Source organism: Dermacentor silvarum, chromosome 5, assembly GCF_013339745.2.
Source record: "Dermacentor silvarum isolate Dsil-2018 chromosome 5, BIME_Dsil_1.4, whole genome shotgun sequence".
NCBI lineage: Eukaryota > Metazoa > Arthropoda > Arachnida > Ixodida > Ixodidae > Dermacentor > Dermacentor silvarum.
Genome location: NC_051158.1, coordinates 97,078,508 through 97,150,596, shown reverse-complemented (window position 1 = coordinate 97,150,596; position 72,089 = coordinate 97,078,508).

Here is a 72,089-nt window from a genome sequence, read left to right as displayed (position 1 = left end):
TAAATCAGAGGGGGTCATAGCGCTAGAAGACACGGACAAGAACAGAGGACAGTACGATCGCTAACTTTCAACTGTTGGTTTATTTCGAAAATGAACCTTATTTGCTAGGCCCGCCCATACAGAAAAGGTACGCAATCATTGCACATGAAAACTCGGCCGCATCCACAGGAAAGCAAGTTCATCGCTAGCTCCAGAATGCCATTCGCATTCAGGTACCGCCCTATGCGGGCCTAGCAAAATACTGTTATTTTTTCGAAATGAACACTCAGTTTCGAAAGTTAAGCCGCTTCCTGTTCCTCTGGTTTCTTGTCCGTGTCCTTCTAGGCGCCTATGACTACCTCTAATGTATATAATCAACTAGCCCAAAAAGCCATACTTGTAAGCCTTTAAATTGACAACTGTAACACAAGCCTGGACGCCGCGGATGGCCACAACAGAAGCGCCCATTTTGCGATGGAAGATTATTTTGCTAAAAAAGGCAGAGTACAGCAAAGGTACGAAGAAAACGCGTACAACAAAAGGAAATCACTTTACTAATTGTTTACTTCCGCGTTGGTGCTTTCGTACATAGGGCAGTCGGCGTTGTGAAGAAAAGGAGACACTCTCGGAGGTAAAATGTAGACAACCTAGACGCAAATGAAACTGCGACGTACTAAAAGCCGACTTGGGACGGGGCAGACGAACATAAACAAAGGTGAACGGACGACGAAACTAAGACACATACGGTAGCGGCACGCACAGTGTCGAGTGCCAAAATTATCTAGAGTTACAGGACATTGTCGAACTGGAACCTTGGTACAAAGCGAAATCACACTCTACCTAGCAGACAGCAGAGTTGGTGTTGCGCAGATAGGTTTTTGCAGGGGCAGTCAGTGCTGAAAAAAGTCGCAGTTTCGCCAGAAAGACGAAGCATCGATTGCGATAGCAATCTAGTGGACTAGTATACGTAGTCAGGATAGTAGTTTTATCGTCCGCATAAGCTTGTAAACATATTAAATGAAGAAATTTACTAAATAAAGTTACAAGCATGTTGTCACGTTCGCGTAAGCAAACATAAACGCATCTCATTCGATGGCCGCGGAAACGCGCTGTGAAAACGCTGTAAGCGTGGCAACAAGAGCGAGAGCATTGACCTTCTTCTCGCCGCCCGCGTCAACACGACCTAAACATCGAAAACACAGCGCAGGGAAGATGGCGCCCTGCCGTAGATGGCTTTCAAGATATAGCCGCTCGGGTGGGTGCGCCTAATGTGCAACGCCGACTCCCCAATCCCTTCCCTCCCCCCAAATCACGCTACACAATTTAATATAATAGCTTTAGTGCGATTATAGAATTAAGGAACTTCAAGCACTCTGCGGGTGCTTACTGTCTCTCTTTCTGTCTGTTTGTCTGTGTCTCTAACCACTTTCCCATTTCCCGCCAACTTGAGTCACTCGGTAGTCCATGGTCTATAGGACAGAGAAGGGATCTCCAAACTACAGCCATAGGGTCGGATTTATCCCGCTAAGACCTACCGACCGGCCCGAGGCGGGCGGCAGTCCTTCCAATGACGGCCGGCCACTGAGGAAGACGAATGAGCCGGTGTAGTCATCATAGACTCGTCGTCATCGCATTGTATTCACGCCGTTTTGCCGTCGTCGTCACTGCATTGCCATTATACAGTCCTCATGCATTCGTCGGCATACCGTTGTCGTCACGTCATCGTATTCACGCTGTCCTTTTAACATTGTCGTCATTTGGGTATTGTCATCCAATATTGATGTCCTTGTCGTCATACCCCCTTTGTCGATCCATCGAAGTCCTTCCTTGATTTTCATTCTATCGTACCTATGACGCCATTATTCTATCGTGTTTACGCTGAAGTTGTCGTGCCACCGTCGTCATTGCGTCATCGTCACACAGACGCTTTCTTTCGTCTGTTGTCATACCGTCGTTGTCATGCCGTCCAGTTGTCAACATGCCGTCGACGTCACAACGTCATCGTCATCTCATTGTGCTCGTGTCGTCAATTTCATTTCTCATCGTTATACAATCGTCATAATTTAAGAACAGACATTTTACTGTTATGCTGTCATCGTTATACGCCTTTGTCGTTCCATTTAAAAATTTTTGTTGATCATCCCTGCAGCAAAATAATACAGTCGTCTTGATGCCTCCACGCTCATGGTTAACCTTGGCAAGCGAGTGCCACAGCAAATTGGGACGATATCAGAATTGACATCTTTCAAGTTTTCCATTTAAGAAACTGCCCCCAAAGCACAAATAAAACGGAAATATTAGGTAGTTTTGCTAGTCTTTTGAAACACACGTTATTAGTGGCAAAGTATGTCTACCACGTCCAGAAACTCCTCTGAAAAACAGCTTGATTGCAATACGCATTGCTTAAAAAATATAACTTAAAAGTGCCCATTATAAAATATATGGTTTATGGATAAGTCTGCCACTGACATCATTACTACATTAAAATAGAAATAATGTCATGACCCTGCATGACAATGCTCAGTTTGTGCCAAATTCAGATAAAAAGCGCAGCAAGTTCTGGCGCATTTGTTCCTCTCGTCGGATGTGAGTCACACTGTAGACTTTCGCTTCGGCAGCTAAAGTGGGTGTTATCACGGTCGTGTTCTCGAGAATGGTTCTTCATATTGAGGGATCAAGTCGTAACCGCCCATGTAGAACCGTCGCTACGGTAACGCACAGGTGGCCCGCCATGACTGTCGCTTTTACTGGCACTGCCTAAGGCCGCATGCGCTGTCTTCCGACAGCAGCAACTCACACTTTCGGGTGATTGAAGCACTCACTGACGCACTTAGGCACACGAATGCTCCAGAACGCTTAGACACGCAGTCATCCGAGGCATGAATAATTCACGTCATTTCAGTTCTTCGCTCTCGAGAACATGCGGTATGAGATGACTGAAGCATTTGATGAAGCTTACAAAAGCTTCCGTCGACCTTTTCAGACGCCTGAACGCATCCTCGGTAATGGGCCCTGATCTGGCAAGCGTTAGCACTTGGTTTGGTTCAGAAATAAAATAGTGCTTCAAATTTTAGAGAATACGGGCCTATGAGTTTTCAGAAGCAGTTAGACTGTGTACCCTTAGCTACCAATAAAATGTCTTGTTGCTCAAGCCTGCGCCGTACGCTGTATAGAAACATTTATTGACAACTACTGTTAAATGCTAATGCCAGAGTGGCAGAGTGTGACTCACTCCGTGAGCAAGCACGTACCTACGGCGTAGAACCACGCTTCCATCTCGAAAACTGGAACCCAAGCCCGGCCGCCAGAGCAAGCAGGCGCTCGTACACACCACGCAACGGGATTTGCAGTTACCCAGCAAACCTTTCGTGCCGGTAGATGGATCGTCTGACGTCACTGCCCGTCGTGGCGGCTCCTTCGTGATGCGTCGCGTAGCATATTCAGAAACTCTGGCATCGTGCACCTCGCACGACACTGCGAAAATGACGCACAAAAGAAGCGTCGATTATCGATGGAAGATTATTTTCCTAAAAAGCAGAGCACAGGCAAAGGTACAAAAAAAAATAGCCTGCACCAAATAAAAACCCTATACAAATTGCTTACTTCCGCGTTACTGCTTTTGCACTTACGGCTGTCGGCGTTGTGAAGAAAAGGAAACACTCGTGTATATAACATGTAGAGAATGTAGAGACAAATCAAACTAGGACTTACTAAAAGCGTAATTGGGACGGGGAAAATAGATTTGCACAAAGGCGAACGGGCGAAGAAGCTAACGAAACACATGGTAGCGGCACCGGTGGGCACAGGGTCGTGTGCCGAGATTCTCAAGAGTTACAGGTAATTGTCGAACTCGAACCTTCGTACAAAGCGAAATCACCCTCTACCTAGCAGACAGCGCACCCTGCTTTGCGCGGATAGGTTTCTGCAGGAGAGTCAGTGCAGAAAAAATTCGCAGTTTCGCTCGAATGGCGAAGCATCAATTCCCTGACGACTTCATTCTCCATCGTTACATTAACAGATCGGATGACCACCAAATCTTCCAAAACGATCCTAACGAAATTACGAATTGGTGAGACACCTGCCTCATGGCTATCGATTCATCAAAATGTAAAGTGATGTCGTTCAGCAGCAAACGCTGCAACTCAGACTAAATCCTACTGGATTAAAAATGTCCCTTTATCTCGGGCCTCATCGTTAAAATATCTTGGCGTAAATCTTTCAGCAAACCTCCTCTGAAATTCTAACATTACCACCGTCTGTACCAATGCTTCTCGATCAGTGGGTTACATGCGCCGAAACCTTCGAAACTCATTTACACTTATCCGCAAACTGGCATTTCAAACACCCGTTCACCCTCGACTAGAGTTCGCCACTGCGGTCTGGTCTCGCCAAAGAAAATGACTTGATTAAAATGCTGGAATCAATCAAAATAGAGGCGGACATTTCATTTCCCTAAATTATGACTACCATTCTACCGTTACTCAGAGAAAACTTCATCCTTCACTTCAGCTGATAAGTAATCGTTGCGACGTAGCCCTTTGTCATTATTACATATGTACGCACACCACACTAACAAACGCTCCTTACGCTTAGAAACTTCATCGCACACGTCACACAAATTCACGATCAACTTAGATTCACGCGTAACTACGGTAAAACGGAAGCATTCAACTCGTCTGCAATTGCACGTGCCATTCGTCTCTGGAACAACTTACCCGGTAACATAGTTGCGGAAACGGACAGCGAAAAATTCAGGCACTCACTGAACTCCCTTATCCCTTGTTTATCATACTCGCTCTGTTGTTTTCTTTTCCTACTTTTTTCATTGCAGCAGTCGTACATTTGTTTACAAACTTGTCGAGTTGTTTTCATAGTCTTAATACACAGCTGCACGTCGTTAATCTGTTTCTGTAATTTGTAAATTTGCTGCTGCGTGGTGTTGTTCTTGCGACCTTGATATTATCGAGAGTTTGCCACTTTTGTATGTGCGTACTTGCTACTATGCCCCCCTTACTCAATGCACCATGTAGGGGCCTTGTAAGTATGTTGTAAATAATCTATCTATCTATCTATCTATCTATCTATCTATCTATCTATCTATCTATCTATCTATCGATCTATCTATGTATCTATCTATTTGTCTGTCTGTCTGTCTGTCTGTCTGTCTGTCTGTCTGTCTGTCTGTCTGTCTGTCTGTCTGTCTGTCTGTCTGTCTATCTATCTATCTATCTATCTATCTATCTATCTATCTATCTATCTATCTATCTATCTATCTATCTATCGATCGATCTATCTATGTATCTATCTATCTATCTATCTATCTGTCTGTCTGTCTGTCTGTCTGTCTGTCTGTCTGTCTGTCTGTCTGTCTGTCTGTCTGCCTGTCTGTCTGTCTGTCTGTCTATCTATCTATCTATCTATCTATCTATCTATCTATCTATCTATCTATCTATCTAGCATCTTACGGCGGCCCCGTGGCACAAGTTCGCTACCTGCTTGGGCTGCTAGTGCTCCTGGAGATGATGCCATCGTGGTCTGTCTATTTACGGTATTCCAGCTAGAGCACAGCACGGGCCGATTTTTTCAGCCCGGGCCCGGTCCGGGCCCGATATTACGTCGGGCTACCCTCCCGAGCCCAACCAATAGTGTTATGGCGAGACCCGTGCCCGGCCCAGGCCCGAAAATAATCTACGTTACCCGTCCGGCCCGGTTCGCCACCCCTTTACCTTAGGCGCGAGCCCGGCCCGAACCCGGCTTGAAACCGGCCCGAACCCATCCCGAGACCGAAAAAGACCACCGAGTGGCATTAAAAAAATAAAATAAAGAAGAGAATGAAATCAATTTATTCTTAAGGCATAAATACATGTTGTATGCAACTATGAACACTGTTTGAGCGGTCTGAACGCAAATACCAGCGCGCGAAGTAGTACGAATGACCCTGCCGAGCAGTATCGCTAGCCTTTTCCTACGACGCGATCTTGATGTGGCCCAATCCACTTCCAGGGCCGCTGGATAAAAAACAGGTGCGGCCCGTTGCGTCGCGCCGAAACGGTGTCTTGGGCCTAGTTCTCCACGCGCCCGCTCTGGCGCCACTGCTCGGGTACAGCCGTTCACGGAGAAGCCCTTCCACAGCCGCGTTGGTACGCACGACAGTGACTCTAATGAGGCCGTAAATAACGCGTTTTATAGTTGCACATTACAGGTTGAATATTGAAGTCGTTATTAGAAGTGCCGATTTCTTCCCATATATGAAAAGTGTGCCCTAGGAGTGCCAATCTTTTGTAGAGTGGGTCTCAATGCTCTCTATGAAAGCTGGCCGCTTTACTCACCTGAAATAAAAAGAAGTGCTCTATTACGAATAATCGGGAGTGGATTTACGTGTTTTATCAAGACGAAGCAGTGAGTGATGCAGGCACAGAGGAGGGTGTTTTTTTTTTTTTTTTTTTTTTTTTTTTTTTTTTTTTTTACGCTGTGCTCATCTTAGATCCTGCCCGTGTTTCTGATGGGCATGTCTCTCCCAACAGCTCCACTCGCCCCCGCGCTTGGCATAAAACTCACCTTGTTAACCCTCTCGTGCAACCTCCTTCCCCCAAGAGAAAAGTGTTGGCTACGTGCCTGACGTTATTAAGTCACGAATTCGAAACCACACATGAATGTACATGAGCGTGTGGAAAATTTATAACTGCATGGGTAGGCGACAGAAGTGCGAAATGATTCGACGAACACCTTAACACATTTACTGCAACTTTATTCTACATAACGAAAAACTTATTCACAGGCGGAAAACCTTCCTTGACAGAGGTTTATGCGACAGCGTCAAAACTCGCTCTGCAGTTGCATTTGCATTCCCAGCCCAATTCGCTAGAAGAGGCCTCAGCAACGTTTAAAAGAATACTTTAAAAGCTCCACAGTTTGAGCGTGGTCATTTCATTCACATCATTCACATATGGATTGTCCACAGTGAGTGAGATCTGGAAGCAAGGCTGATGTCAGAAGGTGGCACAACTTGCTGGTTTTTCTGACGTCGTCTGTCTTCATGACGCGCTGAACAAAGGTGCAGGTGAACGTACCAGCCAGCTGTCGCTTGGCTCTCACTTGCTTCCTTTCCCTGACGGCCCTTGGCGAGAAATATTCTTCATCCAGGCTTCCCGACGCTGTAGATCGCAGAGGAATTCGTGGTACTTCACAGTAGCGTCTCTTCTCGCGTTCCAGTTGCACAGTGGCACAGAACAGAATCGCGGCATTACACCGCTAGAAAAAACCGTGTACCACACACGCGCACTCCAAACAACCGTAGTGAAGCACAGAAAACCTAAGGCAAGCTGCTCACACACATGATTACAGAAAAAAAGCGCATGGGAATGCGCACGAAAAAGCACACCAACACGGATAAATCCTGCGGCAACCATACTGTAGAACGAACCGACGTCTGCCTTGTGTACTGTAGCAGTGGCGCCCTCACTAAAAACAGCCGCCGCAACCGTCAAATTTGCCGAGACGCGCTCGCCCATTGACGGCAACGCGACGCAGCAGGCCGCACCTGTTTTTTATCCAGCGGCCGTGCCACTTCTATCGCCACGCCGCCACAGTATTTTTCCACGTCGGGCGCCTGCCTGATGCGCCGCCCCAGCCGCTCGTCCCACTCAACCGTATTCTAATACACTCTAGCCGAAGCGCAGCCACGACCTCCACTGATCTCCACGCCCCGACAGGTCCTGAGCGCAGCACAGGAATGTAGTGAATTGAATTGAATCTTTTACTTTCATGTATCATACATGAAGGATGACGGGAGAAAAAGCTGCATAATAGCAGTTTGACAAGCTCCCACTACCTACAAAAGGGCTGCAAAGCAGTGACATGTCATAGTAAACAAACCATAATATACCAAACAGGAGATATGCAAACTTTTACAACAACAGTAATTCAGAATTATTACAAAAATAAAGTTTAACAGGATACAATAGTTATTGATAAAGCATAGCAATATAGAAGAGAAAGGGGAAATATATACGCATGTTGAAAAGACATAACTGGATTACAGTGATACAATTGGATACATCACACATATAATGAATAGTTGGTATAAATTAGCATTAAAATGATAAAAACAATGCAATAGCGTCCACTCAAGTCATATTTTATGTGTTCGAACTGAAGACGATAGGCCTATCTGCTTTAACTGCCGCCGTGTCGGGCCCGTTGCTCGCTACTGCAACAGCCGCTGGTCGTTCCCGCAACGTACTCCATGCTTTGGCCATGCTCGCCGCCTTGATCGCAGCCCTTTTGAGCCACTATATGCGGCAGACCCTTACAATCCTGACGCTGCCACGACATGGTCCAGCCGATCGCCGTCACCTAGAGGTCACCAGTCGCGTTCGCAACCGTACCGTCGTCCGTCCTCCCGCTCCCCGCCACCTCGCCACGCCCCGTCGCCGAGCAACAGTGGCTCCTTCACTCTGGAAAACTAAACGATGCAGCGCCCGGAGGTAACGCTGCATCTACGACTCTGCCCCAAAACCCTCTAGTTACTCTGCCGACTCGACGCTGTATGTTGGATGTTGACGTTGATGGCGTGATGATTTCTGCACTTGTCGACACCAGGGCTTCTATTTCTGTCATGAGCTCTGATCGTCGCCGTCGCCTAAAGAAGGTGGTCACACCTGCTGTTTCCACGTTGTAAGCGTGGCCGATGGAGGGACTCCCACCATCCTTGGCATGTGCACCGCCCGCATCACCATCGCCAGTCACCCAACATCTGTTTTATTTGCCGTTCTTGAGCAATGTCTGTACGACGTTATAATTGGTCGGGACTTTCTCGCAACTCATTCTGCCCTAATTGACTGTGCGACTGGCCTCCTGCAGCTCGAACTACCTCTCCTAGCCGATGCCCAAACCACGCCTTCGGCCCCTCTCTGCTTTCTCGACTATGTGCGCATGCCCCCGCAAGCCGCCATGTATATCGCCATGGTCGTGGACCCTCCTGCCGCTGATGGGAATTACGTGCTATCCCCGGTAACAAACGTTCTGCTCGCCAAGAACGTCGCCGTGCCTAACACCCTCGTGACTGTCACCGGCAATCGCATCGCCATTCCTATTTTAAACTTCAGCGCCTCTCCTCAACTGATTCCGGCAGGCATGTCACTCGCCGCCATCACTGCTGCCGAAGACTGCGAAATTTGCGCGTTGGATCCCTCCAGTACCTCCAGTTCGTCCTTCATTGGCACCACAAGCAGTTCGCCGCGCGATGTCTTTGTGGAAATGATCCCTGCTGACGTCCCTTCTGATCAAGATGCTGACCTTCGCCGTCTCCTAGAGTCTTAGCACGACATTTTCGACTTCGACGATCGTTCTCTGAGCCAAGCGTTTGTTGTCCAACATCGCATCGACACGGGGAACGCGAGCCCTATCCGCCACCGTCCCTATCCTCTCTCCCTCGCCGAGTGTTGTGTGATCCAAGGCGAAGTTGACAAAATGCTCGCAAAAGGCGTTATCGAACCTTCTTCCAGTCCGTGGGTGTCCCCTGTGGTACAAGTAAAAAAGAAAGACGGCAACTGGCGCTTTTGTGTTGACTACCGACACTTGAACAATATCACACGCAAGGACGTATACCCCCTGCCCCGAATCGATGACGCCTTAGACTGCCTCCACGGGGCCACGTAGTTTTCCTCCATCGACCTACGCTCCGGATACTGGCAGATTACCGCGGATGCCATGGACCGCGAAAAGACTGCATTCGTGACACCAGATGGACTTTACCAATTCAAGGTTATGCCTTTTGGATTGTCTAATGCCATCGCAACCTTCGAGCGAATGATGTATTCTCTCCTTCGGGGCTATAAGTGGTCTACGTGTTTATGCTATCTAGATGACGTGATTGTCTTTTCGCCTACTTTTGAGGACCAGCTAGCCCGTCTGTCGGCCATTCTTGATGTGTTTCGCCATGCTGGCCTGCAACTTGACTCCTCGAAGTGTCCTTTCGCTCGACGTCACATCACCGTTCTCGGTCACCTTGTTAGTCCTAGCGGTGTCCAACCTGACCCCGACAAGGTGCGTGCCGTCTGAGACTTTCCTGTTCCTCGCTCAGTTAGCGATGTGCGGAGCTTTGTCGGCTTGTGTTCCTACTTCCGCCGCTTTGTCAGGAATTTTGCCGACATTGCCGGCCGCTTACTGACCTACTCAAGAAGGACATCTCTTTTTCCTGGGATCGTACACAAGCTGCCGCATTCACCACCTTGGTCAGTTTACTGACTTCACCGCCCATTTTGGCGCATTATGTCCTGTCGGCGCCTACAGAAGGTCGCACCGACGCTAGTGGCCACGGCATATGTGCAGTACTCGCCCAATGCCAGAACGACCAGGACCGTGTCATTGCCTACGCCAGCCGCCTTCTCTCGTCGTCGGAGCGGAATTATTCGATAACTCAGCGCGATTGCCACGCTTTGGTCTGGGCTGTGGCAAAATTCCGCCCTTATTTCTACGGCCGAACGTTTTCCGTCGTCACGGACCACCATGCCCTTTGCTGGCTCTCGTCGCTGAAGGATCCTACAGGAAGGCTTGGTCGCTGAGTGTTACGACTACAGGAACACACCTTTGACGTGCTTTACAAATCTGGCCAGATGCACCAAGATGCTGACTGTTTATCACGTTACCCTGTCGACCCTCCCGACACCGCCGAACGTGATACCGGTGACTTCGTCATGGCTATTGCAGATCTGGCCAACATACGCGCTGAACAGCAAAGTGACGACACGTTACGATCTATAATGGGCCGCCTCCATTCTCGTAAGCACGATCCATCGCTTCGTCTGTTTGAGCTTCACGACGATATTCTTTACCGTCGTAGTACCACTCCCTATGGCCCAGAGCTTCTGCTTGTTGTCCCCAAGCATCTTCGTGCTACGGTTCTCAAAGAACTCCACGATGCGCCGACCGCTGGCCATCTTGGTGTATCCCGCACATACGATCGCGTGCGGCGCCGGTTTCTCTGGCCTGGTCTGTACCGATCTGTTCGACGCTAGGTTGCTGCGTGTGACCTTTGTCAGCGACGTAAACGGCCCTCGGGGTTGCCTCCAGGCCTACTGCATCCTATTGACATACCCCAGGAGCCATTCTACCGCATCGGTCTTGACCTCGTCGATCCATTTCCTACGTCTGCTTCAGGGAACAAGTGGATCACAGTAACGACCGACTACGCTACGCGTTTTGCCATCACGCGAGCTCTGCCGACTAGTTGCGCCACTGACGTAGCCGATTTCCTCCTTCATGACGTCATCCTTCGTCATGGTGCTCCTCGGCAACTGCTCACAGACCGAGGCCGCTACTTGTTGTCGAAAGTTGTCGATGACCTCCTTCGTTCCGGTTCTGTGGGGCACAAGCTCACTACTGCGTACCGCCCGCAGACCAACGGGCTCACCGAAAGGCTGAACCGCACCTTAACCGATATGCTGTCGATGTACTTGTCTGACGATCATCGGGACTCGGACACCGGTTTGCCATACGTCACGTCCGCGTACAACTCCTCCCGTCACGACACGGCAGGTTTTTCGCCATTTTACCTCCTGTATGGACACCACCCTGCATTGCCTTTTGACAGGCTACTACCTTCTGTTGTACAACATGCCACGGAGTATGCCCGCGATGCTGCCGAGCGAGCCTTTCTGGCACGTCAGATCGCTCATGAACGACTCTCCGACTCGCAATTATGCCAAAAGGACCGTTATGACCGCCGCCACCGGTACCTCTGCTTTTCTCTGGGATCTCTTGTGCTTCTCTGGACTCCTTCTCGTCGTGTCGGTCTCTTCGAAAAACGTTTATCGCGTTACACCGGAGCTTACAAGGTTTTACGGCAACTTAGTGACGTGAACTATGAGATCACCCCACTGAACAGTTCTTCACCATCTACCCTGCCATCTCGTGACGTCGTGCACGTATCCCGACTGAAGCCTACTTTTCCGTCGCCTCCTCGTGTAATTAGTCTACGCCGAGACGGCGCTCAGCCCGCCGGGGCGGTTAGATGTTACGGGCCGCCTCCTTGCATCAAGAAAGAAGACGACGATCGCCGGGGGACGCTGCGCGTGTTCAGCCATCTTGGCCATCTCAGCCAACAGTCCCTGTTGATAAATCTTGTCCCGCTTCTACCTGTTCGACACCCCGTCACAATATGAATACCACTAAGATAATTTAACATCTCTGGAATAACATTGCGTAGCATCTGGTCACCATACTTAGCACGTGAACGACGCACTAACCAACGATTATGCTGGCGTGTATAATATTTACTCCCAGTGGGTTTTAGGTTGGCTAGATCAGAAATTATGGTCCTTTGTCTAAGATCTTTCTTTATCGCCTTACAAATGTTGTAATTGTAAAACTCTGCATACCTCTTGGCTTATATTTTTCTTGTATATAACTTACATAATGATTAGACTCTTTTTTGGCAACAATCTTACAAAATCTATTTTGAAGTCTTGTAAGCTTATCAATCTGTCTTTTCGTTGTGTCATCCCATACGAGAAAACAGTAGTGAGCATAGGATAGAAACAACGAATGGTAAATGATGATAAGTATTGTTTTCAACGGAAGTAGATAATGGTTGCGATAAATTATAACAAGTATACGAGAAGTTTTTGTTACTACCTGTACATGTGTGTCCCATAACATGTTATTCGAAAATATGACTCCTAAAGTTTTAACATGATCGACAATTTGGATAACATCGTTATTAAAATACAGAGAAGTTACATGCACCTGCTTCCCGTTTGCCCGAAAAGTAACCGCCTTAGTTTTTCTGCATTAATTACTAGACCATTGGAGCCTCTGTGATTGCCTCTTTAGATTAACTGGTTAATATCTTCGTGTGCAAAAAATACACTCGTGTCATCAGCATAAACGATATATTTTGCTGAACAATCTATGTATACAATATCATTTATGTATAAATTGAAAAGAAAAAGGCCCTCAGATACTGCCCTGAGGAACACTGAAAGAATTTGATTTAATCGTAGAAGCAAAATTATTTATACATACATATTGTTTCCTTTCGCTTAAATACGCGCCAAAAATACCTAAGGCGACACCGCCTTAGATGGAGAAAGAAAGCTTCTCGTTCATCCATGGTGCAGCGTAATGCGCTGCTGCTAGGCGGCCGGTTGAGAACATGCGTGCAATCATACATGGACGCAGTGCCATATTTCAACCGCGTGACGAATTTTATTATCTTACCAGTAGTAGCTTTACCAATTCGCCTTTGAAGATTCAGCAAGTCTCGAACGCGCTTACACCGCGCTGAAAGCATTAATTACATTGATTTAGGTAAGGAATACAATGGAATCCCTTGGCTTGAGGCGACTTCGGTCTTTCTGACTTTTACCTTCTGTTCAAAGAGCGCAAAATACGACGGAAGAAGAAAGGGGAAGTACACAGGAGTAGCACTGCTAGCTTCCAGCTGTGCCGGGGCAACAGGTTTTTCAGAGTCGAGACACGCGAGGATAACTCGCTGCACGTTACATGCACAACACCAGAAAGTCCGAGCCCGGCCCGGGCCCGCGTCAAAATACCCGAGCCCGGCCCGGGCCCGGGTCAAAAAGCCCATGCCGTGCCCGAGGCCGGCCCGAGCCCATGAAAAAACTGCTCTAACCGGCCCGTGGGCCGAGTCGGGCCGGTTAGAGCAGTCGTAATGGCCCACGGGCCGGTTAGAACTGTCGTAATGGTAATGCCCAGGTGGACCGCCATGTCAGTCGCTTTGACGCACATTGCTTAAGGCAGCATACGCTGTCTTCCGACAGCGGCAGCTCACAGTTTTGGGTGATCGAACCACTCAGTGACGCACGTAAGCACACGAATGCGTTAAAACGCGTAGAGACTCTGTCATACCAGGCGTGAATAATTCATGCCATTTGTACCTTGTGATACAAGGGCATTTAGGCAATCATTAGTGGGTACAGATGATTGCTAACACAAGAAAAAAAATTATACGCGTTAAGACATGAACGCTACGCGTAACCAGTACAGGAACAATTTGTTGGGATTGGAAGCAATGCGTGAATAATTTTTTTTTATTTAGAAAGAGTGCAACGTACAAAGGTCACCCTGAATATAAAAGTGAGCTGAAGCTCTACAGGCAAGGTAGACCGAGTCTTGGTATATTCTGACAGAACTGCAGCGCTCGCTTAGGCCCATACATTTGTGTGCTTGTGACTGCAAGTAAGTACCTAAGTAAGCTTATTGCTTGAAAGTGGTTACAAGTTTTGATAGACTTGAAATACGAAATGAGGTCCCATAGTAAAAGACTGTATTGGGACCGCCGGAGAGGTGCGCGCATGCTATCCAGCCCGCAACCTCGTGATCAAGAGGAGAATGCAAATAGCCACAGCGCCAACACGGTGGTTGTAACTTTAGTTCGAGCTCGCTATAGCGTATGTTAAATTTTTTTGCATCCTTTACAGTAAGAGTGTTAGCTATGAGACAAATTACCACACTTAAGGGCGCCAATTGCTTTAATTGTTTACAGATTACTAAGCTAGGCAACATATGCTTAATTCTTTTTCTTTGATGTATTTAGTGATGACCTGTAGCTTATATGACGAGAGCCATATTGAAAGTAATGATCAGCAATTTCTGTACGCAACCTGGAAAGTGCGCAAGAATAGGTGTTTGATAGCTGCATTTTGTTGTTCTTGTTGCTATTCCTCTGCACAAGGGGCACATACCCACCGTGGGAGATCGGCCAAAAATTGGGCGGCTTGCACAAAATGGGTGAAAGAAGTTTAAAGAAAATATGTACTGGGAAAAAGACTTCGGTTTTCAAAGTGGAAAAGTCATCATGCTGAAGTGAATCAAAAAACAGATACATAGTTATGGCTCCATCTTTTCTGCAATGACGGGTGGCCATTTGGCATCATCTTATTCATCCTCGGCCTTAGTGCCATTCGGTTTCTCGGAATCTATTTTTCTCAATTGTGTGATTGATCTGGGCGAATTCTTGCAAATTGAAATTAAAATCTGGCTTTCTTCAGAGATACTTGCAAATGGTAACACCAGGGATCGGAAACTATAACTACCATGGGACGCTCGGTCCCATGCCGATACTAAAGCCCCTATATATAAAAAGTAGCGCCATCCACTTCCCTCCTCCTCCGTTCCACTATCGCGCTCGGCGCGACCAGCGCGATCGAGGCGCGATATCGACAGTGGCGCCGCCTGTGTCGGGCCTGCCGTGGCAGACGACAGCTAACGCGCTACCAGAGGAAATCCGAGAAAAACTTCGATCGCGCCCTGCGGAGAAGTTCTCGAGGCGCGATTTTGCTTCGTCAGTCAATAACTGGTCTTAATAATGCCGTATTGGAAGTAGCAACGCGACGATGCGAGACGGCGCAAATATCAAGTGTGCAGCAAGCGTTTGCGCACGCCGGATGGTTAACAAAAAAAAAGCCGTTTGCCCTCGCCTTGTCGGTTGCGGCAACTTAAGGAGCAGCAGCATGCCATCACAACGAAGTTCTTGTCCCTAACACGTTTGATCCGTTTGTGCGTACAGCACTTTCGTCACACAGGCCCGAGAATGGCAGTCGGAGCGCGCTGGAAAGAAAAAAATATACAAAAGCGCAACGCGTGCTTCCACGTGACACGGATTGACCAATGGGGGAGCGGAGGAGGCTGGGGCGACAGGAGGCGGCGAGGAGGAAACGCCGGGGTGAGCGCGGTGGCGGCAAGATCTAAGAATGGCGCTTTTTATATATAGGGGCTTTAGCCGATACAAGGCGACAGCGCCGCTTCCACAACTGGCGGCTGCCGGATATCCTACTGGAAATAGTTCACAAACAAAACAATGCCTCCATGACGTCACTGATGACGTCAGAAGGTAGAGGGAGAGTGCTCGCAGACGGGAGGAGGAGAGTTGCCGCTGAAGCCCTCCTTTACCACTTCGAATGCAAGCGGACTGTGTTCGAGCTCGCTTGCAGGTGCGCTGGCCGTGCGGCGACATTGGCCACATCGCGGAGCAGAACGCGCTTAGGAAGCGCTTTCTCCCTACCAGGTTTACCTTGCAAGCTGCTGTTTATTTTCTAAACCACTGGGACATTACTCTTACGTACCAGTGTCAAGCAACTATAGTGAAGACTACTTATATAGCGAACCGTTGTTAATTACCAGTATTCGCGGTTAATATATTACATTTCGTCATTTCGTGAAAGTAGTGGCTTTGAAAGCCCAAACTTGCGGTTACGTTTAGGGCTACACTTCAACTAGTCCACAGATATAGTGGGGGGTATCATAAAGAAAATAACTTTCTGGCAACATCAATCGTTAATTTTGTTCGTGTGTTGTGAAGTGGATCAACTAAAACTAACCGATTTCTCGGCCAGCCAAAATTCAAAACAAGTAAAAGTTGAACGCTTTTGTTTTCACACATTCGGTACTGGAAAAAGACTGACCTCCAGGCAGTGCGAAAGTCACAAACTACTGAAGCACTTTTCATTCACAACGAAAATTTGTACATAGTGAGTGAAAATAGATTCCAGAAGATCCAAACCAATGCGAAAATTATTAACCACCACGGCTGCGTCTTTCTTTGCTTTTTTTTTACCTTGGCTGTGCATGTCGACAAAGAGTGAACAAAATGTATCGCCCAAAAACACGCACTTAAGCCAAGCCCTTCATTACAAGTATTTCACTGGCAACATATGGGCTGCCGTCATGACGAATGAGTCGAGGGACAGTGCTCTTATGTCAGTCCACACAGGCTTTCACAGAACTGGTTTACCCATGCAAAATGAATACCGGCTCGGAAAATAGAGTAAAGTACTTGTGCTTACCCGTGGTATTAGGAAACCTGACAAACTTGGCAGAACTGTAATTGCCGATGTTTGAACACCCAAAAGCCACGCAACACATGTGATGCCCCGATTTAGCCACCTTCGTCTAATGCTTGGTTGACCTGGGTTCCTGTGTCTTCCGTTAGTTGCACGCCTGCTCAAGCTTCTCTGTCTGATCTTTCCCATCTTCACACTTGGGACGACAACCGAAGCAGACGACCAAGCGCGATATGACTTGTGACATCGATGAGCTAGTGGCAAGGGTGAGCGGAGGAAAGCTCGATGGACGCACGATGGCGACCACTTCCCGCGCTTCGCCGGATTTAAAATTCACAAAAAGAGAAATAAGAAGAATAACTTAGGATGTCCGGCAACCGCTAGGAGCACGCATGTTCCTTGAAACCGAAACTAGCTTTATTTCCCGGGGCCTGGTAACACCCTATAGCTTTCTGTTTATCCTTCGCTGTACCTTAAAGTAAACAAAAAGCACCAATCTATAATCTTCGTAGTCCGTGAACTGACTGCTGAGCTTAGTAACCTGTAAACAATTAAAGCAATTTGCGCCCTTAAGTATGGTAATTTGTCCCATGGCTAACAGTCTTACTGTTAAAGCTTCAAAAAATGTAACATACGCGATAGCGAGCTCAAATTGAATTTACTTTAACCGTGTTAGCACTGTGGCTATTTGCATTCTCCTGTTCATCGATTCCCAGCGATGTCAGCCTGATTTCGCTGGGGTAGGCATGCATGGAGACTTGCCACCTTAGTAAGGTATAGTTTGCAGGCTCCAGCACATGGTCGGTTGCCCCACCACTCTCAGGTGTTTATTGTACTGTTTCTCTGTCATTCATTCACTGCCTATTGATATTCCAACCTACTTCTGCGGGCCTCTATGCAGACAGCATGTCTACGACCACAGATGAGGCCATGAAATATATAATTACTTGCCGATCATTCGATACCGTGTTCAGTGCATCGACTTCGCCTGTGAACACGGCGGCTGCGTGGCCGGACCGACCTTTTTTCCGCATGTCGCTATAATTGGAAATGTTACGTACCGAAACTTTGGTTTGTGCGTCTCTCAATTTTCGCCCTCTTGAGCTACAGCCTCATCGTAAAAAAGTCGCAGTTTCGCCCGAATAGCGCAGCATCAATTGCGGTAGCGAATTGGTAAACAGCTATACGAAGTAAGGGTAGTAGTTTTATTGGCCGTATAAAGTTGTAAATATTGGGTAACTGACTAAATAAACTGGCACGGTGTCACGTGCGCAAGGTAAACATGGACACATCTCGCTCGATGACCGCGGAAACTCGTCAAAATGCTGGAGTTTGACCTTCATGCTGTCTTTCGCCTCGCTTCAACGCGAACGTCGAAAGGACCGCGCATACAAAGCTACCGGAACTCGGCGCGGGCACTTTGTAGCCATCGCTGATCGTGTCGAAGGTGAGGCCCCGCGGGCGCACACTTCGGCCACATAGCCGATCGCTTTCAAGATACGGTGCCCATGCTGCAGCTCCGTCAGCAGTAACCGCAAAAGCAGAACGCCACTTGTTCTCGCAGTAGAGCACTGCACGGGCTCGGGCTTACCCGAAAGCCCGGGCCCGGCCCGGCCAGTGGGCTCGGTCGGGCCGGGTAGGGCAGTTTTTTCACGGGCTCGGGCCGGGCTCGGGCCGGGCTCGGGCACGGCATGGGCTTTTTGACCCGGGCCCGGGCCGGGCTCGGATATTTCGACGCGGACCCGGGCCGGGCTCGGACTTTCTGGTGGTGCATGTAACGTACAGCGAGTTATCCTCACGCGTCTCGACTCTGAAAACATGTAGCCCCGCCGCAGCTGGAAGCTAGCAGGGCTACTCCTGCGTACTTCCCTTTTCTTCTTCCGTCATATTTTGCGCTGTTTTAACAGAATGTAAAAGTCCAGAAAGACTGAAGTCACCTCAAACCAAAGCATGACATTGTATTCCTTACCTAAATCAATGTAAATAATGATTTCATGGTGTAAGCGCGTTCGCGACTTGCTGATTCTTCAAAGGCGAATTGGTAAAACGATGACTGGTAAGATAAGATGATTCGTCACGTGGCTGAAATATTGTTACGGGGAGAAAATATATGTATTTACAATATATACAGTTAGAAGGTTGTAGCTCTGTGTCCAGGGTAACACCATCAACCGAGCTCCAGGACACTTCGGCCTCTTCTTCACCAACCCACGCCCTTTTGGTCCACCGCGGTACAAGCGCGTACGTCATCATAAGTGAGCATCGTCTCGATGCTTCTTATGATGCCGAATCAGTGTAGGAGTAATAAGGCTTGAGTCGCGAAACGTGCACGATATCAGTTCCTGGTGGGGTAGAAGACTTCGAAGTCAGAGGCGATATTTCATATGTGAGGCTGGTGATTTGGCGAAGAACTCGTTATGGCCCGACGTATCGTGGCAGCAGTTTTTCGCAAAAGCCGACGCGACGGGAGGGTACCCAAAGCAGGACAAGGGAGCCAGGGCTGAAATGAGCGTCCCGACGACGACTGTCATAACGGTGCTTCAGGATAGTTTGAGATTCCAGAAGACGGTCACGGGCAATACGACGTGCTGTGGCCGCGCGAACAATGGAGTCGTGAGCATAGAACGTGGTAGTGGTGGCATCAGAAGGGAGCAGTGAGTAAGAGGCAGGAGAGGGTGACGGCCATATAGTAGATAGAGCGGAGAATAACCAGTAATGTCGTGACGCGACGAATTGTATGCAAACGTCACGAAAGGTAAGGTGCGGTCCCAATCCCGGTGATCATCAGACACGTACATGGAGAGCATGTCCGTGAGTGTGCGGTTGAGACGCTCGGTAAGTCCGTTTGTTTGTGGGTGGTAAGCCGTCGTGAACTTGTGGGACGTTGAGCATGAGCGAAGAAGGTCGTCGATAATGTTAGAAAGGAAATAGCGGCCTCTATCAGTGAGTAGCTGACGTGGGGCACCATGATGTAGGATCACATCATGGAGGAGAAAGTCAGCCACATCAGTTGCGCAGCTTGTAGGTAGGGCCCGCGTTGTGGCATAACGCGTGGTATAGTCCGTCGCAACGGCCACCCACTTTTTGCCCGAGGATGAGGTTGGAAATGGGCCAAGGAGGTCCAGGCCAACGCGGAATAATGGCTCACTGGGGATATCTATAGGCTGAAGGTGCCCAGCGGGAGACAATGGAGGCTTCTTGCGGCGTTGGCAAAGTTCGCAGGCGGCGACGTAGCTTCGAACAGAGCGATATAGCCCAGGCCAGAAAAATTGTCTGTGCACACGTCGTATGTACGGGAGACACCCAAATGACCAGCGGTGGGCGCTTCGTGTAACTGCAAGAGAATGGTCGAGCGCAGATGATGGGGAACGACGAGAAGCAGTTCAGCACCACGTTGATTCATATTGCGTCGGTATAATGTCCCGTCCTGGAGAACAAACATACGGAGAGAAGCGTTCTGTTGCTCCGAGGTAAGGCGTTCGATGATGGATCGCGAATATGGGTCACGACGCTGCTCGTCGGCGATGCGTGAGAAGTCGAAGATCGACAAAACGCAGGTATCTGTATCGGTTTCAGTGCTATCGGGAGGGCGACAGGGTAGCGGGAGAGGCAGTCGGCGTCCTTATGGAGCCGCCCAGATTGGTAGGACACGGAAAACGTGTACTCTGGCAGGCGTAAAGCCCAGCGGCCAAGACGGCCTGTCGGGTCTCTGAGGGAGGATAGCCAACATAAGGCATGGTGATCGGTCACGACGGTGAAATGTCGACCGAACAGGTAAGGGCGGAACTTAGCAATGGACCAAACAAGGGCCAAGCATTCACGTTCTGTTATTGAGTAGTTTCGCTCTGGTGCTGAAAGAAGACGGCTAGCATACGCGATCACACGATTGGTGTCCCGCTGTCGTTGGGACAAGATAGCGCCAATGCCATGGCCGCTTGCATCAGTGCGAACTTCTGTGTAGGCATGCGGATCAAAATGACCCAACACGGGTGGATTGGTAAGGCATCTGATAAGCGTTGAAAATGCTTCAGACTGGTCGGGTCCCCAACGAAAAGTGGTGTCCGTTTTCAGGAGGTCTGTGAGAGGACGAGCGATGTCGGCAAAGTTCTGAATAAATCGTCGAAAATAGGAACGCAGCCCTAGAAAAATGTGGACATAGGTAGAAGAACGCGGAAGTGGAAACTCACCAACGGCACGAACTTTGTCAGGATCAGGCTGGACGCCAGAAGCGTCAACCAAGTGACCAAGTACTCGTATTTGGCGGCGGCCGAAATGGCATTTTGCAGAATTGAGTTGTAGGCCGGCATGTCGAAAAACATCAAGGATAGCTGAGAGTCTGTGGATGTGGCTCTCAAACGTCGGTGAAAAACAATGACGTCATCAAGGTAGAAGAGGCATGTGGTCCATTTGAATCGCGCAGAAGAGAGTCCATCATGCGCTCGAAGGTAGCAGGAGCATTACACAGTCCGAAAGGCATCACTTTAAATTGGTAGAGACCATCTGGGGTGACGAAGGCGGTCTTTTCGCGATCTCGTTCATCCACTGCAATTTGTCAGTAGCCAGAGTGCAAATCAATCGATGAAAAATAACTGGCACCGTGTAAGAAGTCCAGCTCGTCATCAATACGCGGAAGCGGATACACGTTCTTTTAGGTAATCTTATTCAGGTGACGGTAATCGATTCAAAATCTCCAGGTATTGTCCTTCTTTTTAACCAAAACGATAGGTGACGCCCACGGACTGCAGGAAGGCTCGATAATATCTTCGGAGAGCATTTTGTCCACCTCCGTTTGGATCACCTGCCGTTCAGCCGCTGACACAGGGTAGGGCCTCCGGTGTATAGGAACAGCGTCACCAGTGTGAATGGGATGGGTGACGACACGGGTGCGACCTAGCGGGCGGTTTCCAAAATCAAAGATGTCTTCATAGGACATCGGAATGTGGTGAAGGGCGTCGGCGTCAGCAGGTCGTAGGTCAGTCGCTATCATTGGCGTAAACTTGTCGTTGCGTGGAGTAGGAGGGTCGGAAGCTGCAGCAGTATCGGATCGCGGTTCGGCGTCAGAGCAGCTACTCCACAGTCTTCCAAAGGGGACAGCACAGCGAGAGATACACCCTCAGGAAGCACTTGTAGACATGAACCAAAGTTCAGAAGGGGAAGCCACGCTCGATTGTTGTCAAGAGTTACAATTGAGCTGGGTAGTGCTCATTGACGTGCCAGGAGAACGTCGCAAAGTGGGGACACCACGTAGGGACCATCACGAAGTGGAGGAGAAGGCGACATGAGGACGTAGGTCGCAGCATCAGGTTGCAGTCGAACAAATTCAGCAGAACGAAGTCGGGACTTGTGGTCGTCGGTCGGGTCGGCAAAGTAATGGGGCAGTTCAAGGCGAAGGGTGCCGGTTGCACGGTGAATAAGTGCTGAATGAGCAGTCAGGAAGTCGATTCCAAGAATCACTTCGTGGGGACACTCGGCCAGTACAGTGAACAGGACTAACACTGAACGACCGGCAATGGTAACACGGGCGGCGCACATTCCCATCACGGCTGTGGCACTGCCATTAGCTACTCGGACGGCAGGCGACTCGGCAGGTGTCAGGACTTTACGGAGACGGCTACGAAGATCAGATCGCATAACCGACACCTGAGCGCCAGTATCGATGAGGGCTTGAATGGGTACATCATCAACAAAAATGTCAACGAGGTTCGGTCGAGCAGCAGGGGTCAGCAGAGGTTTTGCAGTCCGAGTCGTCAACGCAGCCTCACCTCCGGGGGCTGCATTGCTCAGTTTCCCGAGAAGCGGCCCGCGTAGGACGGGGACGAGGGACGGCGGGGTGTGGGCGAACGGGACTGACGGCGTTGCGGCGAGGGCGAACGGCTAGTGGTGTTTCCCCGAGAGGGAAGGCCGGCATGGTATGCTTCAGAAAGGGGCACAGATACGAGTCTCGGTCGAAGCGGCGATCAGCGTATGGTCGAGGCGAGGAGTACCAGCGGCTACTACGGCAGTGGCGGGAGATGTGACTCACCCGGGAGCGAGCAAAGCAAATCGGCCTGTCATCCGGTGTTCGCCACTCAGATGGGTTCCGATATCGACTCGGGAACGACTGGCGAGGTGCAGCTGAGGCAATGACAGGAGTGGTAGGGGTGAGACGCGGGCGGACGGCAGACTGGATGTACATGTTTGCCAATTTCTTGACCTACAACTGCTTGAATGAGCGAGATGGTCATGTTGTCGTACGTATGGGGACAGTGAGAACTTGGAGCCATAGCCTCAAGTTCGCGACGGATGACCTGTGTCAAGATTGGCGCGGCAGGCGGATGTGATGCCGGAGGGTCGTTGCAGGAGGAAGTGGCAGCCGTATTCGGAAGTCGGTGGAAGCGTTGTACGATGCGTTTGCTCTTCGCTTGCTCAAATTCCGGCATTCTTTAATGATGGATTGCACAGTTGAGCATTTACTGCACAGCAGAAGGTTGAACGCATCGTCCGCGATTCCCTTCAAGATGTGTCCAACCCTATCGGCCTCCAGCATGTCCGCGTCCGCTTTACGGCAGAGAGCCAGAACGTCTTGAATGTATGCGACGTATGATTCGGTTGGTGTCTGGACACGAGACGCTAGCTCTTGCTTGGCCTCCATTTGACGTCCACAAGTCTTCCGAAAAGATCGCGTAGCTTTTCCTTGCAGAAGTCCCAGCTTGTAATTTCGGTTTCGTGCATCTCGAACCATACCTTCGCGGTTCCTCCCAAGTAAAAGATTACGTTGGCCAGCAAAAATGTGGCATTCCACTTGTGCTTACCGACGCGCTCATACGACATCAGCCAGTCTTCGACGTCGACCTTGCCAGTGCCAATGAAGATTCCAGGGTGACGTACCTGGGTTAGTACTACTTCCGCTGGTGTCTGAGCGGCGGAGGCAGCGTCAGTAGCCATAACAGCGGAACCGATGTGACGCCCGCTGCGAAGATCCAGGGCCGGCTTGTGGCAAGATTACCCCGCACTTCCACCAAAATGTTACGGGGAGAAAATATATGTAATTACAATATATACAGTGAGAAGGTTGTAGCTCTGTGTCCAGGGTAACACCATTTACCGAGCTCCGAGACACTTCAGCCTCTTCTTCACCAACTTACGCCCTTTTGCTTCACAGCGGTACAAACGCGTACATCACAATATGGCACTGCGTCCATCCATGATTGCACGCATGTTCTCAACCAGCCGCCTATCAGCAGCTCATAACGCTGCACCATGGAGGAACGAGAAGCTTTCATTCCCGATTTACTCGATCCATGCGCTGCGCTCACGACCTGTCGTGGCTGCCCTTCGGCTAGAGTGTACTAGAATACGGTGAGTGGGATGAGCGGCTGGGTCATCGCATGCTTTGCAGTGAGGCGCCCGACGTGGAAAAATACTGTGACGGCGTGGCGATAGAAGTGAATCGGGCGGTTTCAAAGTCGCGCCGTTGGTAACTGCTGGCGATACTGCTCAGCAGGGTCATTCGTACTACTTCGCACGCTAGTATTGGTGTTCAGACCGCTCAAATTGTGTTCATAATTGCATATTAGATGTATTTATGCCATAAGAATAAATTCCTTTGATTCTCTTCTTTATTTTATTTTTTAATGCCACTCGGTGGTCTTTTTCGGTCTCGGGCCGGGTTCGGGCCGGTTTCGAGCTGGGCTCGGGCCGGGCTCGGGCCTAAGGTAAAGGGGTGGCGGGCCGGGCCGGGCGGAACGTATATTATTTCCGGGCCCGGGCCGGGCCCGGGTCTCGCCATAAAACTTTTGGTCGGGCTCGGGCGGGCCGCCCGATGTAAAATCGGGCCCGGGCGGAAAAAATCGGCCCGTGTAGTGCTCTATCTCGCAGCGCGAGAACAACCGGTGTGAGAAAGAAACAAGGGTATTCCCAAATTAACGCATCACTGTTTTGATGATCCAAATATAATCTCACTATCAGGGAGAGAGCAGTCTACCTGACTGGAGCAGTATTTTTTTCTTTGGGGTGTTGCTACGCGGCGCTCCGCAACACCCAAACGACCGCCGCGTCGCGTCGGCGCCCGGCACTGCGGCTTCCGCCGCGGCACCGGGATGCAAACGCGAGCAGTATCCGCTTCCGCAAGAGCGGACGCGATTTTCTCTCTTATTGCACCCGCTTGCACCCGCTTGTCCTCGCGCCTGCGGACAAACGACTGGCGGTCCCTCCAAAGACCGTCTCGTGCCAGACCAGTGCCTCAAAAGTCCCTAAGCGATTATGTCCCTAGGCATCTAGGAGCTCCACAATTGCCATGACGCCACGGGTTAAGCGGAAGTCACGTGACCTGCAGTGCCACGCCCCCGCTGTACCTACTAGCAATTGTAAAGTCGCGACCCGCTCGTATGGCCGAGTACTCCAGCGTTTGCGAAGCTACACTGCGGTCCCACAAGACGCCCGCGTGGAATCGCTACACCAGTACATAAAAATTCGGCAGATCCCATCTCAGAATGATTGTCGACGGTAATATGTTTAACATTGAATCAATATGGCCACATAACATATTGCCACCGTCGAAACGAGTCATGTATCAGGCGGGTACTGAAGTAAAACTACTGTTTCACGCTTCCTCAAGAGCACTCGGCGTCATCTAGCCCCGGTACAGCGAAGCCTGCGGGTGGCCTCCCAAATGCATGGCGCGCCGATGCGACCGAACGCTTAGAAAGGCACCATGCGGCAACCAGAATCCTCTCCCGCACTTCTTTTGGACAGGCGGCATCAACTATTGCCGCTGACGTGAAGTCTCCTCACTTGCCGCACATCGAGTGCGAAATACTCAGTGACCGAAGTTGGTGAGAGCACGGTGGTAGAACTGGAGAGGTGACCAAACGGTGCCACTTCGCCAATGCGCCACGCATTATGCGATGGTTGTCGAGTTGCCGCCGCTTTGCGTAAGGTGGCCGCAGGGGCAGTCTGGTTTCAATTCACCGCTCCGCCGTACTTGAAAGTACGTAGCCGGTGGTCGTCGCGAGCATTTAAACTGCATTTTTACGTCTCTGACTTTGAGAAAGAGCTTCGGCGTCGTAGTGCCGTACACCAGAGAGGTCTTCAATTACAGTGAATGGTTACCGTCGTAATGAAGAAGAAACCGATGTCCTTGATCATGAATATATCCGAGACATTCGCTCCAAATTGGTTCATCTGGCAATGACGCATTAGTCACCGTATACTTCTCAGAACCATCTGTTTGCAGCAAAAATAAATAAACAAAACAATCAAATAAACAAGGAACAAACGCTACGTGTTTAAAATCACGCGGCAAGCGTAAATACGCGTGAAAAGTCTTGCGGAAAAGTCACTGCGTATTTCAAGCCGTTTCTGCTCGTTCTTGCTCAGAGTGGCCGACCAAAGTCGGCCGCAAACACGAAGGCGCGGCGGCCCCGCTCTGTCTAGACAGAACGGCGTTTACTCAGAAAATTACAAGCCCGCCCCTTGCGATCGGCGCTCTCATTCAGTCTTGCGAGATTACCCGCGCTGATTAAAATTGTTAAGCTCCATAGAGCCTGGTACACTATGTTGTGGGCAAGGCCGGCATACCGCCGCTACAAGCTATTAAAAGATAACGTTTTAAAGCCACAAAAGTTGCTAGAATAACCGGCCTTTTACAGCACAGCAAAAGCTAGCGATGCGCGTATTTGAACCCATACAACCCCTTTCGCCACCTGGCGACTGCTGTAGAAACTAGAGAGGGGTCACCTCTACTATTCCCCACCGTGGGCGAGGGTATCATATAAGAGAGGCCCATACCCATGCAGTGCATCCATGGCGCAGCTCGCTAAAGCGTTTGCGGGAAAGACGTTCAGACGTGCGGGTGCTTGTGGTGACGACAGACCCTCGCAGGACCATGAGCCGCCAACAATGTTTATTTTCTTTATTTCGACCATGTCGCGATTAGAGAAAAGGTGCAGCAGTTGCCTGGCTTACAGATCTACACGTATATATACCGATAGAAGAGGAAGGCATGGAGGTTAACCAGACGCGCGTCCGGTTTGCTACCTGGCACTGGGGGAGAGAGAGCACAGTTGCACGCATATTTGAAGGTTCGCACCAAGTCCACACACGTTCGCTAAGACCTGTCGACTTCAGGGACTACAACAATGCTTTCGTCGCTTTCTGCGCCATCGACGTGCATGGCCATGGCCCAAGGACCTTCATTTCCGAAAATGCTCTAGAATCCAGCCGGTTCAATGCTGTCTGCAGCGATTCACGCTCGACGCCGTACTGGGGACCGAAAGATAACACGTGTTCAATCCTTTCTCTGGTTCCACAAGAGTCGCACATAGGCGTATCCCCCATTCCAATGCGGAACGAGTAGGCGTTTTTAAGTGCCACCCAGAGCCAGAGGCGGGAGAATAGGTTCGCATTAGAGCGGGAACTTTTGATGGCACTTGAAACTTTACGGATGGGCCACGTCTGTGAAGATGACGCTTCGGGAGGTTGGGAGTAGACCAATATTTGTTGGGCATGGCACCTGAAGAGCTGGTAGATCAGACCGAACCACGGTATAGATGCGTATTCGGTTCCCATAGGTCTCATTGAATAAAATCAGCGTCATCTGTTCAGAGCTATTTTTTGGGGTGAGTGGCATTCTTCTTTACACCCGGAATACTACGCGCGCCTGAGGCTGTTCAAGACACCACAAGGGGAACGAAGGCCTCGCTCCTGGGGTGGTTCAAAAACCAGGTTTAAGTGTATCAACCGAGTAATGTGCATTGATTGTATTCACACGTAAACCCATGACGTCATAACCGGTCTCCAATATTGGACGCACTGTTGCCTATGGAAACATCCTCATGGAAGGCAATATGGATTGGTGGTGATATGTTCAGAAAACCTAGCACGAGGTCTACGCGAAAGCAAGAACGACAAGTGATCATAGGGGACGCGGGAAAGATGACGGATATGCGCCCTGAGACAATCCATTGCAACGTATCTTGGATCGGATCTTGGCGAGGATTGTTGCAAGTGCGTCTTAAACAAGGGCGTAATGCTAGGCCTTGTAAACTCTCCAATTAGCGAACATTTGACTTGCACATATCGGAAGTCCTGTGTTGGAGCACTGGAAGGCTGTAGCGTAGACATCCTAGAATAGAACTCTCCACAACTGAAACATGGAGCGTACAGATGTGCCCCATGTTATCCCGCACATGAATCATTACCTGGCTATAGACGACAGTTTTTTTTTCAAGTACGTGCAATGAGGATTCCAGGAAAGATTTCAGTCGATTATTAGAACCAAAACATCGATGGCTCTTTCCATAGGCAATAGTGTGTCCATTAATGGGGACTGGTTATGGCGTCATGGATTTGCGTGGGAATGCAATCAATGCACATTAGTCGGTGATACAGTCAAGCCTTGTTTTTGGAGGCATGATCGTGGAGGTTGCTGCCCGCTGCAATCGCGCATGCACCTGAGGCTAGTAACCGCAGTAGTAACTTTATTTAAGAAAACTTTATTTGTTGTTGTGTAACGAAGTCCCAAGGATGGAGTCCTTAGTCCGGGGCCCCATTGCTGCTGCTATCCGGCTGGCCCGGTCGATCAGGTATCGCTGGTCGTTCAAGACTGTGCTGGAAAGCGCGGCTTCCCATCGGGATCGGGTATCTAGGCAGGCCGGGTGGTTTGGAGCATTCCCACGTAGAATGGTAGAGGTTTGGGTGACCACCACAGAAAGGACATTTGTCGGGGTACTGGCTAGGGTAAAAAGCGTGGCGGAGAGCAAGGCTGGGGAATGTATTAGTTTGGAGCTGGCGCCAAGCGGCTGCATTTGCACGGTTTAGTTTACGTGTGGTGGAGGGAATGTTCTACGGGATAGTCTGTGGTGTTCTAGTATAAGCGTGTATGTAAGTGGTATCGTTTCCACCTTGTTTGGGTTGGACTGTCCTTCCACCGGCGCCTGGAGGGTGAGGCCTCGGGCTGTCGCATGAACGCGCTCATTGCTAGGGAGAGACGCATGCTCAGGTGTCCACTAGGTGAACGACTAGGTGAACTAGTGGAATATGTTGCTTCTTGTGTAGCGTTTGTCAGCGATCGGGAAAATCCGCCTTGTGCGTAGTTTCTACATGCTTGCGGGAATCTGTAAGAATATATATGATGTTAGCTCGGGGTTAAGCGCCGACGGCGAGGGCTATGACACATTCTACAGCTTCCGTGCTGTTGTCAGTGCGTATTGTGGCTGATAATACTGCTTCGCCCCTCCAGTCGGCCACCGCTATCACTTTAGCCTAATGTCGGGGTAGCACGCGGCGTCTGTATCGGGTCGTTGACGTATGCTCGGTGCAGTGCCATTGCACGTGCAGCACGCTTGCCTTCATGCTGTTCGGGGCGCATATTCCGAGGTATGGGGGCCACTGTAATGTTTTATTTGATGTTTGATGCGATTGACAGGAGATCGGTGGGGCAAACTCTGATGTTGGGTATCGTAATTGTCTGAGCACGTGCCTTCCAGTCGATGTACGTTTCAGTCGTTCGATCTGACAGACTTTCTGAGCTTCGATTAATTCGGCCATGGTGTTGTGCAAACCAAGCTATAATAGTTGGCTGTTGATGTGTAGAAAGGAGGCCTGTCGCCGGTTTCACCGCTGTGCGTATGAGGGTGTCTGGCTTGTTTGTTTTTTGGGTGAGTCGGTGGTAAGGTGCGTGATAGGTAACGCGGCTTACGATTAAAACGTGTCGATGCACATGACGTCGGATTCTTTTAGGCCGTGGTGGCGGTTGGTGATGCTCCAGATTATGTGCACTACCTGATTAATCTGTTTTTTCAGTAGCGTCAGGGTATATGTCGCTTTCGCATTGGCTTTAACGTGGAGTCCTAGTAACCGTAATTTGTTCACCTTGGTTACAGGTTCACCCTCGATATCCACCATGATTTCAGGCGGTAGATGATGTTTCCTTTAGAGTTTTTTACTATAAGCACTTCTGACTTTTCAGCTGAGCACGTACGTCACCCTGCTCGTGCATATTGCTGGGTGACATTCGCTGCTGCTTGTAGTGCGTCCTGTATTTCACCATCTGAGCCACTGGTGTCCCAGATGGTGATGTCATTAGCCTAACGCGCATGCCTAATTCCCGGTATACGGCATCTAGTAGCGGAGAAAGCCTGCTCATAGCTATGTTAAATAGCACGGGGGAAACCACTGAGCCTTGTGGCGTGCCTTTTCCCGCATGAGAGATGGAGTCCGAACGTATATTTCCTATGCCCATTGTTGCAGTGCGATCTTTAAGAAATGTCTGGACGTAATTGTTAATCGTCGGCCACGCTTGGTTGCCGTTAGATTGGTGAGTATGAGGTCGTGAGCTACGTTATCAAACACGCCTTCCATGTCTAACACAAGGATGGCTTTGGTTTGTTGGGTGTGATATGGTCAATTATCTCTTCCTAATTGGAGCAGTACGTCTTGAGTGGATAGCCCCGGTCGGAAACCGAACATTGTGTTCGGCAATAAGGCTTGCTCTTGGAGGTATCGCTGAAGCCTAGCCAGGACGTTTTCGAATAACGTTCCTATTCGTGATGTGAGCGAGATGGCTCTCAGTTCGTTTAGAGAGGGCTTCTTGCTTGGTTTTGGCATTATTGTTATATCGGCGTGCCGCCATTCTTGCGGCAGCTTTGCTCTCTAGTCTGTGCTATTGAAAATACGGTAAGTTATTTTATCGATCTGTCGTCGAGGTTTTTTAAAAGTTGGTACTGTATACCGCCTGCTCCCGGGGCGGTGTTGCGGACTATTGATGCAGTGCCGCTGCATCAAATAGTTCACAACTTCATGCTGTGTGATCTCTTTGTCTAATTCCGTAGGCTCCGCATGCGGGTAGTCTATATAATCTGGTGTGGGGCCTGTAGCTATCTAACTGTCTTTTGTGTGTGCCCAAGGTACCCTGCATTTGATTGCATGGCTTCTTCCCATTCTTTCGCGTTAATTCGGTTGCTTAACTTTCCTCCTGGGCTGTTAAGGCGGATATGCGTTGCCTGAGCTTGCGATTGTGTTTTTGCTTTGTCCACCCTTTTTGCAGGCAATGGCGAGCCTCCCAAAGGTGTAATGGGTGCCTGTCGACATCGGGATGTTCTGGTGACGTGTCAATGATTTTCGTTGTCGCACGGAAGTCTGTCTGAATTTGTCGGAGCCATTCCTGTAGAGTTTCTGGTTTCAAGCCGCCTTCGTAGGTTTCGTTGATGCTTTCTTGCTTGCGCCGCTGTCGGAACTTGTCCCAATCCGTCATTCGTATTTTACGTTCTTTGATTCTTGTTCGATGTGTTATTATATGCGTTTCTATTATATTGTGGTCACTACCGAGGGTCTCATCGAAGTTGCGCCATCACTGGTAGCTGATGTCTTTATCAGCGTAAGGTCCGGGCAGGTGTCCCGACTGACACTGTTGCCTTTTCTCGTTGAGTGGGCTGCGTCTCAGAATGGTTAAGCCTAGTGGTGCTATCGCCAGTGCTAGCCGTCGACCCTTTGGATTAGTTGTCTCGTACCCCACGTTGGGTGTCTTGCAATAAAGTCCCCTGCGATAGCTAACCGTAGCTTTGCTTCCCTTAGTGTGTACTTGAAGTGCCCGTCAAAACAGTCTGTCCGCTTTTTGGGGTGCTATACACGTTGAGGACAAAGAAGCTTGGCTATTTTGTGTCTGCGGGAATGATTTCGATGAGTAGGTGCGGTACGCGTTCGGAGCTGATGGTGTGGTCGATTGCGGTTAACCTCTTTGACACTAATGTTCCTGTTTAAATTGGACCATTGTGGTGTTCTTTCCACGCTAAAGTATTGTATCCAGTCAGTTTAGGTTCAATCTATGTTTCTTGTAGTGCCAATGTCTGGTGTTTGTGTCTGTGCGTGTATGAACTGCGTTAGATTTTCTCGTTACCGGCGGCGACTGCGGCAGTTCCATTGCCAAATTTTGATGTTGTGTTTGCGCTACATTTTGCTGTCTAGCCATGATTTATTGTAACTGGCCTGAGAAGAAGGATGTGCGTACGGATCTGTCCGGATAACGTCTCTTGCATCGAGCGGACTAACACGGTGTGGTTGGGTGGGCGACAATTTTAGTAACTTCGTCACGAATTTGTTGTCTGAATTCTTTGGTTAGCTCACTAAATGTGTTGCAGGTTAGTTTCTTCCTTTAGTTCCTGCCTATCTTGCGTGAAACTTTCCTTGAGTTCGATGTCTGTCCCGTTGCATTTCGTTGCTCAGGCGCTCTTGTGGAATCTAGTGCTTTAACTGGTGTAATTCCTGTCGAAGAGTTATTGCCATCTTGTTTACTAATGTTCGTATCTCTTGACAAAGCGTTAGGGCTATGTCATCAATCATTTCCTGCACCTCGGCGTTGGTAGCGAAGTTATTTGTGAAAGGTACCTGCCTTGTGGGAGTACTGCGTGTAAAGGGTGGAAAATTGGTGGCAGTGGGAGAAGGTAAGGGGGCAGAGTTTGACAACCGCTAAGCCAAGCTCACCTTTGGTGGATTCGTTCTAGGGCCCTTCGTGACGGCTTTCCTCTCGCTCTTCTCCAGCCTGTCAATGGCTGACCGTGATTCCACCCCTTGGTCGTTTGCAGCTGCTTCGTGCCGTTCACGTCGGGGTGTCTTTGCGCGACCATACTGCCGCCCCGGGAAAGCGGCAGGCACGCAAGCGGTTGGAACGCCGGGAAAGACAGCGCGGTGTGAACGTAGACGTGGCCGATGCGGGTCAGCCTTTTGGGGTAAGATGCGATCGTAGAATTTGTTCTTACCCTTGTTCATGCGGCCTCCTTGGGTCCCAGGTGTGACAAGGGTAGTTCAAGGGCACATTACAGGTACCGGGGCCTACCAACCGTAGTCCATAGGGGTATGTGCCATTGCGCTTGGACCCTTTCTGCACGATCACCAGGATCGGCCCACATTTTCGCACACGCACACGAAAAATGCACGAAAGCCCACCCATAATCAGCTTTGCTGTAAATATCTATGAAATAATGATAGGCTGGCGATGCGACGTTGATACAAAACAGTTGGTAAACCGGTCTGCTTTTAAGGATGATACGCTGATGTCTTATAATAATATTCTGAGTGAATGTATACCTAGTAGCTCGGTTTTGTTCGGCTTCAAGGGCGTTAAGAGGTAAATTTCAGCGGGCACCGGATGGCAGAAGCACATTAATATTTAGGTCTGATGAACGACTTGTATGTTAAGAGGTTTACGTGGGAGGAGTTTTTAACAGCGAAGCTTTTTAAGCCAGCCGTACGTAATGTGTGGTTCGTATTAAGAAACTCCCGCGCCGTAGCCATGGCAACCAGGACGGCGGCGACACCACGAAAGCGACACCAGGCCGCGCGAAGCTCAAGACAGAGCGAAGCTGGCCGATTGATTCCGTCTCTTGGTTGTAGCTAGGTTGAACTTGGCTATGTCGAGTTTAAACTTAGTTTTAACTAGGCCTATACTCGTGTACGTCATCTGTGCTACCAACTGTGGCGGTGGCGTGATGGCACGGCGCCTCTTTCAAGTGCTGCCGCAGCCTTTCCAGTACTAGTACAGATGACGCACACGAGTATAGGCCTAGCTACAACCAAGAGACGCAATCAATCGGCCAGCTTTGCTGTGCCTTGAGCTTGGTGCGGCCTAGTGCAAACTTTCGCCTTTTTTGCTTCAAGCTTTAAAAAAAAAGGGAGCTGTTTCTTAGCAGCTGTCATAAACGTTAGTCACATGGGAACGCCAGTCAAGGTCATCAGAATAGTAATGCCTAAGTATTTTAAGCACTTAACTGGTTCAATAGGCTTGTTATCATTACATAAGAGAATAGCAGGGGATCTCGACGGCGGGTTATTGACATAAATTTATTTAAACGTATTTAGTAGCCTTAACCAACCATCACTCAAATTTCGAATATTGTTTCGCAATATTCGCGGATATTACCAGACACTAAGTGGTGACAATAGGACTGTAGCGGCCAGATTCACTGGTCGGGCATCGAGAATGACAGCTCAGTAGCTACGCAGTTACTCTTAAGCCACCGACATAATTTACATATCTAGACGATGACGCGAGGTTTCTTCATGACTCGTTTGCACAGATGTAGTTAGATTCACAAGGAGGCGGCATTTCTTCACATTGAGAATTCATTGACCGCTGCGCAAATGTCATGGTAATGTCATGTCGTTAAGCTGCGGTGCCATGGCTACTGATGACATCGGTAAGGGTCTCGCGAAATCATAGAAGCGAATACTTAAGTCAATCATAAAATAAAAATGGCTAGTAACAAATACAGATTTTCGGGCTATGACTTTTATTGTATAGTCTACGGCTAAAAGATAAGTCCCACGTATCTATAACATATAGAAAAGATGTTGCCAGATTTAATGAAGGCTTAGCTAATTCCAGTATTGTGCAGATTCTTGAAAAATAATATTTGAATAGTTATTGCACGTGCGAAGAGGGGTTATCAGTACGCTTATAGGCGCAGTTTTATATTATATCGGGAGGAATAAAAATCCCATGCTTACCGATATCTGCTGCAATAGTCCTATAATTTGCTTATTATCCCATTCATGAATATGCAACGCATATTACCTTCCTTCCTGGTATGTTTTATGACTCAAGTTTACTTTCTATGCAAGGTGAAATAACTTTTCAGCCTTCTTAAGCTGGTGGAACTTCGTATGCCACAGACATTGCAGTGCTTGTGAATTTCAAAACTAATATCACCTGGACTAGAAAGATTGCCGATACTTCAACCTATGTTATCATGTAACAAATGTGCATTATTTTTCTTTTACTTTGTCGACGTTCCTTACTACCAGCAAAACTTCCAGTTGACCGAAAGAACACTCGATTTATTCCCATACAAGAAAAGTGACCATTTATAAGTCGACAACTACCTTACTATTTCATTACAGTCCACTTGTTGAAATTTATTGGCAAGCAAAAATGTTGGTCATATTGCAAATGTACCAGGCAGAAATTCAGTGCTGACACAGTTTCAGTACGTTTTTAGAAATGGTTATCGGACAATAACAGAACCAGTCACAACAGTTCACACCTTTGCGAAAGCTTAAAAAAAGGCAAGTTAATGGACGGCAGTTTTTATGGATTTAGAAGCTTTTGATCAAGTACATTAAAACTTATCGGTAAATTCAAAAGCTACAAATATTCCTCAGATCTTAATTTCGCGAATTCAATCTTACCTTACAAATCGAGTTCAGCTTGCTTAATTTATGGGAATGACAAATTGTATGGTTTGCTGTTAACTGCAGGACGTGGTTGAAACGTTTGTGCTCGTCTCAACTTAAACCAACTCTTGCAAATGTGCACAAATGGTGCAATAAACATGCCACGCCTTTTAAGTTGCAAACATTTCCCTCAGAATAACACACAAAAAGAAGCAACTTCAATTTGAATCTAAGCTCGGACAATCGCCGCTCAAGGAAGTTAGGAAGTACAAATATTTAAGGGTAATAATCACAAACAACTTTTCCTAGAACAATCACATTAAAAGCATTTGTTCTTCAGCATTACGCAAAATGTGTTTTTCGAAGCATACCCTTCGGAACTTTCTCGTACATGTATAACTGCTTACACACTGTACATACGTTACTCGACAACTCAAATATTTTTATGGAGCGTAACCCATATAACAAAGAACACATTATTCTACCTGAAGGCATTCAGAGAAAGAAGGTAAGTTCACTTTTCTGTATAAGAAAGGACGGATTCTATACAGAGCTTAGAGTGTCCGACAGCATTGCATTGTATAAACTTCGAAGGAGGATGAGCAGCCTTGGGTTTCTCAGCCTTGTAGCCGTAAGTTAGCGCTCGACACCTCTGCCTAATTAACAGCCCGTATCCTCTCATTTTTGGCGGAACAGTAAGTGTGCCGAATATTCTTACCTAACTTTACTTGCCAAATTCGTAATAGTCCTGGGTCTTCTGTTTTTTTTTACGTATTACATTCTTTTGGCTCGTTTTTTTTTTTTTTTTGTTTGGATTTTGTATGCAGGATAATATGGCTGCCCTGCATAGGCGTTGATAGTAGTCGTCTGGACTCTGCAGTATGAAATTATGAATAAATAAAGTAAACATTGTCTGAAACCAGCAAGCACAACCACAACACAAAGAACAAAAAAAGCACGTGACAAAAAAAAAACAAATTTCTAACATTAAGCACCACGCTAAATGCAATAAACTGTCAACTTTTATTAACAAACTGCGGTTGTCATTCGAAGGTAAAACATTGGACAGATCGATGAGGCAAGAAAGGACAGGATGAGCATGATGTCTCTAACGTGACCTAATTGGTAGATGAAATGCAACGCAAAGGTGGATACTATCTTCAAGAGGTGAAAAAGCCTCTTCAAGAAAAGCGGAAAATGCAAGTGCGGAAGGGGAAGGAGGGGCTATGCAGTGCAGAGCCATGCGACCAAAAATTCTAGTAAAGTTCACTTTACATGACATTCTCTATTGCGCTATGAAAAAATTAGCGTAGCTTGCACTGGCGGCGCAATGCTAAAGAGACAGCGGAGCTGATGGGCACCTAGCTAGTCCTGGCTTTTGGGCTAGGCTAAGCACTACAAGTCATCCACAGCATTTCCCGGAATTTACTAATTATTGATTGATTATCCATTAGCTATTGATTGGCTATCGATTGGCTATCGCAAGGTATAGGCTACGTATTTGGGCTAGGCTCAGCACTACCAAGTCATCCCAAGCATTTTCCGTAATTTATTCATTATTGATGGATTATCGATTAGCTATTGATAGGCTATATTGCCTATCGATGAATCACTAAGCTTAAGTAGTCCTAACCATGCTTAGCTAGTCTTAGTCAGGCTCAGCTTCGCTAGTTCACAGGGTTATGCGCCATTGCACTTGGAACCTTTCTGCACTGCCGCCAGGATCGGCCAACATTTTTTGTCCGCGATGGACGGACTAAAGGTCGGTTTAGACAGATCGGCTGTTAATAAGCTGAGTGACCAGTCTAACGAGTCTATATGCCCCGAAAGTCGCCACAACTAGCAATCGTAGATATTAAAGTTTAAACAGCGGCAATGAATGATACCCGAAACCCAAAGGAACATTTTTAATGTGAAGATGCACTAAACACGAAATCTGCAGCTTTGCCGGTGAGGATAGACCTTTTCTATCGCCCTTCTGTCTCTGCAAATCTTTTCACTTTTCTTACTCGCTGGAACATGTCCTTGTCTAAATTCCAACTAGCCCAACTTTCTGGCGTAAATAGTCTAGTAATGGATAAAGAATACTTTCCAGTGAGCTTCTAACGCAACAAAGGCAAATGGGTGCACAATACTTTTGCACTGCACAGAGTGGATATTTTTTATACCGGGTATTCGAAGTTAAGCTTCACGGAATTTAAAAAATCGCCTGCGGCTGGTAACCTAATTCTTATCATTGAACTGGGTTATTCGAAGAGGCGGACATTAGTAGCAGGAGAATTGGAACACATATTCAAAGAATTACCAAAATTGACTAATTAACTTCTTACTTAATTACTTATGACACATACTACAGTTTATGAATTCGAGCCAGTGAGTTTGCAAGACGCATCCACTTGAAACGAATTTCCAGGATGACACCAGTTTAGAGATATGCACCATGAAACTCGCCGTAAAATACACTTACTTTTTTACCGAAACGCTGTTTTATACATTCAAGCACAAAATAACTGGAACGCCCATGTATTTCGTCCCACACTTTGGGAATTCATATCTTGAGACTGGTGTCATCCTGTAAATTATTTTAAAGTTGCTACGTCTTGCAAACTCACCGTGTACAATCCATGAATTGCCGTAATTAACTAATAAGTTCATTAATAAATTTTGGTTAGTTCGCTGAATATGTTTCAATTTCTGTGCTACCAATGTCCGCCTCTTCGAATAACCCAGCTGAACGATAAGAATTAAGCTACCTGCCACAGCAATTTTTAAAAATTCTGTAAAGCTTAATTTTGAACGCCCGGTAAGAGGAGCAGTTGTAGCGATGCGCATTATGTTTGTTGCTTTTTACATAATTCTTTCGGCAGTATAACCATATTAAATGAATATATGACAGAGTCTGCAATTTATTAGAATAATTACCGGCCTCCTAGACTATCCACAAGCCTTACATGTAAATGTAAAACAATTTCCGGAGGTTCCATTTAATTAGCCATTTTGACTTGTGGGCGAATCTACTGTGATTACACATTGCACGTAAGTGCCCAGCAATTCAAGCGCGATAGTCGGTACGCATACGGCCGGCACAGTCCCCACTGGTGGTACAAAACGCACCGGAAGCCTTGTGCTCCGACTGTCGCGTCTCAATCGGTGAAGACTGTACCTTTCTATTAAATATTCATTTAACTGAACGGCACCAGTGGCCTTCATGCCACCGGATAGTGGTAGTAGGTCCAAGGCGGACAAAATCGCAAAACGCATACGTGAAATCTTCATTTAAACATAAGGATTGCCGGTGCCATCTTATCACGCGCCTTACTCGAGAGATTACATTCAGCAGTACTAACACGAGTGTTTTAAGTCAGGGAACAACAACTTAAATCCAGGAATGGTACAATACAGACTTGAAATAAGGGCTGGAAGGAGGCCACCTCTTATTTGCTGAGTGTTTACGGTTGGTACAGCTGGCATACGGCACGCGATATGAAGGCAAGATGTGACTCTTTTCCATATCCACAACAGACTCTATATTACATTTTATATCCAACATGCAACGTAAGTGATCAGGCAATATTTAGGTTGCGCCATAGATTGAAGGTACTGGACCCTTAAAACTACTTGTATCAAGTCTGGCCAAACGCCACTTCGGATTGGTATTCTTTCATACCTTCCGTTCTTTTTAATCAGACACTTTCGTATTTCTAACTTATTTTTAGGGGCGAAGCTCCTTAGGGTGTGGGTCTGTCCCTCCTCTGTAGTATGTAGTAGTAGTAGTAGTCGTCGTCGTAGTGGGTAGCCACGTCTACTTTAGGAAAAAAAATTCTGAAAGTTGTGTCCTTAGCGCGGAATCGAACCAGGGACCCCTCGCTTCTGAACGCGCGGCGCTAGCCACTACGCCACGAAGCGCACATGGACACAAGCACCACAATGACAATAAATACCCAACCACGCCTCCTATTTAGGAGGCGTTGACCCAACATTAACGAAAGACTGCGCGATTCTAACGCGTTTGTGCTAGCGCGTTACGGCCCGTGTAAGAAGCTGGTGTAAGACGCTGTGGCCTCTCCGCCTTACCCCCGTAATCATAAACGCTCCTCGACTTGAACTTGACTTGCCACCGCCTTCAACGCGTTCGAAACGCGTTGAAGGCGGTGGCAAGTCAAGTTCAAGTCGAGGAGCGTTTATGAATACGGGGGTTATACTCTCTCAGAAGTCATGTGATGGCGTCGGCAAACGCGGTTCACGTTCCGGCATGTGTAAACGGCTGCGTAAGACGCTGTGGCCTCTCCCCCTTACTAGTGCTCCAGTACTGCACGTTTCTAACGCGTTTGTGCTAGCGTCCCCTTAAGCGGGAGATGGTGCAATTATAATGAAGGGCGCTGTTATATAATAGGAATGACGTCACATATGGCACGTGTCAGTGGTGAAAGTCAATCGTTCGATTTAGTGCGGCGAGACTGGGCGAATCACACGGAAGATTCACGGTTTACCGATGATTCCCTCCGAAGCTTCGCCCACTCATCATCATTCACCCCGTGGATATGCGGTGTTTTTTTTCTTCCTCTCTTCCACAGCCTCCTCGTGCTTTATTGTCCGCTTCAAATTTTCTTTTTCTACTTCTCCGTGCTTCATTAGCTCATGACAAAAGCTTACAGGGATACACATAAAAAATCACAGCATATCCACGGGGTGAATGATGATGAGTGGGCGAAGCTCCGGAGGGAATCATCGGATCGCAAGGGGACGCTAGCACAAACGCGTAGAAACGTGCAGTACTCTCTAGTAAGGGGGAGCGGCCACAGTGTCTTACGCAGCCATTTACACATGCCGGAACGTGCACCGTGTTTGCCGACGCCATCACATGACTGCTGAGAGAGTATCCCCCCCCCCCCCCCCGTATTCATAAACGCTCCTCGACTTGATCGCCCAGCCATGGTGACTCCACTCTATCCCTTCTTTCGCTCCCACTTACCCCTCCCCGTTGGCGCTGAGCCGTGCTCCCTCAAGGGCTGCAGAAGAGCGTCAACCTTTCCCTTTCCCTCAAGCACCACATCATCATCATCATCCTCGACTTGAACTTGACTTGCCACCGCTTTGGGAAGCGCGTTCGAAACGCGTTGAAGGTAAGGCGGAGAGGCCACAGCGTCTTACACCAGCTTCTTACACGGGCCGCAACGCGCTAGCACAAACGCGTTAGAAACGCGGCCTTTCGTTAATGTTGGGTATTTATTGCCATCGTGGTGCGTGTGTCCATGTCCGCTTCGTGGCGTATTGGGCTAACGCCGCGCGCTCGGAAGCGAGGGGTTCCTGGTTCGATGCCGCGCTACGGACACAACTTCGGAATTTTTTTAGGGGCGAAGCTCCTTATAGCGGCACCCGTTCGTCCCCGTCGTCGTAGTAGTAGTGTGTAACCAGTCTGAGAAAAATGATCAAGAAATTCCGAAGTCGTGTCCGTAGCGCGGAATCGAACCAGGGACCCCTCGCTTCCGAGCGCGCGGCGTTAGCCCACTACGCCACGAAGCGGACATGGACACACGCACCACGATGGCAATAAATACCAACATTAACGAAAGGCCGCGTTTCTAGCGCGTTTCTAACGCGTTTGTGCTAGCGCGGTACGGCCCGTGTAAGAAGCTGGTGTAAGACGCTGTGGGCCTCTCCGCCTTACCTTCAACGCGTTTCGAACGCGCTGCCCAAAGAGGTGGAAGTCAAGTTCAAGTCGAGGAGCGTTTATGAATACGGGGGGTATACTCTCTCAGTCATGTGATGGCGTCGGCAAACGCGGTGCACGTTCCGGCATGTGTAAATGGCTGCGTAAGACGCTGTGGCCGCTCCCCCTTACTAGAGAGTACTGCACGTTTCTAACGCGTTTGTGCTAGCGTCCCCTTAAGCGGGAGATCCGATGATTCCCTCCGGAGCTTCGCCCACTCATCATCACTCACCCCGTGGATATGCTGTGTTTCACAGCATATACACCTAGCGTAAACGCATTAACGACGCCTCTCTACGAATGTCTCGTTTGGTCTATACATAATCTTTGGCCTACTGAAATTAAGGTAAAACATAACGATGACTACCGATGACGATGGGTAAATTATTTTCTCATTTTTCTCAGACTGGTTACACACTACTGGTTACACACTACTACTACGACGGACGGACGAACGGGTGCCGCTATAAGGAGCTTCGCCCCTAAAAATGTCACAGTTTCGCCCGAAATGCGAAGCATCAATTGCAATAGCAAATTAGTAGAGAGCTATACGAAGTAAGGATAGTAGTTTTATCAGCTGTATAAACTTGGACTTGTAGCAGCACTAGCAGCGCGCAGAACTGTTGTCGACGCCGTCGGCATTTTGCCCGCGTTCGCACCGAACGCGCGCGGTGTTGGTGACTTTTTCCGGTGCCTCTGGCGGCGTCTCGGAGGTTTTTGGACGAGATCAGAACGGGACACTCGTCGAGCAGCGTCGGAAGTCTTTACCACCTTCTCGCCTCGCAACGTTTTTACATAAATACGCATTTGGTGCCGCAAACGTCGCCTCCGCTCCCTCCCTCCCGTCCCCACACGGCCTTTCGCGAGACGGAAGAATGCGCGTTTGCTCTCCGCCATGCGTTCGCTCCCCGTGAAAGCGTGCGTCCCTCGCAGCGTGCGTCTGGAGCAGGAGAAGGATAAGCTAGCTAAGCGGCTTGGAAAGCTAGAAAAGGAACTTAAAAGCAAGCAGATCGAATCAGAGGAAGTTGGTAGAAGAAAAGCTAGCTAACGCAGAAATGCAGCTGAGGGCCACGATTCCGCAAAGCAATGGTGAACGCATCGAGGCGAGCACCGCGAACGGAGCTGGCCCGATGCGAGTGCAGCTAAGACAGCCGAACCCGCCACGCCGGGAAGCAGTGGCGGAAACGTCAGTGATGGTCATGAAGGGGATACCACTGACGCGGCCGCGGGAGAAAGCAAAGCCAAGGGCAAGGATAAGAGAGGGGGGGAGGGCATTGTGACCTCGGGGGCAGCTTTCGGTGGTGAGGGGGAAGAAAATCATCAAATTGTCTTTGTTGGGGATTCCAACATGCGTAAAATAGAACTGGCGATAACAGAGAGGGTAGGTGCATGTGAATCAGTCCAGGTTAGCGTGCTTCCGGGAAAGCCAATTAGAGAGATTATAGCGAAGGCCAAGGAACGCATGTGGGACACAATGGAGGAGAGCACCTAGTGTTGATAATGGGCGGAGTGATTGACGTACTGCTCAGACGAGGGGCAGGGTTCACAAAGCAAATAGCCGAAGGTGTCACCGACCTGCGGAATGTTTCAAAGAAGTACAGACCGCGGTGTGCATGGTGCCAGAGATTGAAAGGCAGGGATATGAAATTCAAAGGGCAGTTCTTGCAGTAAACAGGGAAATTTGGACTCTAGCTAAAGCAATGAATTTTACGGTCATTACATCAACCGAGAAGTGCACCGAGCAGGCCGCGAAGGCGCTTTTGTGCATGACGGGATACACATTAGTGAACGTGTAGCAACACCGGTCGAACATCGATTCGCAGCGCGAGCTGTAGCTTTTTTTAGGCGGGCCCCAGGCAATCAGGAAGCAGGATTAAGTATCGAACGCAGCGAAACACCAGTAAAGGGCATAATTAGACGACCAGGAGGCAGGAAAAGACGCAGAAAAGATACGAATAGAGAGGGTAAAATTTGCTACATTAACATGCAGGGTGGTCGCAAGCAGGAAAAATGCCTGGAAATTCAAACGCAGCTGAATGATGAAGCGATTAGCGTGTACGCCTTGACCGAAACGCATCTACGAGATTTGGAGCAGCGCCGCCTGTTATTGACAACTTTGTATGGGAAGGTGCAACAGAATGACCAGGCCAAGTAAATGCGGAGGCGTAGGCTTACTAATTAGTGAGGCCTGCAGGGCGAAGGGTAAACGAGACATGTAAAGAGCATTTATGGATTAGCGGCACATGGCAAGTTAAAAAAGATGTGGCTGGGACTAGTTTACCTAGGACAGGTAGTGATAGCAGAAAAAATAAGGAATTGTTGATTTCATTAGAAGCGATATTATAGTTCAGTAAATCGGGCCAGGTGATATTAGTGGGAGATATCTGAACGCATACATGAAAGATTTAGCGAATATACTGATTACACGGCTCTCTGATGCTGGATCTGTGTGATGAACACAACCTTATAGTAGTTAACAGGGAGAATAAGTGTCATGGACAGGTAACGTGGGCAATGCGGAACAGACACTCATGTATCGACTGCGCCTTAGTCTCAGAAATGGTCTACGAACAACTAGACCAAATGATCATAGACAAAAATGAAAAAAAAAGTCTGGGAAGCGGTCATAGATGTTTATCATTATTGTTTGGGCGAGATACAAGAGCAGAACATGAACCAATAGCCTCAGAGTTCTTAAAAATGAATGACGAGCAATAAACAGGGATCGCAAACAACATAAAGAAGAAAATTGAGGCTTTTCCTACAGCAGTCTGGGAATTAAGGAACTGGTGGCGGTTATGCAGCATGAAATAAGGCGGACACGGCAAAACAATCGTTGGATTGGAAAGAGGAAACCACGTAAGGTGGAACAAGGAATTAAACAAGCTATAGAAGAAGCGTAAAGAGGCATCTAGGGCTCATCGAGAAGCCAAGAAGTTGGGATTACAAGAAGAAGAGGTGCTCCTTAGATGGAAGGCATATCGAGAAAAGAAAAGGGTGGCGAGTGAGCTGTGCAAGAGAAAATTAAATGCGAAGTGAACGTTGGGTGCTTAACATTCACAAAAGAGACAAAGGCGCCCAAAAAAATTCTGGAACCTATAAAGCATCGGAGCTCCAACTAAAAAACTCGCAAACGGCTATAAGGGATGAAGACGGTAACATCTATGAAGGCGATGATGCGCTGCGGTACATCACAGACGTTATCAGGCATACTTCGGTACGGAGAAAAGTGTAGTTCAGACAACAGATCCAGCAGCAACAGAGAGGCCTGAGATATCAAAATTTAGCATAGAAAGCTTTTATTGGAAAAAGGCAGCAAAAAAAGTCCCTAACAGCACGGCATCAGGACCCGATGAAATCCCAATACAGCTAATCAAAACCTCTGCCCAAAAAGCAAGGCATGCTGACTAATGGCATAAGCAAGTGATTAGAACAAGAAAATTCCGTGGATGGCATGAAAGCAAGATGAATCTCATCTACATAGGCAAAGGAGATAAGGATAAGACGAGCTCGTACAGGCCTGTTACAGTGACGTCGGTCATATATAGATGGCAATGCAAGCCAATAAAATTAGAACTGTCGAAGTGGATGGAGCAACAACATCTATTGGGGAACTACAGAATGGTTTCAGGCAGCAGATGCTTAGAAGACAATATGTTGTACTAACTCATTGCATAGATATTTCAGTCGCTCAGAAAAAAGGCCTTTATCGATAGCATTCTAGATATTAAAGGAGCTTATGACAAGTAGACAGGGAATTGTTATGGGATATTCTTCAACACGAAGGCATAGATGACGATGTCGTGGAGCTGCTGAGGGAGATATATAGAGACAACCAAGTACAAGTGGTATGGAAGGTCGAAAGGAATGGAATGGTGGGAATTCACCAAGGATTGAAGCAAGGATGCCCCTATCACCATTGTTGTTCACGCTTTACGGCAAGGGTATAGAAAGCAACTGGAAAACAGCGAATTAGGTTTTGATTTATACTACATGCGTAATGAACAAATGGTGCAACAGAAGGTCCCTGGACTGGTGTACGCTGACGACTTTGTGCCAGTAGCGGACAATGAAAGAGATTTACAGATACTTGCGAATATCTGTGGGAATGCAGCGAGAAATCTAGGCCTTAAGTTTAGCACAGAGAAATCAGAAATTATGATCTTAATGAAGAGACAAGAAATCGTGGTGTAAATTCCAGAGAGTAAAGATCCAGGACCACTCAGCCAATCCTAATGGAATGTGACGGGATCCACCCAGCGAGAACGTAGGTAATGTGCAACTCCAGATGCGCTTGGGTTTCAAGTGGAAGGAAACATCAACAGATCAGCCGTAGAGATCAGCAAGAGACGATTAGGAGTACTGGAGGAAAAAAAGCAGGGAAAAGATGGACACGAACCTGATCTCTGAAAATCATAGGTAGCGGTACAAGGTAAACTTTGAAAAGAAAAAGAATAATGAGAGGTATACAAAAATGCTAAATAAAGAACATGTATAGGTGTTCCTATTTGTCGCACCTGATTAAATCTAGCAGGTTAGTGCCCCTCCGTTTCAAAGGGGATGCAAATAAATCATCATCATCATCATCATCATCAAGCGGCTCGGGTGTGTTGTTTTCGAATGTATTGGCCGTAGTACGACACAGGCGTGTTCGTTTATTCAATAGATGTCGGGAGCACGCACTGACACCGTGACGTCAAAATGACGTGCACCGGAACTAGTAGGTGGCGCGACTTCTTTTTCGGTTTTGCTCAACCATCCAATCAGCGCGCGTCTGAAAGCGAAAAAGAAATTTTGCCCAAATGGAACGTTCAGAATACGGCCCATGCATAGAGTTTCATATTACTATAACTAGAGGGCAATGTGGCGCTGCGATCGTTCAACTATCATGGGAATGATGGGAAGTACAGGCTACGGATTGGTATTCTGTTGACTGGCGAACTAGTCTACGGTATTTTTTTGTCAGTTTTGGTTTCGCTAGTTTTGCTCCAAGCGCAGTTGCTTCAATCCGTAGAACACAAACTTACTTGTGGTAGGAAAGGTTGCTGCTTCCTGGCTGTAGTCTGCTGTCGCAAAACGGGTAAGCGCAAAGCCACGACATAACAGTTGCTGGCGTGCACTTCAGAAGAAGCGGTACGTCAACAAAAAATATAGTGAAGCATGCTCGTAAGAGGCCACAAGCGTCCAAGATAGCACTGCAGCAGATGTGTTAAAAGTACTCGAAGACGTTCATCAATCGTGACAGCCGATGCAGCCTTTCGAAAGAGCGAGAGAGTTCGCAAGTGCGTCTGCGCAGACGCAAGTGCGTCTGCGAGAAAAGTTCACTTTCCCCGCGTTCGCAGCGAGCAGGCGTCGTAACCTGCTCGCTGCGACGCCTGCTCGCAGCGTCGCAGCGAGCAGGCGTCTCTCAAAGGCGCAACACTTTTCTCATAATACAAAATTTTTATTCCCCCAAATATTTGATGAGTATTTTTATATAAGCACATGCATGGTTGTTATTGCTGTTGTGAAAGTAAATAAATAGTTCTTCAATGGCGCTAAATCAGGCAGAACGATGCATGCCCTGGTGGTAAACCATGCTTCAATCTCAAAGTCATACAAACTTTATTCAATGTATTATGCATTATATAAACACAACATAATAAAATTAATTTTTGCACGAAAATGTTTTAATACAGCTTCGTTTACTGCGCCGCATGCAAACGCCACCAGTTTCAAGACAAGTCAATCCGAAGCCTGTACTTCCCATCATTCCCATGTAGGTTGAGGCGACGTTCAGGAGAACCCCCGTAGACACTAGCGCCACTTTTCCCTCTAGGTTTTTTATTTAGAAACTCTATGGGCCCATGTAATTAATCACAGTGGAATAGCGCACCATTCCGTTTTGTTCATTAGGTTTGAAATATTTTGACCTTTACAATTTAAGGCTCACCGATAGTTTAGGAAGCCGGTAATTATTCTCAATAAATTGCAGACGCTACCATATATTTATGTAAATACATTAGTTATTTTTGCCTTCACGAATTTGTGCGTGTATTAGACACTCTGGATATTAAGATGTCCAGAAATACCAATCTAATCACGGATGTCCGAGCATGGATTATACTTCGCTGCGCTTTATTGCGATAGCAATTTACACTCCAAGCGTATTTCTCCCGTTGGCATCGCAGTCGCCTTGATGTTCCGTATAGAGTCCAACGGCTATAAAATCATCCCCGCGCCGAACGCTGCGTGTGTGAGTGGAAGCGTACGAAGGGAGCCGGCAATCGCGGCTCAATATTAACCCTTTTCGTGGCGATCCCGTGGGCGCGGCCATGTTTGATCACGTGGTGACGCGTCCATTGCTTGCCTCAACTTCCTCCGTTGCCTCCTTGTTTGCAATGGAAGTGTATGACGCCGGCGCGGCTTAGAAAACCTCTGTTTTGGGAGATAGTGTAAACAGTGACTGGGTGAACGACACGAAGCTTTGATAACAGCTTCAGAGGACATGCAAAAGTGCTTTCGGAGCTGATTAACCTATGTTCAAACGGCTCAAGCAGCGTATATTGTGCTTGTTCTAAAAGCGGGGCTAAATATGTATTTCAAGCTATCCAAACATCCGCTCATGAATTGAATCAATATTAGTGTGTTTTTATCTTTGTACTTTATTAGCCAAATATTTTTAAGAAGCGGCTTGTAAGTTTTTGACATAGGGAAGTTCCTCGGTACGGCCACTATCTGATTATGTTCTGCCTAATCACTCGCGGGTGTGCTCAGTTCCGATAGATTTGTTCTTGCTGCGCACAAAGCTCGAAACTTAGCTGTTCTGCACATTGCAATAGCTTGTAGCAAATGCATATTATCGCGAGTAACTCGCTTACTCTTGTGGATCTTCACGAAACATTCAGCTTCGACCATTCGTGCGCTATTGATGTAGTATGGTCACTTATTGTGCATATATAGTGCGCATATATTCAAGTGTGCGCCCATGCACTTATTCTTGACACGTTGGCGAAAGAGTGGATGTAAGTTTCCGTGCTGGTTGGGGTAGACGTGCATAAAACTGTGCGCGAAATCTACTATGACAGGAGGCGGCGCTACTCCCGTTATCATTGTTTAAAGAGCAGTACTCACTCTTGCCGACGTACCGGGGCTGAAGCTCTTTCTTTGAAGGTTAGCAATACAACGCAGGCGGATGAGCAAATTTGTGTATCCTCGAGGAGAGCCGTACATCTCGAAGTGGCGGAAACACGTACGGACAATTGCAGCAGCGGTCCGCGAACTTGGCCCCACATATTCATTACATTCCTTAATATGCCAGTCAGTATTTTTGCTGCCAACTACTGCACACGTCTTCAATCCACAGGATTCAAACCAGAGTGAATAGAGCACAGTGCGTTAGTGCGTTAGCGAAAACTAGTAGGATTTCCGGCAGCTGATCGCACAGAAGCAAGGTAGAAGCGGTAATGGTTTCGTATTCATGCGTGGTCGCTGTGGAGAGGTATGGCGCGTAAAGCCCCTTGATGTTAGAAAGTAGCGACACGCTTTGATCTACGCCGCAACACCCTCGCCGGCGCGGTCAACCTCCTCTTTTTCTCCCCCTCTTTCGCGGAGGCAGCGCATCCGCCACGCTGCGCTGAGCCGTGCTCCCTCAAGGGCTGCAGAAGATAGCGCCAACCTTTCCCTTTCCCTCAAGAACCACTTACCACCGGCCACGCTGAATGGCTGCGGCGCTCGAGACTACCCCGTCAGGTGACCCTGACGTCACGAACACGGCGCGAAACTTGCTTTCGCGCGCCTTTAGTTTCTCCCGCTCGCCATGAGCAGTCCAAGTGGTGGTCGCCCTGCCGCTCCGAACGTGTGTTTCCCAAGTTTTTCCATCCTTTCGTGGGAATGTGAGACTCGTTCTCCGTGAAAATGCCTTGCCGCTGCGCGTTTCAATGCAGCACCAGGCCAGAGAAAGGGCAAACCTTATTTTATACTCTCGAGGTGAACGGAATGTCGTGCGTCGGAAGCAGTGGCTCCATAACATCGGGAGAAGGGATTTCGCGCCTTCAAAGCACGCCGTTCTTTGTGAGGTGAATGTTGCAGCTTTCCTCATATTTGTGGATGAAGTTGCATGGAGATTTTAATGCTCTTCGCATAGCCGGACTCTTTGTTCAGTTTAATACAGAGCACCGATAACTGTGCATATACTTTTTTTTTAAGTCAGTCGGCTGAAACTTTCGTTGACTCTTCGAGCCGTGACAAAGCTTTTTGTGTTTTCACGCGTGCATTAGTTTTCAAATGTATGTAATTTGTGAGTTAATGCCTGTAACTCATATTTTGTAGTTGTGTGCGTGTGTGTGTGCGTGTTTGTGTATGTGCGTGCGTGTGTGCGTGTATGTGTGTGCATGTATGTGTGTGCGCGTGTGTGTGTGCGTGTGATCCTTGCGCCTGATACTTGTGAAACCAAGGAACTATTTTACTCTTTTGCGTGCTTACTGTATTTTTGCAAAGTTTCAATAATGCGAGCATTTTTTTTCTTTATGTTGTTATGAACGGGTTGGCGTTTCATCTCAGCGCTGCCATCCGTTGTTGCGGGTCGGAGATTATTCCGCCGCTGCTGCCAGTTCGTTGGGATATCGGGTAGCGTTTAGGCCGCTGATCCTTCAGCCAAAGGGATGAGTACGTCCGGGAGTAAGAGCGAGAGAAAAAAGGGTTTATTTTACATATTTACAGTGGCTCCAAATATCGAAGCCCACTCCATGAGGGAGCACTTTGAAAGTCTCAGCTCGCTACATGTCTGAGCACATGTCAGAACTCGTCAGGACACACCACTGCACGCAAGGTGTCCCCTTATAAAACATCGGTCTTCCCTAGTTGACCCGACTAGGGAATCAGATGACCTTGATGCAGCCAATCAGACGGGCCGTCTTGTTCACTGAACTCCGCCTCCAATGTTGCACATTCGAAGCAAGGACGAGGCAATCCGGAAACAGGGGGTTGACACTCCCTCTACGAAAGTCGGTGACCTGTTTCTTGCCCTCCGACGGTCAGCTTGCCCGGGTCAGGAGAATGGCCTTTGCACTAATCCCCGCGTCTAACGAAGGGGGGCGAGCTTCGTGAGCTTCTTTGTCATCGCGTCCCAGCTGGTGTCGCGCCGCGTCGACAAATAGGCGGCGGCTGATGAAGGTGGTGGCATCGTGGGAAGCACCTAAAGAATGCGCACTGCCTAGTTGGGGCGCTTGTTTGCCTGTCTCGTCGGTGTCTGGCACTGTCGCCGTCTCGGCGACGCTCATGAAAGGGCCTGCATCGATGGGAAACAATCAAAGAATGCGCCCGGCCGATTCGGGACGCAACAGACTCCTCCCCCGCCGGAAGATCCGACCTGAGGGTGACCAGCTGTCAGGTTGCCCGAAGCGTCGGTGGTCGGTCGAGAGCTCGGGGTTTCTTCTTGAAATGATGGCCGATGACACACTCGAGCATGAGGTCCCAGCATTAACCTCGTTGTGGCCTTCTCCCTGGGAATACACAAGCACACACACGAACCACAGGGCACAGGAAAGCGCCCTGCTCGCGCTGAGAGCCATCGGGTCTAGCGAACAAATCAACGCACCTGCCCTTATCTAATAATAGCACCAAAAGCAGCCATCAAATCACTGAACCTTCGCTGAAGCCCACAATATTAAGATTAGACCAGGACTCACAATCTTCTCGCAACCTCCGACAGAGAAGAGCAGTCCTGGTGACAAAGCACCACATAGCGCTCAAGCGCCCGAAATCCGTTCAATCCACCAGGCTTCGCTTGACCCAATAATTTGGACCCAAAATTTTGTGCCGCCAAAGGGAGCGCTCATGAACCACTGACTTCACCAAAACCAGATCGCTGTGCTGCAGGGAGCAAAGGTATAATACTTGAAAATGCTCTAAATAAATGATAAATTAAATATCATACACAGCACAAACGCGATGAACAGTTTTACACCCGCTAGTATCGCACATACTATAGTGCCATTGCGAGCCACATTTGCATCATGGATGTACTGTCAGAGTCGCTTTAACTTTGCGGACAAACTCAGATGTAATACGTGCGAATCACGCACTAACAATTTTCTCCTCTTGTCCATATAGGACATACACTAAAGAAACAACAAAGAAAAAAAACTTGCGTAAATTTCACGCTAACACTACAAGACTCGCGAACATTTCTAAAAAGTGATGTGATAATCAAGCGCGCACTACAGGCTTTAATTAAACCAATAGACTGGACCTGACGCTGCAAGCGTAGCTCACACACACAAATAAAAGAAGACTGTCGGCTTAAAAAAGAACGACACGTCGAAAAATGTTTCAAAATTTTAAACGCGCGAGAACCATCTCTTTCAGAGTATCGATGAGCTTATAAAACAAACAATTTAAACAAAGCTCAAAACATGCAAATAGAAATCTCTAGTTTCGGACATCTCAAAACATTTAGCCAAACACTAAATTTAAAGAAAGAAACAAACAAAATGATGTTTCCACAAACCCTGTATTGCCGCTTTTTGTTCCGAGTAGCCTACGGTTGCGTCAAATCTTTAAGCCGTACTCGAGGCGGGCGCGGTCTGAGGGCCTGTCTTGTCAACGAGGTTACACAAAGGGCATGTAGGTTAATCTCCTTGCTGCCCACCCCCGACACTGAACTAACAGGCATCATGCCTTCTGGGCGCCGTGCGACGACTCCGCTGCCGCGCGTGACCGATTCGCGTCGCCGTACCGGCTCGCTCTGCAGTGTCATGCCTAAAACACCTCGAAAAGAACCCAAAGAGGGGGAACATAATTGCCCCCTCCGCGCCGCCTTCGCTTTTGTCAACTTTCGAGCCGAACGGCCCTTTCCCTTCTTCGTCCTTCGGCGGTTCGGACGCGATCTCTCCGAAAACATTCCTAGGAACAAACGCGCCGCTCGAACTCTTTGACTGCGCTCCCCACTGGGTTTAGCGCCTTTGTTCGGCCGCGTTGCCCTGTCTGCCGCATTCCCGACTTTGCGACGCCGTTTCATCCTAGCACGTTTAGTGGTGCTCATTTGCAAGCCTTCCGCTTGAATCTCGTGCGGACCGGCACTTATTTCATCGGTCATTATTTCCGTCTCAACCGCACAGGCACAGTCCGAATGATTTGCGGGTAAATCATTCCTCTCAGTGCTACCTCGACTGGCGGAGAGCTTCAAACACTTAGGGACAATGCAGCTATTATCTTTTGCGAAACAGAGCTCGTATTCCTGGGAGTTGTTCACATTTGCACTGCCCTGCCTACAGTGTGCTTTAGCGCACTTTCCTGACCGATTGGACTCTGCACAGGTGCTCTTGTCTGACGACTCGGGGCCACTTCGGGCTTCTGCAAGAGCTACCTTCGCGACGTACTCCCTGGATAACTGTGCCAAATCGTCCACAGCTGGCCTAGATAGTATTCCATTGGCACAGTATCTCGTCGCGCTCAATACGGTCCCCATTAATGGGCTTCTCAAGAACTACGTCATGGTCTACGGATCTGGCCTCACCTGTGAACGTACCATTAGGCTCACGGGGATCAGCCTCTTTTTCTACCATCGGTAGAACCGTGCGTGCTACTTGTTTGCACTTTCCGTGCGCTACTTTTACGGGTGCCTGACATTTCTGTTTCTCCACTTCAAAACCCTGTTCCAATATTTCAACCTCTTGACTGAGAGCTTCTATCTCTTCGTATTGTTGCCTAATCCAATCCTGTCTTTTCAACTCCTCCTCATTCTCAATTGCTTCCTGTTCCTGCTCTTTTAGAATTGAGTTGCCGAAGTATTCAAAGTATTCCTGATCACTGTTGCTTTCTAAAATGGCTCTAATTTCGGCTTCTGATTTATCATCCTCTATTTCTACGTCGAGCTCTTCACACAACCGCAACAAGTTAGCTCTCGTCAAACTCATGAGGTCCATGGTCACTACTTTAGGCTTTGGCTCAGCTATTCCACAATATATACTTGCTGCAAAACCCGCACAAATCACAATGCAAGTAAAAAAACTACCAGCGGTTCAATTCTGTTTTCCCAAGAGAATTTGAAGCCTGGAAAATACAGCAAAAACCAAATGCCTACACACAGAAGTAGTACCAAGTCCCCAAGTACTGCTCCACCGCATCGAATCAATTCAAAGAAGACGAAAATCCTGGGCCGCCTTTAAATGATAAGAATTACGGTAGTTCTCCACTTCCCAATTACTCCCACACAAGAATGAGGTCTGGCTTTAGTAGCTGGTTCAGATCTATGCTGAAAGCTGCTTTCTGCTTGGATGCGCAACAACCACAGTATCAAATGGGCAGTTGTACACGCTTCATCGGTTTTTAGAAAGTCTAGGCTAAAAGATCCGATGACTCAAGCGCAAAGCCAGGCACTCACCCTGTACCGTGCAGTCATGATGCGCTGCGTGCATCCAGCCACTCGCAAACCAGTTGGCGATTGGCGTTGGCTGCAGGCTCCATCTTGCCGCTGTCATCCAGTCGCTCGTGAATCAGTTGCCGGCGACTGGCGTCGGCTGCAGCGTCCATCTCACCACGGCCATCCAGTTGGTCGCGAACGAGATGCCGGCGACTGGCGTTGACTGAAGGGTCGATCTCACCGCGGTCATCCAGTTGCTCGCGGCTCGGGGTTAGGATTCATCCCACCGCTGCCACCAATTGTTATGAACGGGTTGGCGTTTCATCTCAGCGCTGCCATCCGTTGTTGCGGGTCGGAGATTATTCCGCCGCTGCTGCCAGTTCGTTGGGATATCGGGTAGCGTTTAGGCCGCTGATCCTTCAGCCAAAGGGATGAGTACGTCCGGGAGTAAGAGCGAGAGAAAAAAGGGTTTATTTTACATATTTACAGTGGCTCCAAATATGGAAGCCCACTCCATGAGGGAGCACTTTGAAAGTCTCAGCTCACTACATGTCTGAGCACATGTCAGAACTCGTCAGGACACACCACTGCACGCAAGGTGTCCCCTTATAAAACATTGGTCTTCCCTAGTTGACCCGACTAGGGAATCAGATGACCTTGATGCAGCCAATCAGACGGGCCGTCTTGTTCGCTGAACTCCGCCTCCAATGTTGCACATTCGAAGCAAGGACGAGGCAATCCGGAAGCAGGGGGTTGACACTCCCTCTACGAAAGTCGGTGACCTGTTTCTTGCCCTCCGACGGTCAGCTTGCCCGGGTCAGGAGAATGGCCTTTGCACTAATCCCCGCGTCTAACGAAGGGGGGCAAGCTTCGTGAGCTTCTTTGTCATCGCGTCCCATATGGTGTCGCGCCGCGTCGACAAATAGGCGGCGGCTGATGAAGGTGGTGGCATCGTGGGAAGCACCTAAAGAATGCGCACTGCCTAGTTGGGGCGCTTGTTTGCCTGTCTCGTTGGTGTCTGGCACTGTCGCCGTCTCGGCGACGCTCATGAAAGGGCCTGCCTCGATGGGAAACAATCAAAGAATGCGCCCGGCCGATTCGGGACGCAACAATGTACTTTATGTTGCGAAGGCATGAACCGCAATATATAGGTAGATAAGTGGTATTATGTATTATGTAGTATTCGCGCATGTTCATTAAGTACAAGCCACGCGCTTCTGATAATCTCCCTCAATTATGATAAACCTGACATCTTGAAGTCTGTAAGTTAATTATCAAGTGCCAGTCTTAGCAGTTTCCGTGTAAGCAATCAGCCTTTTTTTTTTTTTTTTTTGAGAGAGAGAGACTTAGGTTACTCCCAGAGGTGATGGAATGTAATTTCTCGTCGTTTCATAGTGACGGAATACAGGCGCGTGTGTAAAGTTCTATGTTGGCTGTTTCGCAAACACAGCACGTATTTCGCACAGGGGGAATTGGTACAAAGGCTTTTGGCCCACTCATTTTGGCGAATTCACTTTAAGTAAACTATCACATTTCTTCTTGGTCACCTTCTCTGAGCCTTTTAAGAGCGAAGATTGTGAACCAAATTATCGTTTATACTCTACGCTGCTTATATTGTATGCACCCAATACACCTCCGCGTTACGGACAACCCAAGTGGCGACGTAGAGGTAAACAGCTCAGCCACTGCTTGGTACTCATTTTTTCGGAGCGCTTCCGCTAGTATTTATCGAAGCGTCCTAAAAAAATGGCACGACATTCTATCGGAAGCGTACTTTTGTCATGACAGTTTCACAAGGGATAAATTCCCATACAACGCTTCAAAGGGCCGAATAAACAAGCGCGCACATTAATTCTAATGCGGCTGCAGCGAGCCACTGGAGGGTTCAGCGCCGCACCGGCCCGGTGAGGGGGAGAAATCCGAGGAGAATTGAGGAGGAAAGCGCGCGCGCGGGGGAGAGTGTCGCTACTTTCTAACATCAAGGGGTTTTAATGGCGCGCCGCCGCAAGCGCCATCTCGTTTCTCTAAAACAAACTGCTCCGCGAAAAGGGTCAATAGTGAACGCGAGGGAGGAACGCAGGCCGGAAGCGCGCGGTTGTTTCTCCGCGCGCGCGAGACACGGGGGCGAGGCGACGGAGAGGGAACGGGAAGGGGAGTAGGCGGTGCATTCTGCTCCGTCGGCTGCTGCTCACAGCGCGGCCGCGCCGTATCTCGAAAGCGATCTGCGATGCGGGCGAAGTGCGCGCCCGCGCGGGCCTCATCTTCAAAGCGATCTGGGATGCGGCCAAAGTACATGTGCCGAGTGCCGGTAGCTTCGTATGAGCTCTGCTTTCGACGTATAGTTCGCGTTGAAGCGAGATGAGAGACAGCGCGAAGGTCAATTTGACCACGGCTGCTGGCGCGCTTTCTCATTCCGGCGTTTTCACAGTGAGTTTCCGCGGTCATCGAGTGATATGTGTTCATTTTTACCTGTGCGCGCGTGACACCGTGCTTGTTTATTTAGTTAGTAAGCGAATGTTTACAACTTTATACTGCCAATTAGACGACTATTCTTGCTTCGTACAGCTCTCTACTAATTTGCTATCGCAATCGATGCTTCGCCTTTCGGACGAAACTGCGACTTTTTTTATTGAATTGCAATGTAATATTTGACACTACGTAATACGTCACACAAAACATAATTTGCAAATGATTCCTGAGGTTCCTGTGCAACGTGTTGGTATTTCCTTTATGTAAAAGAGCAACTAACAGTAGTGATGCATGCTAAATGGCTACACTATATCTAATGCCTGCCTTTCATGAAATATTCATTGTGTATAGTGCAAAGTACGTCGTGTAACCTTTTGCCTTTGTTGCGTTAGAAGCTCATTGGGCAGTATTCTGGCTTCATTACGGGGCTATTCATTCAGAATTGGGGCTAGTTGGAATTTAGACAAAATCATGTCCAGCCAAAGGCATTTCGCGTTTAGGGCATCTTCCCATTAATTAAAAATTATAAGTTCCTATGGTGCTGCTAGCTTAAGATTTTCTTCGTTGTTGTTATAGTTGTATGATATTTATTATTTACCGTTACCAATAGTGGCTACTTTCTGTAGGGGCAGGTAGACTCGTTAGACCGCTCACTGAGTTTTTTGTTTTCTCAGTGCAATATACTGAATGACAAAAAACGACAAAGCTTGCGCTAGGCCGCGCAAAGCTCGAGACACAGCAAAGCTGGCTGATCGATTGCGTCATAACCTAAGAGATACCAGGCATAACCAATCTCAACTTAGGCATAGCCAAAGCCGAACCTAGCTGCTACCAAGTTCAACCTAGCTACTACCAGGAGACGCAATCGATCGGCCAGCTTCGTTGTGACTCGAGCTTTGCGCGGCCTAGTGCAAGCTTTGCCGCCCCATTACGACGAAAGAAGAGAAGTGAAATTGCGCGCTGGAATTATTAACGGACGCAGCCACCTGTGGAAGACGACGACGAACGCGGGAGCAGTGGCACGAGCGCATGCCGAGCACGAGTTCGAGCGCTAACCAAAGGCGCCAACGAGAAAGCTGCGGAAGACGACGACGACGCTCGAGCCAATGCTGATGGCCATAGTTTCGTGAAACGCGCGCGGGAGCAGTGGCGCGAGCGCGTGCCGAGCACGAGTACGAGGGCTAACCGAAGGGTGCCAGCGGGCCAGTTGCGGAAGAAGACGACGCTCGAACCAATGCTGATGATGATAACTTCGTGAATCGTGAACTTTTTACGGCTGGCTTAAACAGCTTCGGTGTTAATAAAGTAAATACTACCGGAATTGGTCTTCACATGGCTCTGCACTGCATAGCCCTGACGCTGACAGTACAAACCGCGTCGAACAGCGATAATAACGACGGGGCCTACGGGGCACGCGTTTGCACGTTAATTTAAAAAAAAGTGCATTGGAACCCTCGATACGTCGTATGTTTATTTGGGGAGAGGTGTAACTGCACATGGAAGTAAAAACCGGATCCCCGATTTGCGTCATGTCGCGGCAACTTTATGACTGACGATGCGCAAAGTGGCGGAGCTTGAAAGCGCCACGAATGAAGTTGTCGTGTTACGCGGGGACAATTGTCCGTGCTGTGTCAACTCGAACTGTCAGTGCCGCATAAAAATGTGACCTTTTCGTGTCGCTTATTGTGCTTGACTGTTCAGGCCTGAGTCTGCGCGGACGCGATCTGATTTTCGCACTCGGCAAGATAGGCGTGCCAATTTCACAGCGGAGTGCGCCGGATTCCATCACAGACATCAGGCCGACCGATATGGTGAACTGATAGGAGGCCGTCTTTTCTATAGATGTGAGTTTCATTAAAAGTCATCCCGCCAGCCTCAAGCCGAAGGAGACGGCGACGCCAAAAATGTGTAAGGCTAGATTCTTATCTTACGCACTCCACGGAAAGGGGTCATGCGAAATGTTTCAGTTAATGTCACTTGGTGCCTTATCGACGGTACAGAATGCCAACTGAGCTACGTCCATTGTAGCTGTTTTGAAAAAAGTCGCAATTTCGCCCGAGGAAACATCGATTGTGATAACAAATTAGTGGACAGCTATACGAAGTAAGGATAGTAGTTTTATCGGCTGTATAAACTTGTAAACATTGGCATACTAACAATTGACAAGCATGGTATCACACGCGTAGAAGCACATATGAACGCATCTCACTCAATGTCTACGGGAACTCGCTGTCAAAAGTCGAAACGCTGCAGTGGGTAAGCGCGGCGGCAGCAGTGAGCGAATTGACCTTGATGCTGGCGATAACATCAACGCGAACCGCGAAAACGCTGCGCAGGGCAGACTTGGTCCCCGCCGCAGATGGCTTTCAAGATAAAGCAGCCGAGCGCACGGGCGGGCGTGCACGGTGTATAACGACCCCTCTCCCTCATCTACAGTCACCCTAGAGCCGAGCGGCCCCAGCGCGCGCGTTGCCGCTAGGGCTGCCCGGGGCGCAACACTCCATTTCCTAGTAGGTACAGCGTTTGACCGCTGGCGCCACGCTGCGCCGCTCGCGCGTACCGCGTTTGTGGGTGGTTCCGTTCACCGAGGGCGCTCGAACGCAATGATATGGTTTGCACGAATGCAACCCTTGGAAACGTGGCTGTATGGCCGTATGTCTCTGTAGGATGTATGATATTTGTGAGGAAAACGCGGCAATGCAACGTGTTGGGACTGTGCACTGATAGGGAAGGGCGCCTTGTATGGTGTGATGTCAATATGGATAGTCATGTTGGAGGTTCCTTTGTGTGTATGCGCCAAGTAAATCACGTGACCGGGAGGACTACTTTCTCTCATTGACCGAGCACTTACGCAATGACCGTGTATTGGTTGTCTTAGGTGACTTTAATTGTGTGTGTAGTGGTCAGGATCGGTCGTCTACGAGGCAACGCCATGATACCAGCGTTGACGTTTTGAATGCCATGACATGTGACTACCAGCTTGTTGATGTAGGGGATCATGAAAAAGTCCCTTTTCGCTTCACGCATTTTCAAGGTACATCCCATGCAAGGCTAGATCGGATTTATGTATCTTTACCTATCCTCCCTAGCCTATACGGCTACAGTGTGCACCCTGTGTTCTTCAGTGATCATTGTTTGGTGTCGGTTTGTTTTGGCAACCGGCAGTGTCAAAGTTCGCGGATGAATTGGGATTTATGGAAAATTAATAATCAGTTACTCTTACATAAGCCTTTTCTCAAGCGCGTCCCGGAAATTCTTATTGACGTTTCAAGTCGTAGTTCTTTATCTGTCTTTGCGCAATGGGAGATATTCAAGCAAGAAGTTAAAATGATAGCCATCGAAGCTTCCATATTGTCTTTTGAGAAAAAAAGGAAAATATAAAGAGTTGTGCAAGTTGCTAGATAAGCTGCACGAACTTGAATGCCTGCATCCTGGCAAGTACATTGAAGACATTTACAACGTTAAGGCACAAATGCAGACAATGGACACTGAGAGATACAGAGGTGCACTAGTTCGAGCGCGTACTCGTCGGTATTTGGAGCAACAGCCTTGTAGTCGTTCGCTTGGTGATGAGCGTCGGCATGCTCTGTCGAAGCAAGTTCTCGAGATAGAGTATTCCGGAGCGATTGTTAATGACCAGGATAGAATAATGAAAGCGTTCACGGATCATTACGAAAATATCTTTCAGTCTCACAAAGTAGTTAAGAGTGAAGCTGTAACGGAAAATTTTATTTCGTTGCTGCCACAGCTCAGTCAAGAAGAATGCGATGACGTTGATAGAGGCATAATTATCAAGGAAGTGGAAGCAACCATTGCTTTGCTAACTAAAGGCAAAACTCCTGGGCCTGATGGCTTGAGTGCGGAATTTTATCAGTGCTTTTGCTCTATATTGGCTCCCTTTCTGCTTAAAGTGTATGAAGAAGCTTACAGGATTGGATACCTACCTGCCACGCTCTATCAAGGGCACACAGTACTTATCCCAAAAAGCAGTGATGCAACAAAATTGCAGAAGGTTGAGAGATATCGCCCCATATCACTTTGCAACGTGGATCATAAAATATTTGCTAAGATATTCGCTAGTCGCCTTCAAGAAGTAATTAGATCATTGGTGGGAGACCATCAAACATGTGGCATTAGAGGAAGATCAATTCAGACAAATATCCACGTTGCACGGTCTGTTCTAGAGTGTGTGACAGAAAGTGCGGGTCAGGTTGCAATAGTTCAGGTTGATTTGGCAAAAGCATTTGATAAAGTTAATCACTGCTTCTTGTTTAGTGTTTTAGAGCACATAAACATTGGATCTCTTCTTTTTAAAGGCATATCCATGTGTTATGCTAATGGTACAACAAGGCTAATTGTTAATGGTTGTCTATCTGACTCTATCTACCTCAGGGCATCGGTAAGGCAAGGATGCCCCTTGTCTTCTCTATTATTCGCTTTGTACTTGGAACCGCTTTGTGCACGAATTTTGAAGGATCATACCTTTCACGGGTTCAAATTGTTATCCAATGAGGTCTGGGTACTAGCCTATGCAGATGACATAGCCTTCTTCAGCGCTGACAAGAAAAGTGTGGAGGCTGCCCTCGCCATAACGCAGCAGTTTTGCTCAGCTTCTAGTGCAACAGTGAACTTTGAGAAGAGTTCAGGATTTTGGTTCGGTCTATGGTGTACAATGCCAACTCACTTCGCAGGTATTCAGTGGAGGCAAGACTTTAAGTACTTAGGTCTACCCCTCTCAATATCGCAACAGTAATCCACACTAGTTAGCGGAAGTTGCAGAAGTACAACGTAAGGTTAACAACTGGCAGGGGCGGCAATTGTCCATATTTAGCCGAGCTGAAGCTTGCAATCTGTTTCTAGCAGCTCGACTTATGTACGTTCTGCAGGTATTACACTGCTCACGACTTAGGTTGCAAGCTTTCCATCGTGTGTTTGCTACCTATATATGGAGCTCACGTGTTGAGGCCATGCGGCGTGATAACCTTTTTCTTCCTCTTGAGAGTGGTGGTCTTGGCCTAGTGCACCTTTTTGGTAGGCAACTAGTCTCCCGGTTATTCTTCTTTCGTGATGTAAACAGTCCTTTTCTAAAAGAGATGTTACAACTTCGATTAATGAATTACCTCCCAGAAATAGTCGTGTCGTCATCTGTCAGAGATGCACTACGTGCTCTTTGGGGCTTCTTGAAAGAGGTTGTTGAAGGCTTTCGCTTTCTTAAGAGTCGCTTTAGCTTGGATTATACTTTCACTGCATCCCGTAAAGAAATTTCTGCTGCACTGATAGACACATTGTTTCCTGTTCCCGATTACCGAGCGCCTTATTTGGAATGTTGCTACTTAGATGTACTCAAGCGTGTCCGTCGAATGATCATTCCTCCAGGGATCAAAACTTTTTTTTAACTTACATTCGGCAACCCTTCCTGTCAAAACCTGGTTAGAAAAAAGGGGCTGTTTCGTGCCGTGGTCTACAAATTGCCGTTTGTGTCCACATGCTGAAACGATTGATCACTGCTTTGTCGATTGTAGGGATGCCGTGTTCTTCTGGGACATTCTCCAAAGAACACTTAAAAAAGATTTAGACATCACACCATGCACAATTCGTTTCTTACCTTTTAAAGATCCCTGTGACCCACCATATGACATGTTCGTAGTACTTGGTCTACGTAGTCTCTGGCGCAGTAGAATGTGTGACAGGCACGCTGAACCACCGCGAAGCACTCGGTCGTTTTTTCGGGAGTCGGCTGCCTACGTTCGTAGTGTGTACGCTGCTCAAGAAACAGCGCCGGACTGGATGACTTTATTGGACGCGTGCACATGCTTGCCTGACTTTTGAATATGTACCTGTAGCGCCTTGGTTCTTGTGTTGCTGAAGATACTGCTCCCATGCAATAAAGAAAAAAAAGTGGCTGTATGGCCGACTGGTTACGGCGCTCGCTTCGGGATCTTGCGTACGCGGGTTCGAAACCCGCTTTGGCTGAATTTTTTTCTTGATATCACGCTTTTCCCTTTTTTTCTCTCTCTGTTTGCCAGCGCGGTCGCTTGAACCCCGGCGCCACGGCGGCAGCCGTGGTGCCGGGCGCCGACGCGAAGCGGCGGTCGTTGGGGTGTTGCGGAGCGCAGCGTAGCAACACCCCAAATAAAAAAATACTGCTCGTCAGGTAGACTGCTCCCTCCCTGATAGTGAGATTATATTTGGATCATCAAAACAGTGATGCGTTTATAATACCACCGATCCCAACAGCAGGCTAAGTCACCACCAGCCCAGCGTTTTCTCCGTCAACGCCTCCTCCGTTCCAACGGCGGCGGCTCGAAACATGGTACGCGCGAGTGGCGCAGCGTGGCGCCAGCGGTCAAACGCTGTACCTACTAGCAAATGGAAATACGCGCCCGGGGCTGCCCGGAGTTCTTTTTTCGGACCGTCTGAAAAAAAAAGCGCGTTGGGGAATGGTTGCCGCCACAGCTGATGACATTCCAAAAAACTAAGCAAAGCTTGAAAAATGCACAACTTTTTGTTCATTTGGATCCTAACAAGAAACTGAAGCTAGAATGCGACGCGTCTCCGTAGGCATGGCCGCATTTCTTTCACTCGGAGGGAAACGAGCACAGAGCATTGGGATTCCACTCCAGAGCGCTAACGAAGGCCGAACAAAACTACTCGCAGCTGGAGCGAGAGGCGTGAGCTCTAATTTTTGCTGTGTCTCGTTTCCGTGACTACCGTTATAGGTCGGTAGTTTACCCTAGTCACCGACCATGAACCCCTGCTCGGACTCTGAGGCCTGATCACCAGACGCTACCGATGGCCGCTGCTCGCATTCAACGGTGGGCACTTTTTCTCGCTGGCTATCAGTGCAAGCTGTAGTACGTCCCAGGAAAACAGATACTGACAGCAGATGCCCTCGGCAGGTTCCGATTCCCGTAAAACTGACGGAAGCAGTGACGGAAGGCGAGGCACCCAATTAAGTGTTGTCGTTGGAAGCCTTTAAACAGGTATTGTAACAACCCACAAATTACAAGAGCTGACCACCAAAAACCCGGTGTTAGCCAGCGTCATGCGCTATACATCCTGTATGGGCGGCCTCGAACGGCTAAAGGAACGGAAACTAGTCTTGTTATCGTTTTTCAATCGCAAGCTTCAACTACCGTAGGCCCACCAGCTTGTCTACTGGAATCCGAGCCATGATGCCGTCCAAGTTGCAAATAAAAATGTTGCCCTCAACTGCTATAGGAAACACGCCAGACCACTTCGTCAATGAAATCGGTGGCGCGATCATTCTTCTGGAGGCCGGGACAGCACAGGGATATAGACGAACTGCCGGCGCACTGAAGAAACTGCGTGCAGAACCTGCTCTTTCTGGGGGCAGCCCCACCAGAAAGTTGGCCTAAAACAGCTGACCTCGTATTCACAATGATTCACAGTGAGGTCATATGGTGCTGGTAGTTGTAGATGCGCCCACTGAGTAGGTTGAAGCGATGTCCATGAAGCACACGAGCACAGCTTATACTGTTCGCTTTTTGCGAACCATGCTCCAAGGTCCATCCAAATGGTCGCGAAGCTTCTGGCGAAAAGCGGTTCAGAACGAATTGTTACCGACATCAGCAAGGGTAGTTATGGGAGCAGCGATTGAAGCGCGACTATGTTTGGAGGGAACAAACATTGTGACGGAAAAAAGCGTTTTTTAATTAAAGCAATACACAGTTAGATTCATTCAACGACAATAAGAATCCTAATCAATTTTATATACGCATGGCGAGAAAACAACTAGTCTAAATTACTTGATCATTATCAACAAATACCTTTTTTCCGCGCCCTCCGTAAGAGCGCCCACCGATAGCGGCGGGCGTTGACGCCACTATCATGCACTTGCCATGCAATGCAGCTCTTGAAGTGGGCAGAAAGGGGCACTCGTACGGTTTACCTGTTACAATACGCCCCCCCCCCCCCCCCCCCTCAAATGTTGTGTTGCTTTGCTTGTCGACGTTTGTCTGAATTTGGTGACGCGTGTAGTTTCATTGTTTCTTAACATGTTCAGTCAAAAGTAGTGAGTTGGGACCGCCAGATAATTGTTCACTTCAGTTGTTTTCCTGGGACAGCGCTGGCCGACGGGCTTGGCGTCCGACGAAACGACGAGCACTCTACGCCCAAAGTGTTCGTCGGCCTCCAAACAAAGTATGTTCTGCGCAAGGGTGCTGTTTCGACACCCGTATGGCTGAACTTTTCCTGCTTCGGCTTTCGCGCTGAAAGCTCGAAACGCCCATCACGTCGAATGGCGGGGCATTTGAATATACAGATCTAATGGCAGGTCCCCGAAAACAAAATTCGCGCCTTTGAGAACAAAATGACGTCACTTCTGTTTTTAACGGATATGTTGTCACATTATTTTTTTATTCCGCTGGAAGTGTTCCCTCCTCACACAGATGGCGCTAAGCCCCATGAACCGCCGATGAACCGCCATGTTTTGAACGTATGGGCTTCTATGGAAGCTTCGCTACCAGGTGTATTTACCTTGCATGCTCTGCCGTTTCAGTTTGCCGCGTGTAATCGTGCCTGATAATGGCAAACAATTCACAAGCCAGGAGTTTGGCCCGTTCGTAGCAAGAAACAATAAAGTGCACCTGCGTAACGCGCCATTCTACCCTCAATCCAACGCAGCCGCAGAAAGAGCGGTTTCAACCGTGAACGATGGGCTGCGCAAAATGAGAGACGGGAAGCTGTTGTTAACTGCAAGCGGACCACCCAAGAGGAAGGAAACTTTTCCACCGAGATGCTCCTCGGCTATCAGCTACGTTCCCGCTTGAACACAGGCTTGTCTACCAGAGGCGCTGATTCATCGACTTGCCCTGTTCGACTGGGCAGTCACACCAGGCAGCAGTGTATACGTGCAGAATTACGGCACCGATACAAAATGGACACCTGGGAATGGGAAATCTTCTTCGGGAGCCAGTATGGCAGCAGTCCAAACGCCAGCCGAGGTAGTGCAGCGCCACGTCGACCAAGTATGCCACCGCCATGAAGCCACATGAGGAACGACCTATCTGAAAGTCAATGCAAGCAACCAGTCGGACGGCCGACCTGGCATGAAGACCAGCGTTGTCCCGTCACTGCTGTGTCCACGCATAGCCACGGTAGCCGAGCGAGAGTCCGTGGCTGAGCAGCCGCCACAAGGCTACCAGAGTGATGTGCGAGCTCTACCGCTAAATCAAGTTCCTGTCATCGAGACGACTGCCGAAATGAGCAGCCCTATCCAGCCGAACCTAAGGCACTGGGCCCCGACTTGGAAGCCGGTACAACGATGTTAATTTAAGGCGAAATTATTGTTGAATCTGTTCCTTTTTCGCTGACCAGCTAAGCAAGCTGCGCGCGCACCACCCCTGCTTTCTGAACTATCAGATCTTTACTCCCGCTCCCCTGCCTAAACCTTGTCAGCGTGCCATCGCATATAACTAAGTGGCCCTAACTATAATTCATTGTAGTTCATCACCAGCCAGCGTGTTTTTCGTGCTACTGTCTTGGGCGTAGCGGTTTATAGCAGTTCAGTTTGTGCATTGCTGTTAGCTGTCATAAACTCCTCGGAGAATCAGTCCTTTCTTATATAGATTTACTGAACCTACCTTCTTTTGTTTGAATGAGTTCTGGTTGAGTAATGTATTCTTTAGTATATGGGTTCCACTCCATAGAAAAATATTCGAGTTTACGAGAAATGTATGTGTAGTGTGTGATCACTTATATACATGAACGAGAAGGTTCTGTAGGTTATGCTTCGAAAAACATATTTTACGGAATGCCGAAGAACAAATGCTAATAACGGGATTGTTCCAGGAAAAGCTGTTTCTGGTCGTTACTCTTAAATATTTGTATTTGCAAACTTCCTTGAGAGGGTTGTTAATCTATGATTCAAATTGAAGTGGGTTCATTTTGTGTGGTATTCTGGCAGAAAGTTTTTTCAGTTAACAGGCGTGGCATGCTTATTGTACCATTTGTACACGTTTTGAAGACTTTATTAAAGTTGAGACGAGCATAAAATTTCCTGCAATGTCGTGCAGTTATCTGCGAGCAAAGAAATTGGCATTTTATGATAGCTACAGAACCAAAGTTATTTGTATATATATAAAAAAACCACACTAAAAACAGACTGGAGGGACGCATGAAGTCGCAGACGTACTGCTAGAGTCATTCCCATAAATTAAAATAAGCTGAACTCAGTTGGTAAGGTAAGCTCGAATCCCTGAAATTAGGATATAAGGAATATTTAGAGCTTTTCAATTTACCGATAAACTTTTAATGCATGGCTTCATCAAAAGCTTTGCTAAATACATTAAAAATGCAGTCCCTAGACGGACCTTTACTTTTCCAAATTTTCTCAATTATTTGAATTGCTGTAGCTAGTTGTGTTAGGGTCAATACGTTTTTATGAAACCGTGATAATATTGTGAGTTCTGCAGTTCTGCTTAGGAACATTGTAACATGACTGCCATTAAGGCGTGGGAATAGCGTTCAACATGTGTACCTTAAGGAAATAGTCAGGTAGTATTGGACTTTTATATAGATGATCACTTTTATTATATATGGAAACAACTCGAGTGGTCTTCCAGACCACTGGGAGTTTCGCTGGTAGTAAGGAACCTTGACAAAACAAAACAAAAAACTCACAATGCTTTGAGCTTACTGTTGCAAGAAGGTACTCGGCAATCTTTCTGGTCAAGGGGAAGATTGAGTTTTGATATTCTTTAGCGTATATAACAGGGTGTTATTTGAATAGGCGTGTTCTCAATATGTAATAATGCTAAGGTGATATTTCAATATGGATGAATAAAATGGCGTCGTTGTTTTAGTTAACGCACAATTAGCTTATAAAGTTTGCTGACAAACGTGATATCGCATATCGTAGCGTCATGGAACAGCTACGCCACCAATCGATTTATGGTAACTGTTTAAGCGAAATCTCACCTCACTGGCTCAGTTGGCTCTAAGCTGTGGTATTTAGTCACATTTCCGCGTATACTAACAGCGTGAAATACTTCTCTATTCTCAATAGAGGATAAATCGCTAAGTGCAATATTAGTGATGACCACAAAGTGGTGGTTTCATGTGTGCATTGAGAGATAATTAATGTTGAATGGCTCTTATGTTGCAGGTATGAAAATTGTGGTTGTCATCATCGCTGTAATAAATGGTAAGTGATTGAAGTAAATACAGGTATTCTGCGTGCAAACATCACTTATATTTTCGTTTACCGCAATGATCTTGTGCGTCGTCTTATGACAATACTATAGACGCTCATTACAATGGTAATCATTATTATTTTCTATGAAACACGGTAATACGAAGTGACACAAAGTGAAGCCAGGAATAACACAGGAAAAGGTAACTGTTATGCTTAATTGAAAAATATAATTCTTAAGTTAAAGGATAATCATAGGGAACGAAAAGATAATTTATCTCTGGTGGGAGCCTAACCAACATTTCCAGAGGGATATCAGTAGAATCAAATATGCCTCCTGACCATTGATTGAGACAAGGTGAACGATTCAGAATTTTTGAACACACAATTTCTCAACCCTATTCATAATTTCGACATAATCGCTGCAGCTATTTAACATACTGCATTCATGAACATACAATCTAATAATGAGACATACAGAATGGCCAAATTGTCGAGCGAATATACATATATATTATCTCTTATATGCAAAATGTGGATTTCTGTAATGCGTCGGTTTAGCACAATCAAACGCATTGCAACTTTGCTACTGCAATACTTGTTCAACGATATATGTTTATTGCAGACGTACTCTAAATGTCCACTTCCTTTAAGAAATTTCTGCACTAAAGAGACCATCGCAGTGCGCCAAAACGCCCAAAGTGACATGCGAGGACTCGTATCGAGTATATTGTAACTTAAGAGACGAGGGGACAGGAGACTTGGTGTAGACGGAGAAACGAAGAACACTTTATACACTATTTACAAGATACAGAAGATCCATAGCAGAAACATATAGCTGCCTTATAGCCTTCGGGGACACCATACCGACCACGTCGACTGGTGGTGACTGGTCTGGCCTTCAATTCCTTTGCTGATGCAGGCTTCGCAGTCCATCGCAGACACATGACACCATCCTTATTACTTTAGTTAGCAAGCAAATGCTTACAATTTTATACAGTCGATAAAACTACAATCCTTACTTCGTATAACTGTATAATAATTTGCGATAGGACTCGATGTTGGACTGAACTGCGACATTTTCTTTATACGTGGATGGTGAAAGGATTCGTTTACTTATTGAAAATTTTAGGTGGCTTAATGGGAACTTTTCTCTGAGTAATTGACTGATTCAATAAATGTATGATTTGATAAAACGAAAAATTGGAAATTGGAGAAAGTCTGTCGGGGGGGAGAGGAAGGCGCGATGTGGGGAGCAGGACCTGCAACCGGTGCAAAAGCCTTCATTCCCTAACAAAACCAATCAACAGAGAGAGAGGGAGAATAAACTTCCCTGTTGCTCTAAAAAGGCCTCTGGTTGGGATCAGTGCGGGTCGCTCCGTACTTCCTTATTCTTATTCTAGTGCCGGGCCCGCACGGGGCAGCCGACGCGCAGGCTTGTCCGGTAAAGGCGAGCTGGTGAACCAGAACCGGGCGGGTCAATGCCACCTCCCACTGCTCTAATGTAGGATTTTGGTCTGGAGGAACTGACGGGTTGAGTTGCAGGTCCACGTGGTGTGGTATAGTGCAGCGTTATTCCAGAAAGGTGGACACCTCACCTCATACGTGGTAGGACGAAATTTTTAAGTATATATAAGCACGGAGAGGTGCCTCGCTCAAGCTCACGCCAGCGTGTCGCTTGCTCTTTGCTAAGCATTAGATGAGGCGGAGTAAATCACCTCCTGCTTTCGTTTACGTGCTGTAGTATTTCGCCGTACCATTGAGTTCCGCATGCATCAGCTGCCACTGGATAAGTGCAGCCACGAGCGATGGCGGCAGCCGTGCGGGTCGTAACATTGCATGTCAGATGACCATAGTATATAATGTTTGACTCTCGCGCTAGAGCTTCCGAGTTGACGAATGAGTCGCATGGCCGTCCTGCCTACGCTTCCGGTCAGATAATTTCTGCAAGTTGGCTGCGAGTTGGCGATTATGGTCAAAGACTCTCCCCGCGCATTCTCGCTATAGAGCAGCAGCGACCTCTCGAGCCTCGGTGACTTAACAGTCTCTGACGGTGATGCTGGCGATTTCTGTGCACGCACAATACACTGTCTCTGCAACAGCCGCTGACCTTCCAGCATAAAAGCAATGTCAACGCATGGAACTTTTTTTTTCATGGGCACCACCACACTGCGTAGGCAGTGGCGCCATCTATGACGAGTTGGCATGCTGGCTTAGAGGAGCGCTCCGTGTTGAATGCCAGGTACAGATACTTTTCACGGAGTATACTTTGCTCTAAAGGAACGAGATGCCGCTTTCGCAGGCGCGCCGCACGCTGCCTCAGGCGCACGCGCTCGATTGCAAAACCATTACCGCTTCTCGTCTGCTACTCTGATCAGCTGTCGGAAATGCAAGTAGGTGCTCGCGATAGCACTGTGCTCCTTTCATGCTGCAAAGTGTAGAACAGTAAAGGGCAGACATGCGCAGTAGTTTGCTGCGAAAATAGTGACTGCCATATTATACGGGCCCTGAAAGGCTTTTTGAAATGAGTGAGAAATCGTCACCGATCTGCTGTAGAAGATGGTGTGAACATGTGATACAAATATTACTGCACTGCCTGGAGCAGGGAATTCACAATCTCGTGTCAAACGCAGTAACAAATCTCTTGCTGTCGCTTCCGCAATGCCGTCACACAGAACGCAGCTGGCCGACTGATTGACTGATTTCGTGATCGCGAGAGTATTCTCAGTAATTCATAATTGCTAAATAAAATGTAAATAAATGAAAAATGTATCTGTATGCAATCAGAAAAAGACCGAAAAATCATTTCATCGTTGCACCGCAGGCAGATGCGTTAGCTGTGAGTAGCTTTCGAGATGGCAGCGGCGTGCTGCGCTTGCGTAGTTTACCGCGGCCTTCGCGGGGTGCCGCGACTTGCTCTTTCGCTGCCCGACACTTCTATTTTAGCCGGGGCATTTCTCTGTTTGCTTCCCCGCCGTCTAGCTTCTTCTCTAGCGGAGAAGAAGGCAGACATAACGCCCTGTATTGGTGCGATAACTGCACTTATAGTGGAAGGACTGGAAATATCTTTGATGCATGGGATTCCCGAGGCGACGTCCTGGATAGTGAGGTCATTCTATAAGCCAGAAAAGTGTTTCAAGGACGCTTTAAGAAATGGAATGAAATCTGTATGACCAAGTTCAATTACAAATGCTACACAAGAACTTGGCTGCCTGCAGCGTAGCCAGCCCTCGTTATGCGCGGCTTTTCTAGAGGATAAAATCTGATTCATCTGACAGCGTTGTTGCGCTTACCTCCACATAATGGACTTCAATCTCTGAATGTCCGCAAGACTGAATACCACTCACTACACTGCGACAATGGCAGTAGCGCCACTTCCTGGCATAGTAAGTTTCTCGCAATTTATCTACACACATCCACCCCAAATAACACGCAAACCTACGCCCACTGTATCGCCATGTTATCGAGAATAGGTGAATGGGCGCATACTTGAATAAATGTGCCGAAACATGGGTGACAGCGACTACACAAGCAAAACACGAATATTCGAAGCTGAACGTTTCGTGACGGTCCGCAGAGTGAGTGAACGACTAGATATGATAAACATTTGCTACAAGCTATTACAAAGTGCGGAAGTTCTACCTTTCAAGCCTTGTGCGCAGCAAGAGCAAATATATCGCAACAGCAGGGAATAGGCCGGAAATAAAGAAAAATTCACCGACGCTTACGATACTCGGTAATGCAAAATTTGTGCGCAGCTGTATACGTGTTTTCATTTCGTACAGGTTTTATTTCGTGATATGTTGGCTGGCACGGAAAATCTGTCTCGTGCGGCACGTTGCGAACGGATGCGCAGTGCGGCACGACTGCCTTGCTAATCGGCAGATCGCGGGAGGCAGTGCGTGGGTGACGTGTGGGCGCGATTCACAGCAGCCACCGCAGACAGACCTCCGCTCCTGAAGCGCTTTGTTTCCATAGAGACGACGCACACTACTCTGGCGCCATCTCGTAACCATCGTCACCTCAAAGCCGGTCTTGCACGGCGCTGCGCTTTTCTTTTCACGCTTTCGCCATACCCCCTCCTCCTCTTTTCGCTTCATGGTTCCAATACAAGCTCCTCCTCCAGTTTCCTCCTCGCGCTCTCTTTGCTTTCGCCGTATTTCATCTCCAGCTGCGATTCGCTTTCGCTTTCATCCTTCGCTGTGCTTGTTCGCTCAATTACGATGATCAACGCCAACACTCGCCGCAGGAGGGGGCGCCTAAGAGCTGCGCTCTAAAATATCATAACTGCATCAATGAACGTTACTGAGTCAGAAACATGACAAGCCGAAGCTTTGTAAGTGATTGACAAATACAGAACGAATACCAAAAGACACTGATCCTGATTTATTTCTGGGGCGCTATGATGTAAAGCTATTCGAAGCGTTTTCTGCAATCGGCCCTCCACGATTGGTCAGAAATTTTTTACCTCCCCCCTTTCACCTTTCTGTCACGCAACGTCGAGCAAACCGCGAAAACTCCCCATATGATATTACGTGTAGACAGTGATTATGGATTATTAGACCGAGCATTTGAGATTTTACGCCCTTTCGCCATTAGCCCTCCGCTTTTGGTCAAAAGATTTCGGGCTGCGCCCACTTCGCCTGTCTGTCAAGTGACGTCACAAAACCATGAGAACAAACCGCATCAAATGACGTGTACGCAATAAAAATGCAATAATATGCCGAACAAACATGATTTTCTTCCATGTGGCCAGTGTGTTGCCGCGCGACTAGCTGCTCGATGCAATTTTGCGTGTATTCGCGTGCTTCTTTTCGCTAGGAAAAGCACTTTCGTGTCCCGCATTGAGCATCAGAAAGCTGTCTCGGAAGTTTTACAGCGAATCTGTTAATCCGCGTTAGGTTGTTATTCTACATCCGCGTCCGGATGTAGAATAAAACTCTCATTGGCCATATGCTGTATGTGCGAGTGAAAGCGCGAGAGGGACGCGCGCTTTCACGGGTAACGAACGCACGGCGGAGAGCAAGCGCCACTTCTTCCGTCGCGTGAAAGTCCGTTGGGGGACGGGAGGGAGGGAGGGAGGGGAGGCGACGTTTAGCTGCCGCACCAAATGCGTATGCATATCTTGGGGCCGGGCTCAAGGTGAACTGGCGACTCAATTTCCCACGCGAAAGGAGGACAGCGGCAAGGCAGCGGGGGAGGGAGGGGTTGCTGCTTCTGCTCTGCAAGCAACATGCACTTTGCGCGGCGCCCGGCGGTCGCATGCACCGTATCTTGAGAGCGATCTGCAACACGGCTCCTACCTTGGTATGCGCTTTGCTTTAGCCGCTCAGTTTCCGTTGAATTAAAAGACCGCATGGACCTTCACTCGTTGCTGCTGGCACGCTTTCTCAAGCCAGCGTTTTGGCAGGTGTTGTGTGCAGTCACACAAACAACGCGCAGAACTGTTGTCGACGGCGGCGGCGTTTTGCCCGTGTTCGC